We start from the raw sequence: 71,821 nt of genomic DNA on the forward strand, positions 1-71,821 counted from the left end.
CCCGGCCTGTCCCAGCCCAGTGCCGAGCACGTGTTACGTGGTTCAGGGCATCATGTCACTGCATCCTCAGGTCACCCGAGGAGGAGCCGCAGGTCTCAGAGGACCGATGATCCGAGGCCGAGGGCCCGGCATCAGCTGAGCGGCTTGGCCGGTCTTCGCTCTGAGGCTGCTGGGAAGCTCTGCCACCTCCTGTTTTGTGTGTTCCCTTTCTGCCGCGTTTGAGGAACCTGGTGCACAAACGGCTGGTCGCAGACCTGAATGGGCCCTTTCTCCCCTGAGGACACCTGGATGGAGGCTGGGGCGTCCGGAGGCGGAGAGCCCCAGGTGTGGATGGTTTCTGTTTGCCTCTTGGGTCTCAAGTGTTTCCTCTGATAACATTCACGGAGAGCACCACTACTGGATGTGGCTGCCCACCCTGAGGCTGGAAGTGCCTGGCTGGGGAGGAGGGGCGAGGGGAGAGGGGAGGACAGAGAGAAGGATGGAGAGGAGGAGGAGGGTGGAGCGGAGGAGGGAGGAGGAGGAGAATGGGGAGGAGCAGGAGGGAGAAAAGGAGTTAGAGAGGAGCAGGGGAAGAGACTGCCCAGTGCTTGAGCAGGGCCTGAGCATACTGCCCCTGAAGGCCTTTAGAAAGTCTGGCTTCCTCCTGGCTGAGGAGTCCCTGAGCTATCTGCACAGTAAAGGGCGATCATGCTCCATGACGCAGGGGGCGAGATACCATCAGAACAAGAATATATTTAGAAGACAGGAAGTGAGCCCTCCAGCCTGCCCTTGCCTTTACAGCGGGCGTTCTCGCCTTGAGAGCCCCTCGCCTTCAGCTGATGGACAGGCTGCTGCAGGGTGACACAGAGGAAATGGCTCTGGCCATCGTGCCGATGCGTTCTTTTCTTCTCTCTCTGTCTCTCCTCGCAGGCTTTGCTGGGGTTGTCCCAAAGCGATGGGGAGCCGTGACATTTTGCTAGGAACTGAGTCATTTTGCTGGATTTTTTGAGCCATGTCCCTGATTAGTAAACCTGTTTCAAAAATGGGAAAATGCACAGGGCTATTTTTAAGTGTTCTCAGCATCGATGTTCCTAATTCCTAGAACAGACATCAGTGCCTTTCTCTTTTCAAGTGTAGATAAACACTGAGCAGCTGTGTGACCTTTGGCAAATGAGACTTGCTGGGTGTCAGTTTGCTCATCTGTGAAATGGGGCTAACACTACCTATCTCAAGGGGGAAGGATGGGCCCACAGACCATGTGAATTTTCTCCCCTCCTCCCCACTGCAGTATGCAGTGCCTGTGGGCATTCAACATGCTCATAGTTCCTCTTATTATTTTTATAACAGTGACAGGTCCAAGGCCAGCGTGGGGACTGGGTGAACTCACCCATTTGCTACACACAGGTGTGTCTACCAGGTTAGAATCTGCCTTTGGTTGGCTACTGGGGGAAACAAAGCGAAACCAGTATTTAAATGTCTGTCTTCTTAAATCAGCTGGATTTCCCTGGTGGCTCAGTGGTGAAGAATCACCTGCCAATGCAGGAGACATGGGTTCGATCCCTGGTCTGGGAGGATCCCACAGGCCTCGGAGCTAAAGCCTGTGTCCTGCAACTGCTGAGCCCACGTGTCCTGGAGCCTACATTCCACAAAAGAAGCCAGGGCCATGGGAAAGCGGCTTGCTGCAAAGAGAGAGACAAGCCTGCAAGGCAAGAAGACCCAGCACAGCCAATAAACAAACAAACAAACAACAATAAATAAGGAAAATAAAAAAGTCATCAACCATCAGCAAAGTTGGCAACGTCTTTCTAGTAATAAGCGTTTGCCAGGGTCCTCTGTGCTACCCTGTGAGAGCATCCAGAGACAAAGGAAGGAATGTGATACTGCCGTGGTAGGGGACTCTGTCCAGGGCCGACACAAATGATTGCAGACAGACACAAATGATTGCAAGGGGTCACCTCGTTCAGCTCGGGGACTATGAGGATGGCTTCTGTCCGTCACTGTCCCAGGACACCTGGGATGCAGTGATATTAGGAAGCCTGGGACAGCTGATGAGGGAGTTTTTAGAGATACGCTCTGTGTGGACATGGCCCCTTAGAGTAAGCTGCGCACAGTAGGTTACATTCCAAGAGAAACACTCCAGTGTGTCTAATATGAACTCCAGCTCCTCTCAGCTTGGTGTCCCGTGCGTGCTGGGCACGTTGCTCGGGGCGTTCATCCTCACACCCACTCTGTGGGTCCCCGCTCTGACTGTCTCAGTTTACACCTGAGGCCAGACCCTCAGCCCAGGTCCTACAGCTGAGAGAGGAGGGAGCTAGGACCTGAAGAGAGATCTTGGCATTCCTTCAGGCTTCCAAGATCCACCAGGGCAGTGTGTGCAGAGACAGAGCAGGATCAACATTACTGTGGCATGTTCTGAGGCTCAGAGGAAACACCTGTAAGAAGCTTTAGCAGATTTACTCCTTCTCTGCAGTATGGCTCACTGTGTGACATGACGTGAATTTATGCTACATGTGACATGCAACACATGGTTAAGTAGGTATCGGGCTTCCACATGGCTCCACTGGTGAAGAATGCGCCTTCAATGCAGCTTTAATCTCTGGGTTGGAAAGACCCCTTGGAGTAGGAAATGGTAACCCTCTCCAGCGTTCTTGCCTGGGAAATCCCATGGACAGAGGAGTCTGGCGGGCTATAGTCCACAGAGTTGCAAAGAGTCAGACATGACTGAATGACTAAGCACAGAACACAAGTAAGTGTATATATATATATATATATATAAAGTAAGTATACACACACACACACACACTCATATATATATATATAACTACTGGGGCTTCCCAGGTGGCTCTAGTGGTAAAGAACCCGCCTGCCAATGAAGGTAGATTTAAGAGATGGGGGTTCGATCCCTGGATCAGGAAGATTCCCCTGGAGGAGGGCACAGCAACCCACTCCAGTATTCTTGCCTGGAGAATCCCATGGACAGAAGAGCCTGGTGGGCTACAGTCCTTGATGTTGCACAGAGTTGGACACTGCTGAAACAGCTTGGCACTCACGCATGCATATTGATACTGGAGTGGGTAGTCAATCCGTTCTATAGGGGATCTTCCCGACTCAGGGACTGAAGCTGGGTCTCCTGCATTGCAGGCAAATTCTTTACCATTTGAGCCACTAGAGAAGCCCTATAAGTGTTATATAATACATGCTTAAGTATATACTGTATAATTGGTATATCGGTAAATTTCCAGTCATACTTTCTTAACCAGAGGGTCAGAGCTGAACTCAAATTAGTCAATGGAGCTGACTAATTACCATTCCTCATAAGTTTAGGCAGGAGCCACGTGGAAGCTGTTGTTGAAAGGAATCCTAGGTGAGCCTAGTGTTTAGACGACACTAGTTTGGACTATAGTCAGCCTCCATTTTCTTCATTTTGTATCTGTGTTTTCAACCAATCTTGGATCAAAAATATTTGAAAAAAAAATTCTAGAAAGTTTCAAACAAGCATAACTTGAATTTGCCGTGATGCAACTGTTGGCACAGTATTTGCCCTATATCTGGACAACAGGTCATCTAGAGGTGACCTCACGTCTAAGAGAGGATATCATAGGTTATATGTGAGTATTACACTATTTGTATAGGGACTTGAGCACCCAAGAATTGTGGACCAATCCCCTGGAGATACTGAGAGAATAACTGTTTTTGAATGACTGGGGAAGGAGTCCTAGATCTGGTGGTCTGAAGGAAGCTCAAGCACAGCATTGGAGCTGGGCGGCTGGTGGGCTGGTGTGCGTGGCCTGGAGCTGACCTGAACTGCTCAGGGGTCACAGGTCACGCTTCTCTTTTCAGAAACACAAAGTCCAGCACAGAAAGCCATCTGCTAGGCTGTGATGAGCGACATGGAGCAGGGATGAGTCTCCACCAGGTGAGAGCACCATGCAGGCTTCTGAGTGGGATGGTTGTGGGGGACAGCAAGGTGAGGGGTTAGGGGCTCTGTCACCCCCTTCTCCTCCTGCCCTCAATCTTTCCCTGGAAGTTCCCACGTGCCCCGAGGGCTGTTGCTTTCTATCATAGAGCACCACCAGCGCTGCCTGGGTCTCAGGGCGAGGCAGAGCATCCGTGTAGAAGGCTGCCCTCACTGCTTAGGCTTTGGGCTTGCTTTCCCTCCATGCTCTGGAGCTGAGTGAGGGTTCTGCAACCAGGGTCATTTAGAGAGCCCTGGGGGCTGCTGGAGACCCCTGAACCTTGCCTGGAACCCGGCTGGACACGCCCCACTTTTTGACAGGTAACCCAGGAGGACATCAATCCTGAATATTCATTGGAAGGACTGATGCGGAAGCTAAAGCACCAATATTTGGGCCACCTGATGCAAAGAGTCGACTCAGTGGAAAAGACCGTGATGCTGGGAAAGACTGAGGGCAGGAGGAGAAGTGGGTGACAGAGGATGAGATGGTTGGATGGCATCATCGACCTAATGGGCCTGAGTTTGAGCAAGCCCTGGGAGATGGTGAAGGACAGGGAAGCCTGGGGTGCTGCCATCCATGGGGGTCTCGAAGAGTTGGATACAACTTAGTGACAAACAACTGCAACAACAGAGGTGCAGGAAGTGAGATCTGAATTCTCGTTCTAGCTGTGTGGCCTCAGACAAGTCAATCGAGGTCTTGGGGCCTCGATTTTATCATCTTTCCAATGGGGATAATAATATTTATTGCTATCGTGCAAGGAGGAATAAGTGACATGAGAGAGTTATGTAAGGTGCCCAGCACTGTGCCTGGCACAGAGAAAGTATCTGATAAACAGAAACTACTATTAATGAAATGCAGCAGTTTGGGATGAGAGATTTGGCTTCTTTAACAAACCTGTCTTGGAGAGATTTTTACATCCTACTGTACTGTGCTAAAGAGACAACTAAATTCCTGTTTACATATAAACCTAAACCCTCTTATTCTAACTGTGCCACCACCTTAAAAGACATATATTTATGCTTTCGGTTTTAGCTGTTCATATGTTTAAAAGTGGCACACACTTCCAGTGTGATTATGCTAATGTACACAGGAGTTTAACAACTGTGCTCTCTGCTCTAACCATCTATTTGAACTACATTGTGCAAATAAGATGTTATCTTAAATAAGCTCCTAATATAACTCAGTAATCACTATAATGCTTTTTGGTGAAATTGTGGTGTTATTACTGAATTTAGTCATGAGTCTCAGATACTGAACCTTCGAACAAACACCAGCAGTGCCCAGTTGCTGAGTTCCCAGCCAGGAGGAGATGGACGTGGCTGTTCTGGTAGGCTGGAAAGGGGTGGGGGGCGGCCGGCACGTGCGAGATCCTGGGTCTGACACCCACAGGAGAGGGTGAGCCAGGGTGTAGGATCGCACCTGTCGGAGGGAGGGTCACCCTTATCAGAAGCCTCATGACAAAGTGGAGAAGGAATCAGCACTGCATGCCCACACATTCCAGCCGCAGGAAGGCTGATTCACGAAGTGGAATGCCGGCCGGGAAGGACTTCAGCCAGCTCCGCAGGTCCTCTCTGCCCGGCAGATGCCATCTGCACCGCCTCCTGGGAACTTTGCTTGCAGGTGCCTTTCTCTGACTGTCTTAAGGGGCGACTCAGTTTATCTTCACATTCAGTTCAGTTCAGTCGCTCAGTCGTGTCCGACTTTTTGCAACCCCATGAATCGCAGCACGCCAGGCCTCCCTGTCCATCACCATCTCCTGGAGTTCATGCAGACTCACGTTGCATTAAAGAAATAGGAAAGCAACACGGGTGCCTGCATGTGTGTGTGCTCAGTCGTGTCCAGCTCTTCGCGATTCCACGGACTATAGCCCGCTAGGCTGCTGTGTCCATGGGATTCTCCAGGCAAGACTGCTGGAGTGGGTTGACATTTCCTCCTCCAGGGGATTTTCCTGACCTAGCACTCAAACCCGGGTCTCCTGCAGCTATTGCATTGGAGAGGGATTTCATTACTGTCGAGCCACCCGGGAAGCCCTGGAAAACAGAACATCGAGGGGCAAATGGAGGATTTAAAAAATATACTAATACCTGTCTCTTGCTTCCTCCCTTCTTTCTTCATGCGTCCCTTCCTTCCCTGTTTGCTCTGAGATCTGGGAAAAGCCTCAGCTTCCTCATGGGTAAATATATAGGTAATAATATGGATGGTATTATGGATAGAGTTGTCTTCCCCAGATTCACAGACTGAAATCCTAATTCCCAGGACCTCAGACCTGACTGTATTTGGAGAGAGAATTTTTAAAGAAATGACTGAGGTAACGTGAGGTCACATGGTGGGCTTAACCCACCATAAGTGGGGGGAGATTAGGGCATAGAAACACACAGAACTAAGCCAAGGTGAGAGGCCTCAAGGGAAACAAACCCTGCCAACGCTTTGATCTCAGACTTCCAGTCTCAGAATAAATTCTTGTTGCTTAAACCACCTGGTCTGTGGTGTTTTGTCACGGCAACCCCAGCACATCAATATAGATGTAAATCTCCAGGTAGAGAAATGTCACTTCTCGCTGCTGGTTACCCAGGGTTGGGGCAGCTGGGAGTTAGGCAAATGCAGTTGGGTCTCAAGAGGGGTCTGGAGCCTGTGGTCTGGGAACTAGCACTTGTCTGGCTGGCTGTCTTCACAACCTCGATGTTCTCTGGTCTGCCTTTGGGGAGGAGTGTGTGCTGCTGGCTTCCTCTGCCCCAGGCACTGTACGTTCTTGGCAGAGTTTGTCCATTGAGCAGGTAAATGTGACAGGAAGGAGAGCCTGGTGACTTATTAAGCGGCGTTGAAAGAGCGAAGAGAAAAACCGGAGACAGACTCACCACGGTGACAGGAGGGGAATGCGGTTACTGCTGTGGGGTTAGAAGGGCGCTGAGCCGTGAGCTGGTCCAGACCATGCATCTCACAGCGGGGAAATGGGGCCCCAGAGGAAAGGAGACTTATCCAAGACAGGGCTAACTCTAGGCCACCCATCTCCTGAACATCACTGGCGATGCTTTCCTGGGATTGTCCTCATTCGGAGAATAGGAAAGGAAAAGAAGAGGTTCATTTCGTATTCACAAATGCCTAATGCAGAGAACACAGCACCTTTAAACCCTAAAAGTCTCCCAGTGGAATGGCTTAAGTTCGCTCTTTGCCGTGTGGAGGAGTCATTGCTATTGTTCTTCAGCCATTCAGTCACGTCCACCTGTTTGCGACCTCTTGGACTGCAGCATGCCAGGCTTCCCTGTCTTTCATTATCTTCTGGAGTCTGCTCAAACTCAAGTCCGTTGATTCAGTGGTGCCATCCAACCATCTCATCCTCTGTCACCCTCTTTTCCTCCTGCCCTTGGTCTTTCCCAGCATAAGGGTCTTTTCCAGTGAATTAATTGGTTCTTCACATCAGATGGCCAAAGTATTGGTGCTTCAACATCAGTGCTTCCAAAGAATATTCAGGGTTGATTTCCTTTTAGGCTTGACTGGTTTGATCTCCTCAATGTCCAAGGGTCTCAAGAGTCTTCTCCAGGACCACAGTGTGAAAGCATCAATTCTTCGGTGCTCAACCTTCTTTATGGTCCAACTCTCAGATCCACACATGACTACTGGAAAAGCCACGGCTTTTAACTATACAGACTTATGTCAGGAAAGTGATGTCTCTGCTTTTTAATATGCTGTCCGTTTGTCAGAGCTTTTCTTCCAAGAAGCAAGCATCTTTTAATTTTGTGGCTGCAGTCACTGTCTGCAGTGATTAGAAACAGTTAAATGTTATCATCCATCCATTGTGTGTGAATGACTGTGAAGGTCAGGAAAATAGGCAACGAGCTTATCTCGGCTCATCTGAGAATGACCCTCATCGCCGGCATTGTTTATGTTCTTTGGGACCCGCGGCTCCAATCATACCAGTACTTTCTCCTGATGAAGTGGAGTGAGGGTCACAGGAGGCGGGCAGGGTAGTATAGGCACTGTTGCCTACCGTGGAAAATGCTGGAACACCTGCTTTTGTTGAGTCCCTCCTAGATCAGGGCGCCTCAACCTGGGTCTTGCTCCTGCAGCCCTGTCCTCGGTCCTGCTCTGGAAAGGAACACAGCCACTCACAGGCCACATCTACACCACCTAACGGGCCAACGTTAAACGTTAAACACCCCTTAAACGCCCTGGCATTACCCTTAAGAGGTAGTCTGATGAATGGGCTTAGTGACCTTTGTCAGATGGAAACAAAAACAGAGAGACGGGATGAGGGCCTTTGCTGGGGTTCAACTAAGTCCCGCAAACCATCACATCTGCTAATGGGGAGCCCAAGGCGTGTGGCACGTCTGTGGGTCTGCTCAACTTGTGGGAGAGGAAGTGGAGGGACAGAGGAGCTGGGGGACCCTCACAGCCAGGGTCACCCCACTAGGGGATGGGCTGAGCTGGGACTCACACTCAGACCTGCCCTGTTGCCAGGCTGTGTGCCCTCTTCATGCGACTGCATTGCCCCCATGGGGGTATTTTCTGAAAGCCTGTGACCTGCTAGGGCGTGGAGAGGAACCAGAGCTCATCCCCGAACTGGGCCCACAGCCTGGCACCAGGAGGCTCTCCCGGAAACCCTGGGTGGGGGTAGGCAATGACGTGGGGGCACATGCCTTTTAAATCAGAAGTTCACCTCTGAAAAAAGAAATAATCATTGCTCCCCATTTAAAAACATAAAGTAAAAAGCAGAGAAGAGAACGCACTCCTTGTGTTTTCACACCCGGAAGCTCACCGCCATTTCTCTTTGGTGTATTTTGTTTTGCTCTACTTTTTTTCTTTACACAATAATTTTCTTACCTTGTTGTAATGATCCCTTGATGTTAGGCTTAGGTAGACAGAATCTAAGTTTTTCTCGTTTTCCATTTTATCCCTTCACAGTCATGCAATTGGTGCTCAATAATTTTTTTTTTTTTTTTGACAGGAAAGTAGGATTTGTTGGTGGACATGAGTAAAGAGGGGCTTCTCAGATGACAGTAGTGGTAAAGAAACTCCCTGCCAATGCAGGAGCTTCGGGTCTGAGCCCTGGGGTGGGAAGATCCCTTGGAGGAAGGCGTGGCAACCCACTCCAGTATTCTTGCCTGGAGAATCCTATGGACAGAAGAGCCTGGCGGGCTACAGTCCATGGGGTCACACAGAGTCAGACACGACTGAAGCAGCTTAGCATGCAGGCAAGTGTAAGGAAGGGATGGCAGCCATTTGTCCAGGGGGCCACGATTAGGGATGCATTTAACCCCACAACCATCTGAAAGGAGCCACCTTTTCTGCCACCATGTTTTAAAATTCATCTACATTAAACTCCATAAATCCCCATTTCTGGGAGACGAGAATCTTCTGGCGGCAAGGGAACTTGAACATGGCTGCGGGGAGGGTCTCAGTCACCTCCCCCTTGTTCTGCAGCTTGGTGCAAGTGGACATTATGACTTGGCCCATGTGGACCCTGGCCACTGCGCCCTGGCTCTTTCCAGAGGCACTGCACACACCTGCTTGGAGCCTGTCAGATCCGATCAGCTCCAGCGTGGACAATGTCTTGTGGATTCAGGTGATGTGGATGGGGTGGAGCTGCACGCAGATATGAGAGCCATCTTTGCACAGCTTTTCACCAGGTACGTGTCAGCACAAATATGAACAGCCTCCAGGGCTTCAGTGGGAACTTTCTCAGTTTCATCTCCTTCTGCCCCAGGTCAAAGATGTGGATCGTAGCATCAGGGACACTTCAGCAGAAGCGAGACTTTGCATACAGCTTGTTCTTACGATACCGATACCGATACTGGTAATGTCAGGCTGGGTGGCAGCCCATGGTGACACCAGGATCTTCAATAGTGAGTCGAAAATCTGCTGGGAGGCACTGAGACTTGCTGCTGTCCACTGGGAGCTCAATACATGGGAATTCCTCCCAGCAATGGGAAATGTCTAAGAATGGAAGGACCTGCCCCCACGGGCGGGAATACTCCATCCCTGAGGAAATTCAAGGAAAAGTTAGATGACCTCCTGATGGGAGTGTGGAAAGAGGATACTGTGACAGGGGGATTTCCAAATCTGATGGAACCTGGGTCTGGTGGACCGGCCAGGCCTTTCACAGGGAGCGGGAAGCTTTCCAAATGGAGCAGAAGCAGCTCTCTCGTCAGTCTGCCTCCTGCCCGATAAGGGTGTTCGCTGTGTCGAGGACTCGGCTAGAAATCCATCCAAACTAAACTGAGGGTTTGTGAGCACAGTGGTTGGAGCAGGGCTATTTCCTGCAGAGCGTTGTCTTTCCATCACAGCTGAGACCAAAGCCTGAGAATCAGGTTCTGTGTGATGCCAGTAACCCTGCCTCCCAGCTGGAAGGGAAGATCTATTTACATAGAAAGTCAGTAACAATAGGGACCAATTTGTGGTTGAGCCACAGTAAGAAGTCTGAAATGGGCTGGGTGACCCTGCATTAGGGTTGCTGGGTAGGACCTGGACTTTTAGAGATGTGGGCCATAAATCAAGGCAGGGCGTCTGATGGGTGAAAAGGGCCCTGAGTGACACTCAGCTGCAGTGGGGAAGGCGGCTTGAGAAGAGGTAGGAGAGCAATGTCAGATCCACATTGTGAGGTCCTTCCTGCCCAGCCCGCCTCCCCTGGACACAGTGCTTCCTGGACAGCTGGCTGCTCTCTCATCCTTGCCTAATTCTGATAGTGTCTAGCAGGAGAGGGGCTCGGTACAAGAGCAGAAAAAAGTGTTAGTTGCTCAGTTGTGTCCGACATTTTGAGACCTCATGGACTATAGCAGGCTCTTCTGTCCATGAGATTCTCCAGGGAAGAATACTGGAGTGGGCTGCCATTTTTTTCTCCATAGGATCTTCCCAACCCAGGGATGGAACCTGGGCCTCCTGCATTTCAGGGTGTGAATTTTCCAGTGTGCTGGGCTTCAAGCTGAGGAAGGACCTGAGAAGTTGGAAGAAGGGGAAAGAGAGGGATGGAAGGATGGAAGGCTGCTGCGAAGGAAGGCCGCTTGGCTGTGAGTATGAGAGAGAGGGAGTCAGGAATGAAACGCTCGCTCCTTTCCCGCTGAGGGTGGGTGGGTTCCGGAAGAGAGGGTGAGAGTTACCAGAAAGGGGCGGCCGACATCTACTGCGTGTTCTCTGCTTCTGTTGACATGTCAGGAGCCCCCGATGGCTTGTTGGCCTGGCTGGGGATGCACACACTTTTGGATGGATGGAGACCACGGGAAGCGATGAGTCAACCCTCAGCTGTTTGCTGAGTACCAGCCATTCAGCAAGCAGTGTGTCGGCTTCACGAACATGATCTGTTCTAAAACCACCCCCCAGGGAGGCAGGCCAGGACCTGCCAGCCCGAGGAGGAAACTGCCAAGAGGACCGTGTGAATCTCTAGGTGCCAACAAGGAGCTCTGGGGTGGATCCTGAACCCTCCTGATCCCCAAGCCTATGCCCAGATGGTGTGTGACGGAGCCCTCCTCATGCTTGGCAGGTCCCAGGAGCAGTCTCTAGGTTGTGTAAGCACTGTTCCCTCTGTGGGTCAGCATCTGAACCCCTCCCTCTGATGGGAGACTCAGAGGGCGGTGGAAGGGAAGGAGGCAGGGGCCATTCTGCTGGCGGCCCTTGTCCATTAAGGCCCAGGGGCTCTAAAGATGCTGCTGCTAGCCTGCCTCCCACTGAGGGGAAATGCAACATGCTTTTGACTTTATGTGGTTAAATTGAGGTTAAGCCAAGTTCTGTGTAGCTGTTTCTACACATATTAGGAAAACCAAACAGCTGCAGGGCTGGTGTCAGCAAGATCCCTGAACCTGTTTGAACCTGGCTGGGCCAGCTTCGTGTGAGTTGTGGCCGTGGCTGCGTCTATTGAAACAGTGCTGAAGGGGCACTCACACTCCCCACCGCCCTACCCACCCTTCTCATTCGCATCCCCCATCCCATACCCTTCGTCAGCTCCTTTCTCCAGAAAAGGCGGAGGAAAAATTACCCTTGCTGGATGCCCATCGAAGGGCTGCCTGTGTCCTGCACACTGACGACGTTGTTTAAGACTGTGCCACCTCTGTGAAAATATTGGTTCTGTCGTGATGCCAAGATTTCTGAGTTAGCTATCAACCAGGTCTCCTTGTGCAAACTCAATCTGCTTTTGGAAAGGTTTAATCAGCATGAGATCTTTCTTAGAAAATGGTCACAGTGCTTGTGTGCCCGTCTCCTCTGTTCCCTGCTGGCCACCAGCAGCCGCTAGGGTAGGGGCCACGAAGCTTGGGGCTTGGGCATTATGACATAGCCAAGGGCTGGGGAGGGCTTCCCTGGTAGCTTAGTCGGTAAAGAATCTGCCTACAATGCAGGAGACACAGGTTCGGTACCTGGGTTGGGAAGATCCCTTGGAGAAGGAAATGGCAACCCACTCCAGTAGTCTTGCCTGTGAAATCCCATGGACAGAGGAGCCTGGTGGGCTATATGTCTGTCCACAGGGTCTCAAAGAGTTGGACATGACTGAATCGACACGCACACACGCAAAGGGCTGAGGAATTCTTTCTCCAACAGTCTGGGAGAGAGGACAACTCTTATTCTTCCTGGAGTGTCTTTAGAGACCATCATTTAGAGAATATTGTTAAGCCAAGTATTAAAAAGGAAAGTGTCAGAGTGGAGGAGGAGACTCATTGTTTGCATTTAAACCTTTGTTGTTTAGATTCAGAGACTCTCATTAATGAAGTCAAGACTTTAAACCATGGGTATCCATTAGCTTGGAAAGGAAAATTTAATGGTATTTCCTTTGATGTAATCACCTTGGAAAATAGTGTTATAATTCCAAGGTGCTAAGCAAACTTTGCAATCTGTTTTTTTTTTTTTTTTGTAAAATAATTCTATACAGATATGTAGATTGACAGGTGAAATTTATTTGGGAATGAGATTATTTAAGCCATTAATTTATTTAGGATTAGAAGAGATTATTTGCGACTACTAAAAATAAATAAGGAGATTAAAATTTATGTAACCATCAGATTGACATTTTTTTTAAGAAAACTTAAGCACGGCCAGAAATTAGTGACAAAATGAGTGGAGCTTTGAAGTAACTGATTTAATATGTAGAATATACAAAGGACAATGGTTGGATGGACTCATCCGATAAATTTCCTCTCGCCTTTCTTCACCGCCAACCCCATCCTGTTACTGTGTCCAGTTGTTTAAACATGACTGTTTTGAATTATGGATTTTCAGCAGGGAGGAAATTAATAGAGAAATATATACTTGAAGCAGTGGGCTGGGAAGTTAGATTCTCAGCTCATCACTTCTGTTCCTAACTTCCTGTGTGACCCGGGTCAAAGCAATTCACCTCTCTGAGCCGCAGCTTCTGTCTGCGAAGGACTATTGCTTGTCAGCTGCTGTAGGCGGGGTGGGGGGAGAAAAACCAGGGAAAGGCTGGGGGACGTTTGGATGGGAAGCAGCAGAGGAGTCACAGACGGCTCCCGCGAATCCTCCATGCCTCTGATTTTGGCCCTTTCTCTGGACTGATGTTTGTAATCTGTGGTCCCATTACAAACCTGTGGATAACAAGCCCTGTTACTCCAAAATATTGAAAGCAAATAGTAACTCCAGATAATGCAACGTGAGCAACACGAAGGTCAGTGAACCCAGAAGCAGAAAACATCCCCGTGTGTTAAACACGATGGCACATGATGCTTCCAGAAGCGTTCATGAATCCCTGCTTTGTGGCAGCAAGGACCGGCCGGAGAAACGAAGGCGGGGGTATCTCAGGGCAGTGCTGCAGGCCTGTCAGATGTGCGCACTGGCCCCAGTTGCTAAAGCGCTTCGTGGCTGATAAGGTGCTAGTCACAGAGATGGGAACTAAATTTATAGTCGGCTTTTGTGGAGCCAATTTCCATGTTGTGCTGCCGGAGTTGAAAACGCAAGGAAATGTGCTTGAAGCCAAAATTGGCTTTGTGGCTCCAGTTTCCTCAGCTCAGCACCACCTGCCTCCAATCAAACTGTCCAATTACAGGAAACAATTGTTTTCTTGCTTTCTGGGAAGTGAAGAAATTCATCCAGTAAAGGACTGATTTCTAAATGTTTCTCCCCCACCTCACCCCTTTTTTAAAAAGATAAAAGAACAGAAATTAACAGCAGATCCAGAACATCAACACTGTTTCAGGGTGGGGGAGAAAGTGTTTCCCTAACAAATTACTTTCAGAGTTCAAAAACCAGAGTGATGTGGCCCATGCATTATGATGCGATGGACCACAGACCCCAGGTCTGTAATTACCTCTGGTAATAATGTTATTAGCCACTCAGAAGAAAGGTTCTCCCTTTTAAGATGTGAGGCAGTAATTAAAGGCTGCGAATTTCACAGGTGAAATCTTGCAGAAAGTACGATTTTAAAGTCAAAGAATTTAGTGATCCACCTCTGGTTAATTAAACTTTCTTCTCAAAATAAAATCTTGTATTTGAAACAATGAAATCGGCGGCAATGATACTATTTATCTCTGAGGCCAAGTCTTATTTCTTTAAACTTCAAACTGACTTGCTTGAGCTGATTTCTCTGAAATAGCTGAAATAACAGCAGAGAAGTTGAAGGGAAAATAAACCACTGGCCACGTGGAGATATTTAGCATGCATTGAGCAAGGGTAATAATTATAGTACATGCTTTCCTCTGGCAGGTAATATTTTAATGGAACAAACAGACAAACTTCCCTTGATGTGTTTCTGTGTCATCTCCTGAATTTTCTCTTGCAAATTAAAGAGAACGGCTCAATATTTCATGATTCAATAAAAGTCATGACCTCATGAAAACCACTTATAAGCAGTGTTCCACATCATTTTTCTTTAGGGTATTTACCCATGTGAGGCTACCTCCAAAATCTCACATATACAACATTGATTTTTGCCACATTCTAAATCCACTTATGTCTTATTTCAAAGCAACTGTCCCGCTCCGCTCCATGAGTTCTCCTACATACAGGCCTTGTCATTGTTGTCATTCAGTCACCAAGTTGTATCTGACTTTTTGTGACCCCGTGGATTATAGCCCGACAGGCTCCTCCCTCCATGGGATTCTCCAGGCAAGAATACTGGAGTGGGTTGCCATTTCCTTCTCCAGGGGATCTTCCCGACCCGCGGATCGAACACACATCTCCTGCATTGGCAGTCGGATTCTTCACTGCTGAGCCACCTGGGAAGCCCTTATGGGTGTTAGCTCAGAAGAAACACTGTTCTCCTCCTCCAGGAAGCCTTCCTTGATCAGATCAGGTAGAGACCATCTCTCACTTTCTGCCCCTGCTCTAGTCCTGTTTCGGGTTCTGGCCTGGGTAGGGATTTTCACTTCTGAAGTGTAAAGAAACTCTTCGGGAATAGAAATTCATAGGAAACCAGGCTGTTTCTCAGTAAAAATGAATAAGGGATGGCTTTCCTCCTATTTATTTCTTTTGAGTTCCCTTAGAGAGAGGGCTTCCCAATTCAGGAGCCACAGGAGACATGAGTTCAATCCCCAGGTCAGGAAGATCCCCTGGAGGAGGAAATGGCAACCCACTCAAATATCCCTGCCTGGAGAATCCCACGGACAGAGGAGCCTGGTGGTTGCAGTCCAGGGGGTCCAAAAGAGTCAGATATGACTGAACGACTGAGCACACTCACCCTTAGAGAACTTTTTCTCTTCTCCATATCCCCAGGTGGTGGTGGGAATCTAGGACTCCAGCCTGATCACCTTTTCCATTCATTCTGCAATTCTGGGTGACCTCATGCCCACTCATGACTTCGTCTCTAACCTTTGGTCTCCACAGCACAAACCTGTGTTCTCCTCCTTGTGCTCTGGGGGTCTGGGGTGAGACACCGAGTACACAGGCTCTAGGGAGAAGCCGGTACTCCTGTGGCCTCAGAGCTGATGCTTGCTCTCCCAGAGTCTTACTTTTCTTACCAAATGGGGGGTGGGGTGGGTGGGATACAAGTGAGTTTATTAAACTGGAGAAATCCCTCCTCATTCTTCACCCTCATCTGGGCCTAAGCATCATGGCTGGAGGCTCTCTCTGCCTGCCCTGCCCACCCCCAGCACCCCAGCCTTGCACAGCTCACAGCCAACCTGCTTCTGTGCCCAGCAGGGACTTGAGCTCTTTTCAACCAGAGCCACTGGCTGGGGCCGAGTGTCCCTTGGCTTTGTTCCCTTTGGTGAGGGGTGTCGACAAAGCACCCAGGAAATCGTCCCTGAATGATCAGATCTGATTTCAGCAACGGTCTGTGCTCCTTCTTCACCCCGTGCTCTTTATCCATAAGAACAAATTTCGGATTCTGCAAATCGGCCACTTGACAGAGATCTGGTGACTCAGGAGAGAACTGGGGCCTGGGGGCTTTCCAGCCACCTAGTTAGATGAAACCACACAGCGACCTTCCCTCCCCGCGGGGTGACCTAGTTCTCAATTCCTGTAGTCTCGGAGCCCTCTCTGCAGAATTCTGATGAGGCCGGGCCTGTTCACCGCTGGGGTTTGATGAGAAAAGGGAATTGAGATGGAGGTGATTGATTTGGACCTTGAGAAGCTGTGGGGATGTTACCCTGTTTTTTGTTTTTTTTTTCCTGGCAGTGGGAACTAGTCTGTGGGAAGGGGGCTTCCCGTGACCCCCCTCTCCGTCGGGGCCTCTCGGGAGTTCTGCTCCATCCCCGTGGGATGAGATGGGAAGGCTGCCCTGACACACGGTACGGGAGATTGATTATCTCGGCTCTTGCAGCCTCTCTGGGTGAGTTTCCCAATTAGAATGAAAAATCGCCGACAATCCTACTTCCACCCAGATCCCCATTTTGCTCTTTAGAGCTGAAGTGGAAATTGAACTCCGTGCGTCTCGCCTGATTGAGTTCGTCTCCCAGACAGTCGGGCTGGGGCCGCGGCTCCTCTGGGTTGGTGGGTAGATGTGGGTCGTCCTTGTGCCCGGCAGGGCCGAGGAGGCCAGCAGAGACCGCTGCCTCTCTGGTGGGTGGTGCTTTCTCATCCCCCTTGGCAGTAAAGAGAAGAGGAGATGCTACAGTGGGCAGATTCCTTTTCTCCTCCACTCTCTCTCACTCATCTTAAAGTCCCTCCTCCATGAACCTTCTCCTGACTATTCCCTGAAGCCTCCTTCCTTCAGTCTCTCTCCTCTAACCTCCCTGGCATGCTGGAGGCCCTCATTGGGAAACTTCTCAGGCTGCTTGTGGTTTTCTGCTTCCTCATCAGCCCCCTCACCACCTGGCAGCCCCTGGGGAGCAGGATTCGGGCTAAACACAGGGCCCAGAGCCCATGACCACGCAGAGCAGACTTGGAAGGAAGGAAAGGACCAGTGGAGATTAGCCCTCTACCCAGTGGACTATTCGAATCTTTTGAAGACTGTTTAAAATAATGCAGAAGTCCTGGGCCCCCTGAACCAATGGGATCAGAATCTCTGGGCATCAGCATTTAAAAAGCACCGCCTGTCCCACAGGGTGGTTTTTCCATGCAGGCCTGGAGGAGTAGGATGGCCCCAAAGGGCAGGAAGCAGGCTTTGGGTCTTGGTCTGGTCTTCCCTCCTGACTTTGTTTTCCTTACTTAAAAGGATGAAATTGGCTGGGTTCTAGATATGACATATAAAGTACCTATGAGGGAATATGCACTCAGTAACTCTTGATCCTGTGGGTGCAAATGCTTGGTGCACATAAGATTTAAGCCTGTAAGATTTGGAGTCAGGCAAGGCCGGTCTGAGTAAGTTACTAAACATCGGAAACTGGACAGGCTACTTGACCTCAGCCGTCTCATCTGTGAAAGGGGTTTCATAATATTCCCCACATCACAGATGTGTAAGGATGAAATGAGCTAAGCCATTCAAGTAATACAATTTGATAATCAGTAGAGAGTAAGGAAATGGCAACCCACTCCAGTGTTCTTGCCTGGAGAATCCCAGGGACGGGGGAGCCTGGTGGGCTGCTGTCTATGGGGTCGCACAGAGTCGGACACGACTGAAGCGACTTAGCAGCAGCAGGAGCAGTTATTAATATTACTTGTAGGGTAAGTGCTGACTGAGGTTTATAGGAGAAAAAACAATTTGATGATGACAAATAAGAATTGTGGTTATTTGGACTTTTCTTCTAAAGCATATCACTTTAAGGATAAGTCATGTGACTTTCAGAGATGGAAATATTGATTAGACTTATTCTATTATGTGATCTCTATTTGTGAACTCTCAACACATCTTCGGAGTGGAAACACATTTTCATTTGCTAATTTCTGATAACAAGGCAAAAAGTTTTCTTGTGTGTGTGTGTGTGTGTGTGTGTGTGTGTGTTTTCAGTCGTTCAGTTGTATGCAACTCTTTGCTGCCCCATTGACTGCAGCCCTCCTCTGTCTATGGAATTTTCCAGGTAAGAAAACTGGAGAGGGTTGCCACTTTCTACCCCAGGGGATCTTTCCCACCCAGGGACGCAACATCTCTTGTGTCTTCTGTACTGGCAGGTGGATTCTTTACCACTCGGCCACCTGGGAAGCCAAAAAGCTTTCTTAAATAGACAATTACATTTTTAGAGAGGTGGGAACTGAAACACTAATTCTGGCTTTTGCTCAGCTTGTCCTCCCTCTGACTATAATCCACTCTGAGGACCACACTCTTCTTCTGGCTGCTAACTTGTGAGGGTCTTAGCCAGACTGAGCTGTTACACATAGGTGACCCTGGTAGACATTTTGTTTGGGATTGAGCCTGTGAGCCAGGAGTCAGAGTTTTCCATCTCCTGAGTTTCATTCCCCACTAAGGTTAATGGAGCCTGGGAGGCCACCATTCAAATGCGTGCAGTTTAGCTTTCCAGTACGAGAGGATGAACAAATGGATTCCTGCTGTGAAAAACCAATTCAATGCTTAAAAATAATGGGGAAAGTTATGAATGTCTAATTCCATTGTCTGTTGGTCTGAGAGCTGCGACCTGAGTGATAGGATAAGCCTTCTCCCAGAGAAAAAGTGTCAGTCACTCAGTCGTGTCTGCCTCTTTGCGACCTCGTGACTGTAGCCCACCAGGCTCCTCTGTCCATGGGATTTTCCAGGCAAGAGTACTGGAGTGGGTTGCCATATCCTTCTCCAGGGATCTTCCCAGCCCAGCGAATGAACCCAGGTCTCCTGCCTTGCAAGTAGATTCTTTATCACTGAGCCATCAAGGAAGCCCTTTCTCCCAGAGAGTACCCAGGTATTTCTGACGTTCCCCCGAAATTGCCCAAGTACCAGGTCACATGAGATCACTGGCCTCTTCCACCCAGGGCTGCTGCCCACGAATGAATGGGCTGGCGTCTTACTGCTGTCATTGTTGGCCTGGAAAAGGCCTCTGTCAGAGCAGGGTGCTACCTCCGGGGTGCCCCAAGCTTCCAGCCTGCAGGGGGGCCAGCAGGTCCTGGGTTTACTGCAGACACAGATGAGTGGATGGTCTCTTCCCAGGGATCCCTGGGTCTGAGGCAGACCGCCTGGCTCCGCATCCTCCCTGGGGTCCAGTAGGTTGTTCTGCAGGCTCCTCTCCTCTTGGGGCAAAACCCCAGGACAGTGAGGAGGATACTACGTGGTCCCCTTGATCCTCCTCTTGACCCCTCCCATCCTCCCACCCCTAAACACCTCCTTACAAAGTGCCACCCTCTTCGAGTCCGTGGATGCAAACGGGTGTGGATGTATGCCTGTAGGGAAGTGTGAAGCAGGCCAGGCCTTAGCTCCGCCAACTGAAAATTCCCTCTTTCATATGTAAAATCCAAACTCAACTCATTAAGCCACTGACAAAGATAGCATGACTTGGTAATGCCTTCCTAGAGAGCGATTTGGCAATATTGATCAGGAGTCTTAAAAATGTTCACAGCCTTTTGCTCAGCATTTTAACTCCGAGGAATTTATGCTCAGGAACTATTCTGATATGCTTATAGAGATCTGTGTTCCAGGATTTCATCTCAAAATGTATCTCCCTAGACTATGGGTAAAATTGGAAATGAACAACCTTAATGTCCAAAATAGAGGAAGAATTAAATCAATCCTGGTGTTTTCACATATATAAGAAAATAGTTTAAGCCCATTCAAGTCACACTGATGTGTAGTTAAGGATACAGGGAGATGTTTACCTTGTAATGTTAGAGTTAAACTGTTGCATGACTGTAGGTATAGTGTGTGCCTAATGAGGTAAAATCATGCATTTATATACAGCCTATATTTACATGTATGTGTGCTGTGTGTATCATAAAAACAGACGAAAGACAATGCACTGGAATATGGACAGTGGCTATACATGGGTAATGAGACAATAACATAATTTTCTTTTTCATAATACTCTATTTCCCCGTAACTTTTTAGAATAAACATGTATAACCTAAAAAACACTTTATAATGATTCAAGCAACAGAAGGTAACAGAAGCTCATGAGATCATTCTGCTGCCGAGAATGCAGGCTGCGTTGCCCCAGGTCTCCTTCGTGCGGGACCCCTCAGGTCGGCTCCCCTGCTCATCAGCTCCCCCATTGTTGATGCTGCAGGTTTTCTCAGGGAGACAGAGAGGCAGAGACGGACTTGTGTGAGCCTCGGTCCCAAGCCTGGAAGAGCCATCGTCCCTCTGCTGTCCCAGGAGCAGTGGACAGCACGGGTTCTGGGTTCGGCTAACTCTGTGCTGGCTCCCAGCTCCACTTGCATACGTGGACCTCCTGCCTCCAAGAGCCTTACTTTCCTCATCTGTACAATGGGGACAGCAGTACCACCAGCAGGAATGTAACTGAGATGTGATGTGAGCTTCGTGCTGTCCCTGCCGTGCAGGAAGTGCCCTGTAATTGGTGTGCATCTGTGTTCCTATGCACATGTGTTATATATATTTGTATATATAACAAATATACCTGTGTTTGGGTATATTTCCTCATCTGATAGGGCTTCCCTGGTGGCTCAGAGGGGAATGTGTCTGCCTGCAATGTGGGAGACCTGGGTTCGATCCCTGGGTAGGGAAGATCCCCTGGAGAAGGAAATCGCAACCCATTTCAGTATTCTTGCCTGGAGAATCCCATGGACGGAGGAGCCTGGTAAGCTACAGTCGACAGGGTCACAAAGAGTCGGACACGACTGAATAACTTTCTTTTACTTTCTCATCTGATAAATGGATCCAAGATAATTTTCCCCATTCACTTCTTAGAGCTTTGGATTAATTTATATAAGAAGATAGAATAAATAAGTACGAACATTTTGTTGCCAGGTGGGGCAAGTGGGGTCTCTTTGTGCTGAGAAAGAGAAGGGGTCATGGAAAGGGCTCTCCGTCTCAGGGTGGGCAGAACTGTTGTCACTGTGCCCTCTTCATAGTGGAAGTGGAGGAGGCTGCCGGCCAGTTCTTAGAATCTTCTGCATCCACTCTCCTCATGGCTGCGTGGCTGGACCACGGCCTCCCACTCTGGGCATGGTTGGCTGACACAGTAAACAGCTGCAGATACAATCTCACCCCCTCAGTGAGGGGATGATGCCCTCGAGAGAAGGCTAAAGCCTCCTCCTCCGCTCCGCCTCCTCTTCCTCTTCGCCCCGGCAATGTAGGGCGTGGATGAAGATGGAGTCCAGATGTTACCTGGGAGCTCAGGGCCTACTGTGGCCCTCCCTTTGCTGCTGGTCCCCTCCTGGATGCTCAGTGCGCAGAAGCTGCCATCTGTGTGCCTGGCCTTCCCCCTTTCTGGAAACCTCTGCTGTGGTCGAGGAGGGCCGGCTGGAAGGGAGGCTACTGTGGGTGTGGCTGCATTGCTAGCAGCTAAAGCCGTGATGGGCTCATAGGCCATCCTGGCCATGGTCCTAAGTGCCATGGCCGAATAATCTCACGCTTGCATCCTAGGGTGATGCCAACAAGAATCACAGCGTACAAGGCCAAATGCAATTGCTTTAAAACAGACAAATGAGCTTGGTTCAGGTGGTGCCAGAGGCTTCTTGATTTCAGCAGAGAGTTATTCTGTGCACTTTTATACCGCTACCCAATAAAAACGCAACTGTTCAGAGCGCCGTTAAGTTGTAGTTTTAGGAGTCACTGTCGAAGAGAGCAGGCCAGAAATTTAACCCGATTTGCAAACTAATTGGAGCTGCTTTTTTCAAAGCTACATCGAACCTTCAAGTCTGGGTGCTTTCTTTTTCTTGACAGTGTGTTACTCTGAATGTTTCGAATCAGTTTGGTAATGTGATTCAAGCCACTTAAACTGCCTCAGGGCTCTAGCTTTTCTGCTGTAATGCTTTATTTCAAGGAGCTACTAGGAAAAGCAGCACAAAATAGGATGCTAATGGGAGGACATGCGTCATGGTCTGTGGGTACCATTAGGAGCCAAGAAACAGAGATGATGCCACCTGCCCTTTAATGAGTGCCTACTCCACCCAGGACCAAGTTCATGTCCCACAATGTGTGCTGTGGCCCTGAGCCTACGTGGAAGGGTCCTGCACCTGTTTTTTTTTTTTAAACATTATCTATCTACTTTTATTGGAGTACAGTTGCTTTACAACGTTGTGTTCATTTCTGCCGTATAGCTGCACCTGGTTTAATGCTCCGTGTCACTGTTTTGAAATTTTTAGAAACCATGAGCCTGGGCCCCTGTATTTTCATTTTGCACCAGGGCTGTTTCCTTTTCTTTCTGGACACACAGCTGACTCCTCTCATGTCCTCCTGGCAGTCAGGTGTGGCCCCATGACTAAGTGTAGTCACGGGAATGTGAGAGCCGTTTCATGCCTGGTCCATCGGAACCTCCAATGCACGTGGCTCCTGTGGTGCGAAGAATTCTGAAACTTTGACCTCCTGGGCTATTACTGCTATGACCCGACAACACCTCAACTGCTCATGCGAGTCCACTAGCAGCTGCCAGCAGAGGTTTTCAGGAGAGGTGGGCTATTGGTGACAACCTTGTGCAATTTTCTTGGAGTTCCCCTAACATTTGCAGTATGGCTGTTGCAGCCCCAGCTGTCATGTTTGAGGCAGGATGATGGGGGCAGGACAAGGAGAGACATTCTGAGCCCTGCCTTCTTCCATTTGATCTAGAAGTACAAGGTTTGAAAGACTCTGAAACAGTCTCTGGCTTTACTCTCAAGCCCAGAATTAGATGACACCCCTCTTGCTACAAGGGGCGGTTGAAGAGTGAGGAGCAGAACTGTTAAGATGACTTAGACCAATCCTGGCCATGACCGGGGGCTGGCCTATGGTTGTTCTGAACCAAAGTGGGATTTTTCTAGCAAGAAACAAGGGAGGATGTGGATACTAGATAGTGTATGTCACAGTCTGCAAAGGAGTTTGGGATGAGGGGAGTGGTTTATTAAAATGAGGCAGGTGGGGTTCAGACTTGCCTTGTCTGGGAGGAGAGAGGTTCTGGGTCTGAAACACTTGGTACAAATAAAGCCCAGATCAAGGTGGAAATGAGAGCAGAGCTGGCACTGGAGCTGATGTAGATGTCCAGAATGGAAGCCAGCACTTTCCTTGCGCTCAGTGTTTGTCCTACTCTTATCCAGGCACTGAAGCTTTACTGGGTTGTTGCTGAGTCTCTAGAGTAGAGGCCGGTGATTGTGGTCGATTATCTGTTAACTTGGGGAAGGCAGTGGCAACCCACTCCAGTATTCTTGCCTGGAAAATCCCACGGACAGAGAAGCCTGGTGGGCTTCAGTCCATGGGGTCACAAAAAGGTGGACACAACTGAGTGACTAACACATCTGTCAACTAGACGGTCCCTCAGAAGGACTTGAGCTTCAAGTTTGCGTTCTTTAGACCCAAGTGTAGCATTTCACTTGCTCTCCCACGGCCTCCTCATGGCGCCTTCTTCGTTTTCTCTGCCTGCTTGTGACAGGGACAGCTCTGTTCACTTGTTACCCTATCCAGGCACGTGCCTCAAGAGCAGTGCTGCCCAAGAGAAGTGTAACGTGAGCCACGAAGGTGACTTTAACCTGTCGCATGGTCACACTTTAAATAGTAAAAAGAAACATATGAAAATAGAAACTGCATCTTAGTTAACCTACCATATCAAAAATATCATTTCAACATGTAATGAGCAGAGAAATTAGTGAGTTTTTTTCACTCTTCTTCATACTAAGTCTTGGAAGCATGGTTCGTATGGTACACTTTAAACATCTCAACTCAGACTGGCCACATGTCAAGTGACCAATAGTCAGGTGGGCTAGAAGCTGTTGTTGTTGTTGTTGTTTAGTTGCTGAGTCGTGTCTGACTCTTTTGCGACTCTGTGAACTGCAGCCTGCCAGGCTCCTCTGTCCAAGGGATTTCCCAGGCAAGAATACTGGAGTGGATTGCCATTTCCTTCTCCAGGGGATCTTCCTGACTCAGGGATCAAACCTGTGTCTCCTGCTTGGATATATATGCGGATATAGCCAACATATCCTCACTGCTGGAGATGGGTCATCTCAAATATAGGTACTTGGGAGGTAGACCAGAAAGTCCTGGAGCAGCGTAGCTAGTAACCAAGAGCACAGACTTGTGTTTATATCCCTTGGGTGGTGGCCTTAATAACAGCTGACGCAGATCAAATCACTTAACTCTACGTCTCTGTTTTCTCATCTGTAAAGAGAGACAGCAAAATCCATCTTGTAAGATGTCGAGGAGATTAAGTGGGAAGATGCACACAAAATGTGCAGTGCTTGGCACAGAGTAAGCCCTTAAGAAGCAGTAGCTTTAGTTATTTGAAACTAGATATTCTGTGCATCACGAAGATTAAAACTTGAGTGTTAATTGCAACAGTAAGGTTTGGCAGGAGCGACTGAAGGTGTGGGTTCTTCCTGCTTTGGGAATTAGCCTGAGGGATCTCAAGGCCATTCGTGGTGTTTCTGTTCTTGGCTGAAGCTGGATGAAGTCACGTGTCAACTGTAGGGCTAGGGAAGCAAGGGCCAATGCCAAGCGAGGGTGGCCCTTGGTCTAGGATTTGCTAACTGTTCACCATCCTTCCACTGCCTGAGGATTCTGATGCCCATGGGAGCGTGACTGTGGCCGGGCGCCTTCAGAGCAGAGTGAGGATTTGGTCCTGCCGCTTGTGGTCTCTGCTCCCACTGAGCCATCCTTCTGCTCATCCCTCCTCTCTGACCTCCTTGGGGCTCCCACTGACTTTTCTTCTCTTAATTGACTGCCTTGAAATATAGTTGTTCTGTGCAATGGAAACAAGCATTTCATTATTATCTTCAGTGTTGAAAGCGAAAAGTGGGCAAAATAAGCGAGATGCATCGTGACACTGGGAAAAGCAAAGGCTAACTTTGTTAAAAAGCTTCTTTGTGGTATCAGGCAGGAAGTGAAATGGCTTTAAATGGCAAACATTTCTCAATCATTGAATGCACCGGTAACCTTGGCACTCTTTTTCTTCTGTCGACTTGAAGGAAAGAGAAAAAACCCACAATGCCCAGATATAACTCAGACAAGACAGGGCAAAGTGTCTGAATCAGTGCATTGTCACAGAGCCCCTCAGAAGGCTGGTCATCCCTTCAGAGAAGATTCACGGATAAATCGATGATGGACACGTATAGGTGAGCCTGGGCTCCCCCGAGAACTGCTGGCTTTCGTTGATACCTCTGGCCAACTCAGTCTCTCAAATCTGTTCTGTCATCAATGTCCAATTTTGGACTTTAACTTGTAAGTCCATTTTCTAGGGATGGTGAAACCACAGTCCCCACATATAACATTTGCTCCCCTTGCCAGAGGCCACTGTCTTTATTTCTATGGCAAGTTAGTCTCTTTGCTCAGAAAATAAAAACAAAGAAGCGTGATTGGCTACATCTTTTCTTGAAGAAAAAAAAAAAAAAACATACTGAGGACCAAATGGATAGACATGAAAGGGAAATGAGAAGACTGGTGTCACTGATAGACTTGCTTCGCCGCACTTTTGAAGACTTATTTATATATGGCAAACAGGATATGGCACGAGGGAGTGTTCAGTAAATAGTCCTTAATTGATTAAAACACAGAGATGTATTTGAAGATCTTTCAGGAGATAGGTATACTTTAAAAAAAATACAGCAGTTGATCTTGATGGGCAATAAAAATGGTGCCAAATGGAATCCTGTTGATTAGGAGCAAAAATCTGCCTAATATGAAAGAGCTCTCAAATGTAATGACTCTAAGATCTTTCCTAGAAATTCTCAAGATGGCATCTCACGTTTTCTCATTAACCTTTGCACTGTTCTGCAGTGATGGGAGGCAGGTTCTAAGATGACACTAAGGAGGGCAGAGGTGTGTCTTTAGATGTGGCTGGCGTTCCCATTTCTGAACTTTCAATTGCATCTTCTTATCCAGTCTCCATCCTTCTCCCTCTAGCAAAATCCCCTTGTCCTCGAACCCCAGAGTGGACCAGCTGGTTCCCATACCATGGGCTCTTACTCCTGGTGTGCTGCTGGTAACGTGACTGCTTGCTTAGTGTCTGTCTTTCCCCTGGGAGCTCCTCAAGGACACAGATCCGGATTTATTCATATTTACATCCCAGTAAATACCTCCCAGTGTCTGGTAGGTAATGGTCTAACCAAGGCTAGTTGGATGAATGAAATACAGACGTATTCCTGGGTGTTCAGAATTACTAACTCAGTTTGGTGTTGGTGTTCTTTGTGGTGTATTTCTAGTCTCGCTTCCTGCGGCTCCCTTTTCTCCCTGAGATTAAAAAACGAAGCCAGACTTCTCACCTTGCAAAAGGTTAGCCCCATTTCTAAAGACGTTTTGTGAGCTCTTTTGAGAGGCTTGCAAAGTCTCCGATGTCTGTGGGGAGAATCCTAGGTGAAGGGTTGGCAAATGCTACCACAAACCCAAAGAAGTTGCCCTTGAAGTGAAATGAAAAGGGCATTGTGTTCCTTCCCTTTTAATTTCAATCCTGTCATTGTCATTTGTTGAGCAGGGAGCTAGGTAGATTGGGAAAGCTTGATTCCTCCCCCACCTCACTCTGAACTCTCTGTAGCCGGATACAGTTTGTGATTTCCCCCTTCCCCCTCCCTGTTGGTTTTTCCCTCTTCAGTGTACTTGAAACAACCTTTTTGAATATGGAAGGGGTTCAACACAGTCCTAGCAGCTAGCTGAAGGTGGGCATTATCCTGTCTGTACTGCACTGAGTTTACGAAAGCACTTTTTTCAACGCTGACGATACGTATCCGCCTTCTCAGGTGGTGCTTTGTATGAATGTCATAAACAATGGCTACTGTGGAGACAAGCATAATTTCTTTGGCTCACATTTCTCCAGAAAGTACTCACAGGTTGATGGGCTGGTGAAGGTTCTTCCTTGTTTCCATCCATCTGGTTATTCTAATGCTCATCAGAGCTATGATTTCTTGTTTGATAACCCTCCAACGGTTAAAGGGAAGTATGTGTCATCTCAGCACCTGGTTTCAGGAACAAAGTACTCACCTCCCAGTCGAGTAAGCCATTGCAAATAACCTTTGCTCAGGGATCTGCAAAAGCTGAGTAATTCAGCAGCCAGGACTGTCCCCCTGGTGGGTCTGGGGCAGTGGGGGCAGGGGTTTCAGGTGAGCCGGGCTTCAGCAGTTGTCATGGAGACTATCAATCATTTGATGAAACTTCCTGGGGAGGGGTGTGGGGGCAGGGTGAGAAACCACAAGAAAATCGTCTGTCTCTTAACAACAAAGCTATCAGGCTCAAGAGAGTTGGACCACAAGGAAGACTGAGCGCCGAAGAATTGATGCTTTCAAAGTGTAGTGTTGGAGAAGACTCTTTAGAGTCCCTTGGACTGCAAGGAGATCCAACCAATCAATCTTAAAGGAAATCAACACTGAATATTCATTGGAAGGACTGAAACTGAAGATCGAATACTTTGGCCACCTGATATGAAAAGCTGACTCATTGGAAAAAACCCGATGCTGGGAAAGATTGAAGGCAAAAAAGAAAAGGGGATGACAGAGGATGAGATGGTTGGATGGCATCACTGACTCAGTGGACATGAGTTTGAGCAAACTCTGGGAGATGGTGAAGGACAGGGAAGCCTGGTGTGCTGCAGTCCACGTGGTCACAAGGAGCTGGACATGACTTAGAGACTGAACAACTACCAGGCTCAATCCTTTGGGGGCACTTGATTCTGGAAACAGAGGAAAGTCAAGCATTATAACTTCCTTTAAGAAATGTGTCTGATTTGTGATCCATGATTGTCATAATCCTTCAGTGCCCTCAGAGCTTGTAGTTAATTTTGTGTGTAGGGGTTGGGCTGGGCCCATGTGCACAACTCAGTGCTGGCGGTAGGATTTCCTGGCCCCTGTGGGGAATCCTATTCTAGAGTTTTCTGTCTAGAAGCCTAGTAATAGATCACTCCCACTTTGGTACCCAGCCAAGTGATGATGATGCCAGCTCTCCTGCAGTGAGGACATTCTGTGTGCCAAGGGCTCTACCCATATCTTCTCCACTAGCTCTTATTGAAACAGAGCAGGACCCTATGGTCCTTCCCCCACTTGCCCTCCATCTGCCTTTGGTCCATAGAGAAACGTAAGCCAAAAAATGAATTTACTCATCAGAGAAGTGTGAGAAGGCAGAAGTGAAGAAAAGCAGTCAAACAGGACAGAACAATAATAGTTTAGTCAGTAAGTAAAGTCAAGGACCTTCAGTTCCTTCTCAAGGGCTATAGATAATACTTTGAGCCATATCCTGTGAGCTGCCTTGTAGATACTGAAACCCCCATCAGGTGGAAGAAGTTAACTGCACGATGGCCAGAAGGTAGCCATGACATAAACTGCCACAATTCCAAGAACTGGCCTCAGAGATATGGGAACAAATCGACCTTGGAACAGAAGATTAAGTGTACTTAAAACAATCAAGATGACGCTGATCAGACCACTGCATGACCAATTTCAAGGTGATTGTCAGAGCTGACCGCACCGTTTCTACATGTAGCTCCCTCTCTCCACCTATAAAAGCTCTTGTCGCCTGGTTGTCAGGGGTTGGGGCAGGAGTTGGACCTTTAGACAGGTGTCTACTCTCCTCCTTATCTCCTCCTGGGATGCTGGCTTCCAACATAAAGCTAACTTTCCCACCAACTTGCTTCTTTCTTGGCTTTATTGGTGAAACTTGGGACCTCCATTTTCAGTTATATTATGACCCCTTTATAAGGGATGTTGTTAACTCTATCTATACAGATAAGAAAACAAAGGCCTAAAGAATAATTAAAAAAAAAACCCTCTTGGAGGCCACAGAGCTAATAACTGTGGGAGCAGGGCCTTCACACCAGCTGAAGGTGCTTCCCATCATCTGTCTCAGTGGCCCTTGGGGGGCCTGGTGAAGTGGTGCCCTCGGTGCCAATAGGCCACCACGCGGGGCTTTGCTCCATTCCCAGCTCCTCTGGCCCCTCGGGCGCTCTTGTCCACCTCTGGTCTCAATTCCCTGCAACTTTCCTCAGTTTACTTCAACCTCTTACCTGAAAGGACCCAGTCAGTACCGGCTCACCTGCAAATACCTGGTTGAGGGGTAGCAGTTTGGGACGACAGGAGAATGGGAAAAACAGGAATAGGCAGGAAGTTCTAGGAACTTCCATGAGGAGCTTTCTCTTGCTTTTGGCTTCAGGGTGGGAACTGGCAGGTCTGTGCTGTGTCTAAGTGGCCAGGGCAGCAGGACAGGCCCCCAGCCTCCAGCACACAGCATATTTATAGGGACCTCCCAACTTGCCGTCTTCCTGTCTGGAGAGACAGCATGGCTAAAACATCCCCTGGAGATGCAGGCGCCCAGGGCTCCTGCTAAAGAGCACAGCCAGGGAGGAAGTGCCCCGAGGCTGCTGGGCGAGCCGGAAGTGGGAGCTGTTTCTAGCACAGAGGATGTGGCTCAAGACAAGGTATGAGAAACGAAAGTCAAGGAGGAAGTAGAAGTGGGATCCGTAGGTGCCTTGAGGACAAGGAAGTGGCTTTGTTGCCAAAGGTGGAAGGAGGAAACAGTCTCAGGAGGAGGGCTGAGGGGGTGTGGAGGCTGTTTTCTCTTGTGATGTCTGCTGGGGTGGGGGTGGCATTGGAGACTGCAGGCTAGACATGTGCCTCAGGGAGTCTTGGTCAGTGCTCAGAGAAACCGCCCTCGAGGAGAAATATCACTTCTGAAGGCCATGGAATATCGGGTTCAAGAGGTTGAGTTGGCTGGCCTGGGCTTGTGTTTTAGTTCCTGGCCATGGGGGACCCTGGAGGGTGGCTGGGCCTCCAGGCAGGCTCTCCAGGAAGGAAGCTCTAGGGGTTCCTAATCTCTACCACCTGCCTGCACTGATGATACACTGGGATTTACAGGTATCAAATAGTTTCTCCCTCACAAGAACCCCGTGATGTGGGCAAATGCTATGACCCACACCTCACAGAGATAGCACAGCTGAGAGTCACCGTCTAGTAGAGTTTATTTGGCAGCTTGATTTCAATCGGATTGCAGTGCTGCCAGAATCAGGATTCTTTCTGCCAAGCTGCTTGTTCACATACAGGTCTTGCCTAGAACATTCTCCTGCTGAATGTGAACAAGGAGTATAATCAGAGGCTGTTGTGGGGTCCAGGGTCCCTTTGAAAATCAGATGAAAGCCAGTCTATAAGAGCACATAGGTCCTTCAATTTTAGGGGTTAAGGACCTTCTGTAGTGCTTCTTTAAGTGTCTAAATGTCCACAGACTCCATTTAGGAACTCCTGAGATAAGGAAAAAGAAGCTGAAAGAAGTCAGAAAAGAAAGAACCCTCAATGGAAACAGACTTAGAAGTTGAGTTGTCAGTATAGCATATACATTCTGAATTTGCTGCCTTTAACCACACAAGCTTAAATAAACACAGTGGTATTATCTCACATGATAAATATTCTTCTTATTCATAATGTACATTTGAAAATAGATAACTTATTTGTATATTCTACAGGTAGATTTTTTTCCTACTATAAAAGTCAAAACACAAAATAACTTTTGGTAATGTATAGGAAAGCTTCCATGATAGCCTTACTTCCTTTTCTGACCTATTCAGATTGTTCAAGTTCAAGGCAGTCCTCCACTCTTCTAAGAAGACATTTAGAGATGTCTTCCATGGAATCATCCAGAGTCACGTTGTTACAGTAATCTTAAAAAGACTTGCATCTCATTGGAATGTGGTTCTCTGCATATGTTTTACTAAATTGATTATTTTTTGACTAATATTTAAAATTGCTCAGGCACAGAGAAGCTTGAGCTGTCTGAGATGAGAACTATATGGGGAGGCTGCAAAGTTAGAGGGTTTGGACTGGATGATCTCTGAGGCAAAGACAGCCTAAACCAACAGTTTCAAGGCTACCAGCTGGGTTGGAGGCAAGGTTGGGATGAGAACCCTAGTGTCCAATCATCTTCCATGGCTCAGTTCTTTGCTATCCTGCCGACCCACAGACACTCAACATCCATCTATTAAATATGTGGCCATGGACTTTTTTTCTGATCACATTTTCTTCTTCCTTCTGCTCCAAAGTCCTGGCAGGGAGGGGACCTTTGGTCACATGAGGAAGGCACAGGGGCTTTGCTGGCAAAGAGATCGCCCCTCACCCCCTTGCCACCACACTCATGATGAAGGCCAGGGCCATGGTGAGAAAAAGGCGTGCTGGTCCAGGGTGTGTGGGTGGGTCTTGCCTCTGTCTCTGGGGATGGGGCCAGAAATAATGGCCATCACCACTCCCAAGGACTCTGGAGCATCTCTGGGAGGGAGGGTGGTGGTGATGGTGTCCCAGGGAGGCAGAAGGTCCAGAGGCATGTAGGGCAGGGAGAGGAAAGGGCTCCCCAGTGTCCTGCAAAGTCGGCTTGATGTGTGAGGCCTCTGGGTGTGTTTGGGTCCATTTGAGGTAGTGGAGCAAGCTCAGGAGTCAATGTCTGGAGTGCCTGCGTGAGCACTCTTTGGACCAGGCCCTGTGGGAAGTTAGTTGTACAGGAGCAGAAGTCAGGGTCTCCGCTTTTAAGTTTCTAACCTCAGAGGTTGATGTGGTTAAGCACCAAATTTAGCCGCTTAACCTTCAGTGTATTTTCAGACATTTCCCCCTTTCAAGTGGATTAAAACTCGGCTTGAAATTCAGTTCATACAATCGTTATCCGGACAACCATGGATAAGTGAGTTCCTTTAACTTGTTTTGAGCCTCAGTTTCCCTGCTGGCCAAAATAGAACTTCTACCTGTCCTCAAGAAACTATTAGAAATAACCCACTGTAAAAGTTCAACTATAATTCAAATTAGAGGAGCCAAAACAAAACAAAACAAAACAAAAAACCTGGCTCCAATCAAATCCCAGCATGATCTTGTCCAAAGAAAGAGTGTGTGTTTCAGGAGGAGAACCAGCCATCTTGGAGGCAGAGGGAAGGGACTCAGGGTGAGGGGGTTGCAGGGTAGGCTCTGCAAGGAGAGCCCCTTCCTGGCCTGGGACTGTCATCTCCAGCGCTGACTGTGCCCTGTTATGGAAGCAAGTACATCTGACGTCAGGACACATTCAAATCAGGACAGATTCAATTCTCCCAGCCCTGGCTCTGAGCTCACCAAGCAAACTTCCGGTTATAATCTGGCTTCCTGTGTAATTTGCCTATAGGGAGCAAATGTGCGGCCATAGGAAGTAAGTGCCGGTGCTAGGCGGTCATATTTTGTTTTAACGATAAATGAACACTCGGGCACTCTCACTTCTGTGCTTTGGTTTCCTGAGGGCTGGGGAGCATGAGTCAGCATGGCTCTCACACAGCCTTGGACCCCCTGTGCTGAGTCCTTCCACTAAACCAGGCCGCTCTCTTTCTCCCCAGCTGAGGCCTCTGCCCCTCCCCACTGACCACACAAGGTCTCTGAGCCAGTCGTTCCCAGGGGCTGGCTCTGGGCCATCACTCAGCCCCCATGGCTGCATCCCATTGGAGATTCGGAGGAGGGAATGTGCCCACAACTGGAGTCCAGTTCAAAGTAGTAGAGCAGAAAAACCTGGCTCTGATCAGATCCCAGCATGATCTTGTCCAAAGAGTGTGTGCTTCACTCTTTTGGAGGCACTTGGTCTCAAAATGCTAATGGTATGAATGGATGATATAATGCCTGGACTTAAATAGAAAGATACCAGAAGGCACAGCTTTCCCCAGGGGGAGGGGATCCCTATTTGAAGTTGGTGGAAGGAGTATTGGGTAGGGGACTTGGGCTCTAACCTGGTTCTCCCTGTGATTTTCTGTGTGGTCATGGGTTCTTATTTGTAAATGGAGCAGTTGGAGCTGGCACATTGGTGTGATGGATGGGGAGGTACTATAGCACAAAGTTTTCAGTTAATATTAATCTATAAATTCACTGCAGTTCATGGAACTTGAATCAGTTCCGTTCAGTCCCTCAGTTGTGTCCGACTCTTTGTGACCCCATGAACGGCAGCATTCCAGGCTTCCCTGTCCCTCACCAACTCCTGGAGCCGACCCAAACTCATGTCCATTGAGTTGGTGACACCATCCAACCATCTCATCCTCTGTCATCCCCTTCCCTTCCTGCCTTCAATCATTCCCAGCATCAAGTTCTTTTCCAGTGAGTCAGTTCTTCACATCAGGTGGCTAAAGTATTGGAGTTTCAGTTTCAGTATCAGTCCTTCCAATGAATATTCAGGTCTGATTTCCTTTAAGATGGAACTTGAATAGAGAACCCTAGAATTCACCTGGGAGACTAAAGTACCAGCTAGAGACAAGATAATTTGAATGGGAAAGAATATCATGTAGGGCTTGCTCTCTAAACATTAAGACTTATTAAAAAGCTTAAAATAAAAGTATTGAGGCAAGAATAGAAAGTGAATTGGTTGAGCAGACCAGAATCCCAGAAATTGATCCATATGGAAAGTTGGTCGAGGACGGAGGTAGAATTACAAATTAGTGGGGAGAGTCTGGATTTGCAGTGGAACATTTGGTTATCCATATGGAAAAAAAATGTTAAATTAGATCTTTACCTTACAACGTACAAGAAGGTCAACTCAGGTAGATTAAAGACTTACAAGGGAAATGTGGAAACGTGGAAGAATATCTTCTAACACTTGGATGGAAAAGCATATTAAATTAGATGTGAGAAGCAAAAGCCATAAAGGAAAGGTTTATAAATTTGATATTAAATTAAAATTACTGTGCACTAATGATTAAGATAGCTATGTATTGGGAGAAGATATTTGTGATGAATATTATTAGAGTCTGGAGTCACCAACCACAGTTAGTCAACAGCAAGCACATATGAGCATTGTGAGGGCAAGTCCTGGACCCTGCTCATCTTTAGACCTCATGCCTAACTTGAGTGAGTGAGTGTTAGTTGCTCAGTCACGTCCAACTCTTTGTGATCCCATGGACTGTAGCCTACCAAGCTTCTCTGTCTATGGAATTTTCCAGGCAGGAATAGTGGAGTGGGTAGCCATTCCTTTCTCCAGAGGTTCTTCTCAACGCAGGGATCAAATCCAGGTCTCCTGATGGCAGGTGGGCTCCTTACCATCTGAGTCACCGAGGAAGCCCTATAATACAGTATGCAACATAAATGATTGCTTATGTATGAACTGTCACCAAAAAACACTCAAATAGGGAAAGTTGACTACAACTGGAAGAACTGACTGGGGTTTAGAAAAATGAAAGTGTCTTAAAAGTCAGAGGGTTCTGCCTGCTGGATCACAAAGGTAGCTTAGAAGATCCCTAGATTCCCTCATTCCAGGTTCAAGTGAAACACTACATATTGCCTCAGAAGGGTTGCTCACTCTCATGGAAGAAATTTAATTTACTTTTAATTAAAAAAATAAAAATTATATATATATATGGTGTACAATGGGCTTCCCAGGTGGCACTAGTGGTAAAGAACTCTCTTGCCAATGCAGGAGACATAAGAGATGCAGTTCTATCCCTGGGTCTGGAAGGTCCCCTTGAGGAGGGAATGGCAGCCCACTCCAGTATTCTTGCCTCGACAGTCCTGTGGACAGAGGAGCCTGGCGGGCTGCAGTCCTTGTGGTCGCAGGGTCAGACACGACTGAAGTGACTGAACCCACACCCACACACAGATTTAGTGACATGATTGCTATAGTCAAGCTAATTAACGTAGCCTCTTCCCATAGTTGCCTTATTTCTTTGGTGATGAGAGCTCCTGAAATCTATCATCTTAGCAGACTTTCAGTATTCAGCAGAGTATTGCCAACTGTAGTCATCATGCTGTACCTCAGCTTGCTGAACATTCATCTTATATATCTGCAGCTTTGTTCCCTTGGACAAATATCTCCCCATTCCTCCCACCTTCCTAGCCACCCTAGTAACCACTGTTCTGCTCCTTGCTTCTCTGTATTTGATTTTTTAAAAACTAAAGTATAGACGATATACAATATTGTGTTAGTTTCAAGTGTATAACAAAGTGATTCAGATATATAAAAATATATATATTCTTTATTTTCTTTTTAAAACAAGTTATTTATTTTAACTGAAGGATAATTGGTTTACAGTCTTTTTTAAGATTCTTTTCCATCAGAGTTTATTACAAGATATTAAATCCAGTTCCTTGCGCTATACAATAAATCCCTGTTGTTTATTATATATATAGTAATGTGTATCTGTTAATCCCATGTTGTTTCAACTGAAGCCATGTCCGACTCTTTCATGATCCCATGGACTGTAGCCTGCCAGGCTCCTTTGTCCATGCACGTCTCCAGGCAAGAATACTGGAGGGGGTTGCCATTTACTTCTTCAGGGAATGTTCCCGACTCAGGGATCGAACCCGCATCTCCTGCATTGGCAGGTGGATTCTCTATCACTGAGTCACCAGGGAAGCCCACACTCCTTGGTTTATCACTCCCAACTTTGGTAACCACAAATTTGTTTCCTATGCCTGTCAATTTGTTTCAGCTTTATAAATAAGTTCATTTGTATTGATTCTACATATCAGTGGTATCTGTATTTGATTTTTTTTTTAAAGATTTCATATATTAAGTGAAATTATACAGTTTTATTGATTTTCTGTTTGGTTTATTTCACTTAGCATAGTGTCCTCCAGATTCATCCATGTTGTTCCAAATGGCAGGATCTCCTTTTTTTTAAAATACTGAAATATATATAGGTATATATACATATTTAATATATTCCTTTTCTTTATCTAGTCATTCTTGGAAGACACTTGTTAACCATGAGTGCAACCACAACCTCTCTGATGTGTGGCTGTTGATAACTGCAATAAAGTCATGCTCATCAAAATGACATCGGCATCCCTTTCCTAAAAATGAAAAAAAAAAAAAAAAGCCAAAAACAAAACCCTGAATACTTTCACGCAAGCTTTAAAATTAGGCAGGAGTTAGCGGCTCTGCTAGGCTGAGCTGAGACCTTGGGCTCCAAGTGCAAGTGGCAGAAAGGAAGAATGATTGCTTCTGTCTTGCTGACGTGATTCTTTCCTGCTGCGGGCAGAGGGTAGCTGATCATTATAGAAATGAGAGACGGGTTAGTTTTGTAGGGAGAGATTGCGTGTGTGACAGAAGTGAAGAGAGAACAATAGCTTCCCTCTTCAGACTAAATTATTTGATTTTGCCTGAAGCCTGTGGCACCGTCAATGAGCCCAGGGCCATGTCTTTTCTGGTCCACCAGAATCTAGTAGGCAGGGTCTCAGCTGAGTGCAGAGCACCAGGAGACCCTCTAATGAAAGTACCCCACTTCTGTGCAGAAGAAGGAGTGGGACAATCATGACCTTAGCAGCTGAGATCCAGGTAGAGGATTCCCAAGTGCTGATGGCTTCTGTGATGCCTTTGCCTGGCCTCCAAGTAATGACTGAGAATGTATTCAATTTAAAGCAGAAAATTTGAAAATAGAGCCCAATTTGTTTAGTATGGAAGAGTGTGATTTTTTTAAAGAAATAATATGGAATTTAGGCAAAAGTTGGATTTCTTGAGTCATGAGGACTAGTGAAAGTTTTCATGTGTATTTATTGAGCTCATGGTAATATCAGTGCACGAGCTGGATAATAAGGCAACGTGGCTGCAGACTGCCTTTTCCTTTCAGTTCACTGAAAGTTGAGTTCTTTTTTATTTTTTTTTTCCATAATGTCTGTCTTGCTGAACAATAAAATTGGTTCTAAATTGAAATTAGAAGGTCTAAGTGTTCAGCCCAAGCGTATAAGAAAAATTACATTGGTAGGACACTTACTTCCTCTTGAAATGCTTTTGGGAAAATAGTTTCTTTAAATTGGCCTTGCAGAGTCTTTGAGAATATCCTTAGTCCTGCAGAAAGCTTTATGTAAGAATGCCACAAATCTTTCCCTCGCTTTCATTCTCACCAGTGGGGAGAGTGATATAGTGTAGAATATGAGTATAATTTAGTGCTTAGTGCTTCATTTTAAAATACTTTGTGTAAAATATTTCTTTCATGTTGGCTGACCTCCTATTTAAAAAACAACCCACTCCTGGGAGAAATGGTTTAGTAGGATTTTGACTCTTGACTACCTCGAGGGGAATTTTTCTCCGTGAATGTCACATGGCAGGTCACTGTCAAGTGGTGGGTGGCAATTGGTAGAATAAGGGGTGGTGCTGGCTTTTCTGGCTGGAAAGTCCATTTACGATATTTACCAGGTGCCCAGTGCTGCCAGGCTGGGGTGGGCAGACAGCCAGCGGCCCCCCCTGCCCCACCACCCCAGGCCCCGCACACATTTGCATGACTGCTTTAAATAGTAGAATCAATGTCAAATCTGCAGAGAAGTCACAATATGTGACCAGAATGAAAAGTTGGGGTTAAAATTCAGAGCCATGTCTTTAGCTCATTCTTTGACCTTAGCAGTTAACATTAATTTCTTTCCTAAGTAGGTGATTTGAATGCAGCTTATCGAAGGACTTTTTTTTTTTTTAAAGTCTCTGTGGTTCCTTTTATACAGATTTTTTCTTCCCCGCCCCCCGCCTAAGTGCTTAAAGAGGCACGACTTTGAGAAAATAGTCATCTCTCTGGGATTCATTTCAGCTGAAGTCATCAGAAAAGGCATCCAGGAAGGTGGCAGGAATTCAGTAGCCAGTGTACGGGGGCTGGCTGGAATGGGGGCAGAGCTTCCGTTTCCTGGTCTGACACTGCGGCCTGACTGCTGTAGGGTGCATCTGAGATGTTTCACCACGGGTTTGACGACTTGGACCAGAAGGGCATCGTCTGTCTTTGCTTGGCATCCAAACTGGTGGTGAGGTCGCTGGAGAGGGGCTGCTACTACCTGTGCTTCCGGGTTTGGGTGCTGCTGCCTGGCTTCGGAACGGTTCTCAGGGTCCACCCTGACCTCCTCCTTGGCCCCTGCCCATAATTTATTTATTGATTTTGAACCCTTTAAGGGTCTCTTCTTTCTAGCAACTCTGCCTCCCACCCCCGCTCCCATGGACTCCACGCTTCTCATCACTGTCCTTGCTCTATGTGGATACCGTCTCCCTCACTGGCTCCTTGGTGGAGACAGACATCTTATGGGGCCCCGCTCTCCACACTTTCTCCCACTGGATTTCATCCACGAGTCTGTTTCAGCTTTTATATCTGTGCAATACTGCTCTCCCTCTCCATTCTGACTGTCAGCCTCGCGTGTCTATTTCCCGCTGGATCTCCCCATCTGGACACCCTGTCAGCCCTGACATTGAATTTCCCCTCCATCCTTCCCTGTATCTCAGCCTCCCCATTCAGCCTGCATCTCATAACATTCCAATTCCTAGGGAAGCTCCCTTTTCCCTTTCTCCCACCTCCACTTTCCTCGTGTGTCCTTGTCATCTCCCTGGTACAGCCTAAGCCCTTTGCCGGGGCTTCAGAGCAGGTTCCCGTACTTGCATTTCAGCCCTCGGATCTACCCTGACTGCTGCAGCTCTTACTGCTCAGTTGGCTCAGTCACGTTCTACCAGACTCCTCTGTCCAGAATATGGGAGTGGTTTGCCATTTCTTCCTCCAGGGGATCTTCTAGAGCCAGAGATCGAACCCACGTCTTCTGCATGGGCAGGCAGATTCTTTATCACTGAGCCACCTGGGAGCCCTCCTTTAGGTTACTCACTTTCACTGCTGCCAGCAGAAAAGTTGCATTTCACTTTGTATCTCCTTGCTTCTGCTGTTGTTCCCTGCTGTTGGATACTTTGAAAATAACATCTACTAATTGAGAAGCGTTCATTTCAAATACTCCCTCTAACTTCTTTAATTTTTAAATCTCTGGGGTGCTTTGCCTGTTGAAGGTCATGTTTATCATCCTTACATTCTCAGGGGCCTCAGGGTCTGAATCTGTGTAGTGCCTACAAATTTAATAAATCCTTTCTAGAAACTTTGATGGTCTAGTTGGTCTAGAAACTCACTTGGTCTTTATTTTATCTCCTGAACTGTGTTTAAGCTCTTTTGTTAGGTGCCCCTTTGGGTTTTCTCTCAGACCTCCTCACTGTAAGGTGGAAGTCCTCTGACTCCTTTTACTTCTGATGCAATAGCATCAATGCTTCTACATATGGAATCTCATCTCTTTTCCCTGCTTTTTTGCAAAACACTTCTAACTGTAAGATGACATAATAGTTGAGTGAGCCATTCAGGGGCCATTACTCTTCTGATCCTAATTTACATAGGGTCCACACGCTATTATAATAGCACAGTCATAGGCTCACAGCTATATTCAGTTCAGTTCAGTCACTCAGTTGCCTCTGACTCTTTGCCACCCCCGTGGACTGCAGCATGCCAGGCCTCCCTGTCCATCACTATCTCCTGGAGCTTGTTCAAACTCATGTCCATCAAGTCAGTGATGCCATCCAGCCATCTCATCCTCTGTCATCCCCTTCTCCCCTTGCCTTCAATTTTCCCAGCATCAGGGTATTTTCCAATGAGTCAGTTCTTTGCACCAGGTGGCCAAAGTATTGGAGTTTCAGTTTCAGCATCAGTCCTTCCAATGAATATTCAGGACTGATTTCCTTTGGGATTGACTGGTTGGATCTCCTTGCCAGTATATGCCCAAAAGGGCTCTCCTTTGAGATAGATAGAGTAATTCACAGCGTTTATGAGGTCTTCCCTAAAGAGCAACCTCCTCCCCTGCATGACTTCTTACCCTGTTCAGGACTCAGACAGGAAACTAAGCAGGAGGCCGTGTGGAAGGGGATTTGGCTCTGTGTGGCTGGGCAAAGAGGCTTTCAGGACTGATCTTGGTTTAGGCCAACGCAGCTATCCAGTCCCTGCTGCACCAGCCTGGGGTGGGTAAATACAGGTGGGGGCTGGTGCAGGTATGATTGCCAAAGGCAAGTGGACTTTGATGGATGGCGTCGACCCCAGGTGTGAAGAAGAGCCCAAAGAAGCAGCAGAGAATTCATGGTCTTCTCAAACAGAGTGGAAAATAAAAAGGCGGAGCTGAACCAGTCTCACCCAGTTATGCTTCTTAAGTATCACCCAGAGGCATCTGTGTGCCTGGGCAGTGGGAGAAGCTTCTAGAAGGAAGCATAGGCGAGGGGAAGAGTGTTCTCTCCCTTAGGAGAATAGACTCCTAAGTATTGAGCTCATTCTCTTGGTCTCTGCTCAGATAACTTCAAGCCCTCAATTTTTGCACCCCAACTTTATTCTGCAAAAGGAAATAGCCTACAAAACTCTGCTTTGTCCAGATTAGTCAAAATTCAATACATTTGTCTTGAGGCTTTCCTTCTTCACCTGTGTTAAGTTGGAGACACTGCCAATCTTCAAAGACTTCCAGGACAAATTCAACTGGCATAGCAATCCCTGCAGGGGCCACCACCACAGCCACAGCAGCAGCAAACCAACTCTGTGGGAGGCTTTCAACATGCGGCCTCGTTTATTCTCGAGTATCAGGAAATCTAACCAAAACTGACTCAAGCAAATGGGACATTTATTGGGACATGGAATTAAATAACTTCTTAGTCCCAGTTCCCGCCACCCAGGCTTGCAAGATCGCCATAAGGGGTTGTTTCTCTGTTGCTCTCCCTACATGGTCTGCGGTCCATTTTCAGGTCCCCAGTAGTCATAAGACGCTTCACGGGAGTGACAACCCACACCCTCTCTCCTTAACTTGAGGGGAAGAGCAAGCCAGCTTTCCCTGTGATCAAACATCAGCCTGGCTGTATCTGATTGGCCCTGAATGACCTGACCTGGGCCACGTGCCCATCCATGGACCAGCCACTGTGGCCTGGGCGATGGAATGCATTGATCAGTTGAGCGCCAAGCCCCGAGGGCTTGGTGACCAATTCACAGGAGAGAGGCTGTTCCTCCAAAATGAACTGAAGGTGCTTTGTGGAGTGGAGCCTGGGGGCAGTAATAACCGTAGCCATATATTTCGGTCTTCTCAGACCCTAACCTATATGTGGCTCCTCATTAAAATGCAGATTCTCACTAGAAAGACTCATTAAAGTGAAGAGTCTCTTCCAGAGACTTTGGGTTGAGCCCAAGAGTCAGTTTGTACCAAGTTCAAAGGTGTCGCCCATGACCTCGACCACACCATGCGTCGAAAAGCATGATAGTGGCTAAGGTCATAGCATAAGTAGGGACAGAGCCATACTTGAGTCCTGGCCTCACTGATTCCACAATTGGGTGGCTTCTGCACCTGTCTCCGTCTCTGTTGACACTGCCTGACCACATGATGAAAATTCTCTTTTCCTCTGAGCCCCACCAGCATTATCTATTTCTTGCATAGTGTTTAGGTTCCATATGTTACTCTAGTTATTTGGGTAGGTGGTACAATGCATTGCAAGTTGCTCTCTCTTTCCCCTTGAACTTCACCTAGAACCCTATGACAACAGTCAGTTGACTGGACTGAGGTTTTCCTGAGGTCAGAGTAGAGTCCCATCCCTGTATCAGAATCTAGTGCTGAGAGCTGATTACTGTCTGGCCACAGGGAGACTGTCTTGGAGACTGACCATTGGTGGAAAGATCAAGTCAACCCATCAGCAAGGATGTTCGAGCCCCTCCTTGTGTTCAGTTTCCACATGCTTCTCTTGGGCAGGACCTAGAAAAAGTAAAAGACACAAAGACATGGGTCCTGCCCACTTCGATCTACACTGGGAGACCAGAATAACCCACTTGACGCAGTGGTGAACAAGACAAGACACACTTGTAATTAAAGGCTTACTTGAAGGACTCGAAGTGATGTGGGATTCAGAGGTGGAAGAGATGCCGAAGAGCCGGAGTAGGCTAGAGAGACTTTGTGAGAAGGTGGGACCTCAGTTCAGTTTTGAAAGCCAGCAGGATCTGGGGCAGAGCACAGGGCATTTTAGGCCAGGGAAACAAATAACTCACAACACTCACTTCTTCATGTAGAGACAGAACATCTCTGTAACCATGTTTGCATTGGGCACTCTGACGGCACGGTAGGTGACTCTCATTGCTGCCAAAAGTGACTTGATATTTATTCAGACTTTAAATAAATTGGCGTATGACATCAGGCATAAGGAATCTCATTTGGACAGGGACTAGACTTAAAGGGTCGAGTCCCTTTGCAACTTAAAAAAAATTTCAGTGGCTAATTCGATGAATCAAAATTAAATTAAAAACTGAAAATTAATTCAATGTTTTATCTCCATGAGATCTAAAAGCCTGGGAACCACATACCCCAAGACGCAGGGAGGAAAGGATAGTGGGGACGAGAAGGGATGGGCAGTCACCTCGGTGACTTGTTTGTTCATGTCCTCAGGAGGTATTATAGACCTCAGAGCCTACAGTTTTTATTTAATTTGAGGCACTTCAGAGTTTGAGGTTCCCAGGTGGTGCTAGTGGTAAAGAATCTGCCTACCAATGCAGGAGACTCAAGAGACTTGGGTTCCACTCCTGGGTTGATCCCCTGGAAGAGAGAATGACTACCCGCTCCAGAATTCTTGCCTGGAAAACTCCATGGGCAGAGGAGCCAGGTGGGCTAGAGAGTGTGGGGCTACAAAGAGTCGGACATAACTGAGCAACTGAACACATACACCGAATTTGAGGAGACTGAGGGAAAAATTGTTCTCTGGGCGTGACAGCTGAGGCTGTGTGTGTGCTGGCTTGGAGAAAATTGGGACACTGACTTAGGAACCCACTTCAGCCTTGGTCATGCTGCTTAGGCTGGGCTCTCTGTCAGGGAGGGGTCCTCAGGGCTAAAGTAGGAGTAAAGGGATGGAAGAGAATCTGGAACCAAAACAAGTCCGTCAGCTCTTAAGGACATTTCAGCAGAAGAAGTGTGAAGAAGAGGAACACTAGAGGCATTCCTACTCGTGGGTCCAACAGGAAATGCTGATGGGGCGTGGCACGTGGGCCAGAAGCTGTGCTGGGTCCAGCCTGGATTATTGAATAATGGTGCTTGTTTCACCCACACAAGCAGTACTTTAAAGACCACATGAAATCATGAAGTGGTCCGGAGTCACCCTAGCTTCTGACTGTTGTTGGGGATCAGCGGTTGAGAAGGACACAGATGAATGTGGAGAGTCAGATGCACGTGTGCATGTGTGGAGAACGGTGGAAGGAACGACCAGGATGGAGGAGGGGTGACATTTCTACTGGGGAAGGAACCAAGGCAAAGGCAGGAGTCAAAAAGGCTTTTGCCCCTCCCAGTTTTGCTGAGAAATAATTGGCGTACGTCATTGTATTAGGTTGAAGGCAAATGGCAGGTTGGTTTGATCTATGTCCACTGTGAAATGATTACCATAAAAAGTTCAGCTGATAGCCATCTTCTCCTAGAGATACAATGAGAAGAAAGAGCAGCTAAAAAATGGGGGGGAAATGTCTCCTTGTTGTGAGGACTCAGGATTTGCTGTCTTAACTTTCCTGTGGGTCATGCAGCTGTAGGCACTGTGTTGTATGTTGCGTCCCTAGGCCTTATCCATCTTACTGCTAGAAGCTTGAACTTCTTTCTTTGGCTGTGTCATGCAGCCCGTGGGATCTTAGTTTCCTCACCAGGGATTGAACCTGGGCCCCTGGCAGTGGAAGTGTGGAGTCGTAAGCACGGGACCGCCAGGGAAGTCCCTTTTGCCTACCTTTCTCCAGTTTCACCCTGGGTTTTGAAAATTCCACTTGGAGGACTGATATAATTTGTGCTGCTGACCCAAACGAGAGGCAGCTCACATCGAGATTCCTCTTGGTCAGGTCAGTGTGAGTGGCGGCTGTGGCTCAGTGCAGAAAGGGTGGGGAGAGGTGGGTGGGATTTAAGGCCCACAACTCCCACAGGCCTGGGTTGGAATGCTGACATCAATTTAAACTCAGGACTCTGTTATGCCAACTTCCGGAAGCAGGTCTGGTCACAGGCCGGCCCTGGAGCAGAGCTGACAGGCCTGTGGGGTGTGGGGCCTGGGGTGCTCTGCCATCTGCTTTCAGCTGGGCATTGGTGTGAGCGTGAGCACAGATTCACATCCTTCCTCCCTTCACCATGAACCCTAGTGATGGGGTGAGCGAGTTGATCATCCTCATGGCAGTATGAAATGTGTCATAAACACAAAACTAACCAAGGACACCACGGGCACAGACAGGTAGATAAACAGCATGTCAGTCCTCAGCCCGACCGGGCATCCAGCTCCCACCAGGAGCAACAACAAATCCAATTCTGCAGAAAGGAGGCAATTCTTCTCCTCCTGTTCCATCCACTGGCTTGCATGTCACTTGGAAATGCCTTTATTCCCTCCATTTGAAATCAGGATTTTCAAGTAAGACACTACAAATTGAAAAGCAAATAAATATTGCAGCCATGAGACTAGGATCCCTGGGAGTTCAAGAAATAATATAGAGGGGAGGGGGTGGGAGGGAGGGTCAGGATGGGGAGCACATGTACACCCACGGCTGATTCGTGTGAATGCATGGCAAAAACCGCCACAGTATTGTAAAGTACCCTCCAATTAAAAACAACAACAACAACAACAAAGAGAAATAATATAGAAACCAGACAGAAAATGCAAGGCATTTTCCTGTGGTGTACCCCAGCACTTGATTTTTAAGTTGACTATGCAATTAATAGTCAACGCTATTTAACACCAGGAAAATTGACTTTATTTTGCTTGTTTAGAGAGTGTAGACCGTGGGAAGCGGGGTGGGGGTTAGAGTCATTCACAGATTTTAAACAGAGTTACATCTGCCTGCTTATATCGACAAGGAAGGTAACAGCAACAAAAAATCTACCTGTGGAAAAGTCCTGGGGAATCCAGTGAGATCCTAAATAAATCCTGTGTCTGCGTGCAAGTGTGTGTTAGTCACTCAATTGTGCCTGACTCTGCCACTCTATAGACTGTAGCTTACCATACCCCACTCTGTCCGTGGAATTCTCCAGGCAAGAATACTGGCAGGCAAGTGGGCTGCCATTTCCTTCTCCAGGGAATCTTCCCAACCCAGGGATCAAGGTCGGGTCTCCTGCATTGCAGGCAGGTTCTTTACAATCTGAGCCACCAGGGAAGCCCAGTCCGGTGGGTAATAAAAGACAAATATTTCTATTTGGTAAAAGCCAAGAGAGGATAGATACCAGCTAGGCTGCACCTGCTTTTCTTATCTAACCTTTTAAGAAAGCTCTCACTAGTTTCCTGTTTATCCACACCCCCAGCTGAGGAAGGAGCTTGTTCCTGTGGGAAGATTCTGTTTGCAGCCCCTTCTCCACCTCCCTGAACACAAGGCTCTGGCTCCCTTTTTTTTTTTTTTTCCACATGATGGATTTACCCGCCCTGGGGAAGAAAGTGACAGAAACCTGGCTTGGGATGTATGATTGTGCTTATTTTCAGTTATTGATTTAATACAATTAAATATATCAACGAAACCCTAGTCACTTCTCGACAGTACTTTTTGCAAGGGCTGTGCGCGCGCGCACACACACGTTCAGGAAAGTTAGTAAAGAAAAGAGAAGCTTGAGAACGTTCGGCTGCGCAGGGAGCTGCAAGGCGGGCTGAGCATCCGCCACCTCGTCCCACTCCCTGCATCCGGGCTGGGAATCCAGCAGCAGCAGCAGCCGCCCGCCTAAAGGGGCCCGGCGCCCGGGTTGGGTAGGCAGAGCCCCGCGCTGAGGGCGGGACTGGGGCTTTGGGGGGAGATAGAACCGCCGGTCGGGAGGGCGCGCAGGTGCTGCGGGCGCGGGGGTGGGTGCAGCCTGCAGACAGGCGCCGCTGCCGCCGCCCCGCCCCCGGCCCCCGGTCCCCCGCACCTGTCCCCTGCGTCCTGCGCCCCTGCGCCGCCACCCGGAGCCCCCTACGCCCCAGAAGAGCGGGGCGGAGCACCCCCGCCAGCCGGGCAGGTGACGCCCGGGCTAAGCCTCCTATGGGTCCCGCGGCCCCTGTCCCAAAGGGCCCAGAGGGACTGAATTCCTGGATACCTCTCTGTCCTCCTCGGGTATCCAGTTTCCTCTCTGGGGGGACCGGGAGGCCAGCGTCCCCGCGCTCGTGGTCAGCGAGGCTGCCACTGGGCTTGGGCAGCGACCTGCAGTCCTTCCAGGCAACCAGGCGCGCCCTCTGCCTGATTCCGTGTCTGAGGAAGTCCGCAGGGCGTCTCCTGTGATACAGGTTTTCAAGGGCTTTCATGGCCACCTGGCGCCTGCGGTCACCTGGCTCATCTCAAAATAAGTTACCAAATAGCCCATGATCCAGGGCCCAGCCTGGGCTGACAGCCCTGAGCTGGGGTTGGTGAACTGCGTAATTGAAGCTTCCTCCGGGAAGCCTACTGGCCTGCCAGAGTCCACTGGTGTTGGAAGAACACAGAATCTCAAAGATCTGCTACTTCACTGACAAAACCAGCTTTCTCTGCGCACCCTTCCCCCTCTTTGCTTTTGTAGTGAGTGAGGGTACAGACTCCTGGGAGTAGGGGGGGTGTGGGTGCTGGTGGAAGGGGCACCCCAGAGATGGGGCTGCAGACTCCAGGGCTCTGGGAGCCTTTGAAGGGCTTTTGGGGGAGCTGGGCGGTTGAGTTTCAGAGACCAGACTGCTTTCATTTTTTTTGGTTGCCTTCATCAAGATACCTCATTCTTTGACATTTCCTGCCCAGAAACCTTTGAACCCTATTCTTTTTTGCTGATTGTGTGTTGTGCTCTGGGAAAGTTTTTTTTTTTTTCCAAGTCCCTTCTGTTTCTGAGCGCTGAGCGGAAGAGAACAGGGGAAGGGGGATAGAGTGGATGGTGGTCCCATCCTACCCTAGGTCAGAGACTCTGATATGGGGAGGGGCACCAGGCCTGGAGTGACCCTCAAGACATCAAGATTCCATCCCCGGGCCATGGTTCTGGGCAGGAAGAACCTGACCTAGTTTTAAAGAACTCAGGAAAAATATCTTGTGTCCTCCTAAGCCCACTACTGTTGTCCGAATGCTTGTTAGTCAGTTGCCCTCTGACTTTTAGCTCTGACCCCATCTTTGTGAGTAAGCCTCTCACCTCCTTGGCCAAGGCCCCTGCAGGGGGCCTTTTGCGGAGCTCTGTCTATTAGGCTGCTTTTAGTATCTGGGTCAAGTTGGAAAAAAACCTTTTTCTGTTGAAGGGTTTCTTACGTGTCTTTTGTGAAGACAAGGTTTTTGGTGTTCACTAAGAATGATAAACTGGTGCTGGTGATTAGACTGGGGGAAGTTTCTACCCTGATTAGGGTGCTCCCGGCTCCCTGACTTTCCATGGATGCATCTGCTTTGATCCTGGGTGGGTCCGCGCCAGGTCTGTCCTGGGGGCCTGTCTTTGTGTGTTTCCAGCCTGGAGGTGGTGGTGCGGCTGAGCCCTTCCTGAGTCTATGTGAATGCGGTTTCACTGGGGGACAGTTGACTCCATGCTTAGCTCCCTCTGGGTGACTTCCAGCCTTGGAATTTGGTGGAGGCAAGGTGAGACGCAGCCGCACCCGGAACTCCATCAGTGGCTCCTCTTTCGTGTACTTTGGCCTGACTCTACTGGGCCTCCACTGGCCAGATGTGTCCTGGAAGGTGGTGGGCCTCTGGGGGCCTTACCCTCAAATGACCCTAAAAAAGACATAAGAGTCATTGCCTTCCATGACAATGACATAAGAGACATTGTGGTCCCGGTGGAGAAAGCAGCCTTCTTCCCCCTGCTACAGTCCGATTACTCAGTACGATGATTCGTTACCATACCAGGCATCTTGAGGTTGGGCACCGTGGAGCGCCATATTGAATGGAAGAAAGATGGAATGCCCTTGGTGCGTGACAGCTGATGTGTGGGTATGGCTGGGTGCTGCTGCCTTAGAAAGGGTTGCAGCTTTTGACAGATTGTTTAAATTTTGTTTAGTGATTGTTATGCGCCTCAAAATCCTCTTCCATTAAAACTCTTGTTTTCTGCTCAGCATCCGAAGATTCCTGGTTCCAGTTCTTGAACATCTGTGTTCAGGAGTGTGCACTCAGGAGCTGGATAGTCTGGGTTGGAATTCACGCCTTGCCAGTTGTGAGCTGTGTGACTTCAGTGTCTCTGTGTCTTCGTTTCCTCAGTTGTCAATTGGGGATAATAATAGTGTCAGCTTCTTTGTAGGGTTGTTGTGAGGATTAAATGAGTTAGCGTAAGTGAAAGGCTTGGAATCGAGTCTGTGGACTTGGCAGACAGCTTAACTATTATTTTACTCTTGCGTTGTTTGGCTAAATCATTGATCTTAACTCAGCTCTTGGTGTGTGACTTGGAATTTTCTTGTTTAAACAGAGAGAGAAAGAGAGAGAGTGGGGAAAAAATATAATTGACCTATATCTGTCTTAGACCAAGTGGAAACCATTAGCTAATATATTTTCCTGAGTTCTCAGTTTCTTAGTGGATTCATATTGGAATAGCTGGGCTAACTTCTTGTGAGTTTCTAGGTCTTCAGACAATGGTGAGCTTGAGGAGAGTCCTGAAGGAACTGGATCTGAACGCTGCTACTGTAAACTGCTAACCCTGGCCAGGGCTCCATGGACGAGGACCTATGCCAGCAGGTGATGGTCTGGATTTGATCAGAGTTACATCCAAGTTTGCAGAAAATGCAGTTTCAGGAGATTATTGATCATAATACCCCTAGGACTTGTGAATGTGAAAAATGAGAAAGTATGGTGGTTGTGTCAGTTTGATGACTCAGTACCAGTATCTGAAAGTAGCACACCTTGTTAAGGGGAAATTTCTGGACTATGCCAAAGGCTGGGCAAAGGTTCACTGTCAGCTCCTGAGCAGTGTGAAGGCCAGGCGGCAAGTCAGGCTGGGACATGTCCAGCACACGTCGGAGCCCCACGCGGCTGCCCCTGTTCTCCCATGGAATCCCCTCCCTGGCTGGATGCATCCTAGGGTGTCATTCCTGCTTGTGTGTTCCTACCTGAAGTCTTTCTCCTCCAGGAAGCTCCTCTGGCAATGATTCTGAACCAAGAGCTCTGGAGAGTCGGCTTGGGGGCCTGCATTTTTCAGTACCTGGGTGAGTCACTGGAGCATGTGCTAACTCAGGGTGGAAGCCCCTGTTGGTACCACGTACATAATGAGCTGTAACTCCAAGCAGTTGCACGACAGACTCAGTAAGACACAGGGGCTTGAGTTGTTTTTGTAGAAATGGAAACAAGCTTGCCCTGAGTCATTTATGCCCTTGCCAAACTGCTTTTGTTAGCAATCATTCACGTTTCCTAGATCATCTTTTACTTGTGGACTTCTCTCAAGCGCATCTGCCTCCGCGTGGTCTGTGCAGTGATGAAAATTATGAACTGATGCCTCCTCACTAACTCTCTGCCAGCTGGTAAATTCAGAAAGATGCCCTGTGGAAATGTTACAAATCTTAAGAAGGTTATTAATGATGATACAGAAGAGAAAAGGTTAAAAATGGCTGCTAAGTATCATTTATTTTTATTGAAGTACAGTTGATTTACAATTTTGTGTTCGTTTCAGATATGCAGCAGAAAGATGCAGTTACATGCTCCTGCTTGGTTGTTCAGTTCTGTTGGACTCTTTGCAACCCTCTGGACTGTAGCCCACCAAGCTCCTCTGTCCAAGGGATTTCCCAGGCAAGAATACTGGAGTGGGTTGCCATTTCCTCCTCCAGGGGATCTTCCTGACCCCAGGGATCAAACCAGAATCTCCTGCATTGCAGGTGGATTCTTTACCCACTGAGGCATCAGGGAAGCCCATATGTGTGTGTGTGTGTGTGTGTGTGTGTGTGTGTGTGTATTCTTTTTCAGGTTCTTTTGCATTATAGATTGCTGCTGCTGCTGCTGCTAAGTCGCTTCAGTCATGTCCGACTCTGTGCGACCCCATAGACGCCAGTCCGCCAGGCTCCTCCATCCCTGGGATTCTCCAGGCACGAGTACTGGAGTGGGTTGCCACTGCCTTCAGGTTCCTTTGCGTTATAGGTTAGCACAAGCTATATAGTTCCCCGTGATATGCAGTAGGTCCTTATTGTTTGTCTCTTTTGTATATAGTAGTGTGCATTTGTTCAGTTCAGTTCAGTCAGTCAGTCGTGTCCGACTCTTTGTAACTCCATGGACTGCAGCACGCCAGGCTTTCCTGTCCATCACCAGCTCCTGGAGCTTGCTCAAACTCGTGTCCATCCAGTCGGTGATGCCATCCAACTATCTCATCCTCTGTCATCCCCTTCTCCTCCCGCCTTCAATCTTTCCCAGCATCAGGGTCTTTTCCGATGAGTCAGTTCTTTGCATCATGTGGCCAAAGTATTGGAGTTTCAGCTTCAGCATCAGTCCTTCCAGTGAATATTCAAGACTGATCTCCTTTAGGATGGACTGGCTGGATCTCCTTGCAGTCCAAGGGCTGTCTTTGTTAATGGCTGCCATTTATTGTGCAGCAGCTGTACACTTGTACTTGGTAAGGGCTGACCTCCCCTATCTGCAATCTTTATAAGTAGATGTCTGCCTGTCTGGACAGATAAGGACAATGAAGCTTAGAGAGGATGTGCTTTTCTTGTGGCGGACTTCTGAGTAAGAGGAAATGCTGCTGACACGCCGTTAGTAGGTTGGCTTTACCCAGGGAGGGGCAATGGCAAGTGCTGTTCTCCAGTGACTCCTGCACATCTTGAGCTCCGCTTTGTGGCTGGTGTCTTGAACCTACCAGGATCTGGGGGCAAGATCCAGACAGTGGGTCCATGGCAATGGACCACGTGAGCACTCAAGCCATGGGCACCTTGGTCCTGGTGAGGTCGAGTGATATCTGAGTTGTCAGTTTTCATTGCTGTTCTGCGTGCCTCTCCTAGTCTGGAAAGCTCAGGGCAGCTGTAATAAGCAAGGTATGTGCATGCTAAGTCGCTTCAGTCATGTCCAACTTGTGTGGCCCTATGGACTGTAGCCTGCCTGGCTCCTCTGTCCATGAGATTCTCCAGGCAAGAAAACTAGAGTAGGTTGCCATTTCCTACTCCAGGGGATCTTCCCGACCCAGGGTTCGAACACACATCTTTGATGTTTCCTGCACTGGCCATCGGAGAAGGGAATGGCACCCCACTCCAGTACTCTTGCCTGGAAAATCCCATGGACGGAGGAGCCTGGTAGGCTGCAGTCCATGGGATCGCTAAGAGTGGGACACGACTGAGCGACTTCACTTTCACCTTTCACTTTCATGCATTGGAGAAGGAAATGGCAACCCACTCCAGTGTTCTTGCCTGGTGAATCCCAGGGACAGGGGAGCCTGGTGGGCTGCCGTCTATGGGGTCGCACAGAGTCGGGCACGACTGAAGCGACTTAGCAGCAGCAGCATTGGCCTTCAGTTCTTTACCATTAGTGCCACGTGAGGAACCCAGGACAGCAAGGTGGGGAATTCAGTTCTTGGCAGAACTCAGGGTGTGAGCAACAAATACTAGCTCAGAGCAAGTTTCTGTTCTATGTTGCCCTGAGATTAAATAAAGGTTCTAGAGTTTGAAGAAGGGCAGAAAAGATCTGAGGTGTTGCCCAGGGCTCTGTCTTTACCCACAAACCCCTCTCCAGTGCTGAGTCCTTGGCTGGAGTGTATGGTGGCGGGGGTCCCTATAGAAACCTCAGATATGTTTGAGAACTTCCAGAGGAGAGACATGTCATCCTTGTCGTCCCTGAAATGCCCTCAGTAGGACCTGGGGAAGCCGCCTTAACCCAGATTCTCTCTGGTCCCATCAGGTGAAATAGTTCTATCGTGTGTTTGGGTGGACAGGCATCCTCGCAAAGCCCTGCCTCCCCATCTTGAGCCTGTAGGACAGGCAACAGGCCAGAATGTTGACTTTGGGGCCTGGGGAAGCCTCAGGGGCCACTGCACCTGAAGAGGGCCCACAACTGGGACATGGAGGAAGGAGAGTGACCTCCTTGAACCTGCATGAGCTGACACCAGGAGGCCGGATGGGAGGGACTCTTTTGTGGACGCCCAGATGTATCCACGGTGGTGCCCAGGCTCAGAGGCACTCATGCCCCTACCCACCTCGTCACTGCAGGGCTTCGATGTGAGCCTGCGAAGGAAGAGACGAGACTCTGAAATTAAATTTGGTCATAAAGAGAAATACACCGTATTTCTTATGTCCTCAAGCCTGCAGGCCAAGAGTTGCAGCCATCGTCCCAGTGAACCAGTGATGACTCTGCTGCCGGATGATGCTGGTGAGGAGAACTCTCAGCTGTGTTTGGATTTCAGGCACATCTTAATGACAGCACTGCAAGGTCATGGGGTGAAGGGTCACAGCCGGTAGGAAGCCTGGTGTTTCAGTTCTGACCTTGACCTTTGCCCAGAGCATGACCTCAGCCATTGATCCACCTCTCTGGACCCTCAATTTTTTAATTTATAAATTAATATTGGGTTAAATTATCTCTGATGTCCCTTAGTGGTCCAGTGTTGTGAGACCGGAAAAGGAGACACAGATCCTAAATTCATTTCAAATGGGGAAAGGAAAAAAACCACATGAGTTCCTTCTCATTCCCTAACTTCTGTTATCAAGCAGTTTACCATCTTTTCCGGAGAAGGCAACAGCACCCCACCCCAGTACTCTTGCCTGGAAAATCCTATGGACGGAGGAGCCTGGAAGGCTGCAGTCCATGGGGTCGCTGAGGGTCGGACACGACTGAGAAACTTCACTTTCACTTTTCACTTTCATGCTTTGGAGAAGGAAATGGCACCCCACTCTAGTGTTCTTGCCTGGAGAATCCCAGGGACAGGGAAGCCTGGTGGGCTGCTGTCTATGGGGTTGCACAGAGTCGGACACGACTGAAGTGACTTAGCAGCAGCAGCACCATCTTTTCATTTTTATCCTAATTTGTACTCACTTTTTATGTAGCCTTGTAAGCAGCCACTTAAAAGTATGTGGACAAGGTTGACTTGGTCCCATTCTGTCCCTTGGCTCACTGGTGACATTTCTCCTAGATGACTGCCTAGGAATTCCAGACTTTTGCCTTCTTCCTTGGTTCTCCAGTAGCCTTCGTTTGGTCTTAAAATAGGCACATGCTTTATCATGTGCTGACCTACTAATGTGAAGAAATCCCCAATGTCAGTGATTTAAAAGGGAGCCCCAGGAAGATCACTGTGTTCTTGACCCCGGTGACAGCAATTAAGTCTGCAGCCTTCCTCATGTGGATGTCTGTCCTTGGATGTAAGTTTTAAAAGAACCGTGGAACCAGCGAGACCAAAACAGAGGGTCTTCGGTACATGTTATTCCCCAAACAAAGAGGAATATCTAAATCAGAAAATGTATGAATTCTAATATTTCATATTTTCACTAATGATCTAATGGTGGAATAATATATTTATTTAGTTCCAATGAATGACTGAATAAAGATGAAGAGAAACATACCTATATATGGTGGGCATCTTCCTATGCATGTCCTACAGATAATAATCCATAGTTCAATGATACAAAAAGTGACTTTGTAGAAGCAAGAGTACTTTTTCTTGTGTCTGGAGGAGGCAGTGTTAGGTGCCCATCTTCATGTTTCTCTGGCACCCTCAACTCACCTCTTATAAAGCATTTTTCACCCTTTCCTATGATTTCTGTTAATGAGTCTTCTTTCCACACTGGACTGTGACCTTTGAGAGAGTAGTTGTATGATTTATTATTTTCTACAGAGGAGCCTGGTGGGCTGCAGTCCATGGGGTCACAAAGAGTCAGACACGACTGAGCATGCTTGCATCAGCACCTGACAACTGTTGCGTGGATGGGTGATGGGTGAGGAGCAGAGACGGTGAGCAGAAACGTGTCAGTGTTATTTGGACAATGAATGAATATCAAGTGATATGTGAAATTAAAATGATGCAAGTGAGCTGTTTGATCAAGTAGAAGCCATCCCTAGAACATAAGTGCAGCTAATAGCCGGAATCTCTGATTTCACGCAGGGTTTAAGGACGGTGAAGAAAATTCATCATGTAAACAGCCCACTTGTCCATGAAGACTAAGGCATATTTGTCAGTTACCAAGTTGATCCATGAAATGATTCTGGAAGTCAAAGTTGGTTCATATAAAATAGATGACTAATCATAAGGAGGATGTCTAATTTGAAACTCTGTTATGCTTGTTTCTAAAATATAAAGCTCATTATATTATATATTTAATTATATATAGCTTAATTATACCTTAGAATCACCTGGGAAGGTTAAAAAATCTTGATTTTCAGGCTGTGCCCCAGACATTGTCTCATACTTCTTGAGGGCGGAGTCAGGCATCCATAGCATTTAAAGCTTCCCAGGTGGTTCCAGTGGGCAGCATCAAGTCCTACCTGAACCACAGCACATATGGAGACACGGGACTATAAATTGGAAGTAGAAGCTGGCCCCAATAGAGCAAGAACTTGGTTCAGAGCTTCAAAGTGGATACTTTGAAGAAGTATCTTCAGTGAATAATAATTTTGAAACGTAGGCACACCAAAAATAGAATGAAAACATTCTCTAAATCAATTTTATTGTTTTAAATTCATTGTTGACTCTTGCGTGCATGCTCAGTCATGTCTGACCCTTTGCATCCCCACGGACTGTAGCTCACAAGGCTCCTCTGTCCATGGGGTTATCCCAGCAAGAATACTGGAGTGGATGGCCATTTCCTCCTTCAGGGGGTCTTCCCGACCCAGGGATCAAACCTGCGTCTCCTGCCACTCCTGCATTGGCAGGCAGATTTCTTTATCCCTGAGCCACCTGGGATGTCCATCATTGTTAATTAAAACTATTGTTTTGTACCCAGGATAATTGGATTTCATGCCCTAGATGGAGCTTTCTCTGTGCTTGGAAGGGTGAAGACGTTTCTAGTGCAGTGTTGATATGGGTATGAGAGGGCAGGGGTTTCCTGGCCAAGCTGCCACTCAGTCTGGAAGCCACCGTCTCAAATGCCACAGGTGCAGCAGGGCCAAATCTTTTAATACCACTTCCACTCTGGGGAATTAAATTCATCCCAGTGAAAAGGGATTCATAAATCCCGGCCCTGCCTTCCAAACGGCAGCCTGATTCCACCAGGGTGATAAATTGCTCCTATCAAAACAGACAGCAAGTCTCCCTGGGAAATAATGGGTTCCAACATACCAAGTGGAACATCTTTAGCACTTATGAACCAGGGACTCATGATGAAAAATCAAGTCTTGGGAAATCAGTGACTCTGTGTGTGTGCGTGTGTGTGTGTGTGTGTGTGTGTGTGTGTGTGTGTGTGTGCTTGAACTTCTTTCAACCTCTCTTAAACTGTTAGAGATACGGAAGAACAGATGAAAAGGCTAATGTGATTAACTTTTTAAAAAAAATTTTTTTATTGGAGTATAGTTGATTTGCAATGTTGTGTTAGTTTCTGTTGTACAGCAAAGTGAATCATTTATGCATATACATAAATCCCCTCTTTTTAAAGATTCCTTCCCCATATAGATCATTATAGAGTACTGAGTAGAGTTTCCTGTGCTCAGCACAGTGACTAGGTCCTTACTAGTCACCTATTTTATTTATAGTAGTGGGTATATGTCAGCCCCAATCTCTCAATTTATCCCTCCCCTCCTTACCCTCTGGTAAGCATAAATTTGTTTTCTACATCTGTGACTCTATTTCTGTTTTGTAAATAAGTTCATTTGTATCCTTTTTTTTTAAGATTCCGCATATAAGCAACATCATATTTGTCTTTGTCTGACTTACTTCACTCAGTATGAGACGCAGTCTACAGGTTCAATGATTAACTTTAAATGAAAAAAATTCCATTATAAAAGTGTCCCTGGAGCACATTTGTTTGAGGGTTGGGCTGGTCTCTGAAAGATGTGTGTGGTTATCTCCTGCGGAGTCTGGCAGGATTCCTGGGTGGGGAAGCGGCCTGTCAGGAAGCAGTGATTTACTGCAGGCTGAGTGCGGGGAGAGAAAGTCTTCCTGCCACCCCACCCCAATTCCTTACAATTCTCACGTTCCTGGGGGTGAAATCAGAGGCCCTTGGTGAAAAGGCAAATGTTATCTGGACAGAAAAACCCCTTAAACTCTTGCCAGCTAGTAACTAATTATTATCTTACATTATTTTCCCCAAATAGTCACCTGGCCTCTTTAAGATGTCCTAGAAAGACATGGAAGGACAGAAGGGTGACGTCACTTGTCGTTTCCCCATTTCCTGCAGACCCTTAGCCTTGTCCCACTAACGCACCAGCCTCTTCCCCAAACTGCAGTTCGTTTCTGGTTCCTAGGGCTGGAGGTCTCTCGGCTGCATTCTCTGGGACCTGGCTCCATGCCCTAGGAAGCCTTTCTGAATTCCTCACACTTCACCCCAGAGAATTAACCGCTGCTTTTATAGCCCTTTGTAGGCCTTCTACCACTTAGGGAAGCAGAAGGTCATCTGAGAGGACGGCTGACTCATTCATTCATCCAGGGATTTCTTCAATAGGTAGTTGCGGAGTTTTCACTATAGGTCGAGCTTCCCAGTTGGCACTAGTGGTAAAGAACCTGCCTGCCAATTCAGGGGACTTAAGAGATGTGGGTTAAATCCCTAGATCGGGAAGATCCCCTGGAGGAGGGCGTAGCAACCCACTCCCGTATTCTTGCCTGGAGAATTCCCATGGACAGAGGAGCCTGGTGGGTTACAGTCCATGGGGTCACAAAGAGTTCAGCTCAGTCATGTCTGACTCTTTGCAACCCGATGGACTGCAGCACGCCAGGCCTCCCTCTCCAGAGTTTACTCAAATCCATGTCCACTGAGTCAGTGATGCCATCCAACCATCTCATCCTCTGTCGTCCCCTTCTTTTCCTGCCTTCAATCTTTCCCAGCATCTGGGTCTTTTCAAATGAGTCAGTTCTTCACATCATTATGGCCAAAGTACTGGAGTTTCAGCTTCAGCATCAGTCCTTCCAATGAATATTCAGGATTGATTTCCTTTAGGATGGACTGGTTGGATCTCCAACTTCAAGGGACTCTCAAAAGTCTTCTCCAGCACCACAGTTCAAAAGCATCAATTCTTTGGCGCTCAGCTTTCTTTATAGTCCAACTCTCATATCCATACATGACTTGGACATGACTAGAGTTGGACACGATTAAAGTGACTTAGCGTGCATGCATGCACTATGGGTCAGGCCCTATGCTGTGTACACGGGACAGAAGAGGGAGAGCCTGGACAGAGAGCCAGATCAGTGTGCTCTGCATTCAACTCCAGTGCGCTTTTCCAGGCAGCAGGGAAGCCTTGGTTCTGGGGCTGGTTCCCCAGAGAACAGCACCAGGTGGGGGTGGGTGGGAGGGAGGGAAGGGGGAAGGGAGAGGGTGGGGACCCAGGGAGGGGGGGCAGCGGGGGGACGGGCACTCTCCTTGCCAGGCTCTCATTCCTTCAACAGTAGAGTGAGAGGGTGGCAGGAGAGAAACTTTCTCCCAACTCAGAAAGTCTGTGAATTATCAGAATCTAAATCAGGAATTCTTTTTAAAAATGTGATTCCTTCTGTCTCTGAATTCCTAAAGTAAAATACTTTCTATGTAGAAAGTTTATATGCACAGAGAATCGAAAAGAAAAATGAAATCATTACGATTCTAATCCTTATGGATAATCACCATTAACAGCCTACTTCTGTAATTAGGCTTTTATTATGCATGTATTCCTCTAACGAGGTCAAGAACAACTCCTGTTTTGTTTCCCCATCAGTTCCCACAGGTGTGGCTTCTTCCATCTGTCTGTCTTCCCTTTCAACGTGATTTTTATGGTTTACTGTTTCTACTGCTGCCAATATTACTATTACTCTTCTTACTAAGTAGCATTTATTAAGTATTTACAACATGCCGGGCACTGTACGGAGCATATTATAGATCCCAGATGCCTTAATGCCCAAGGACCAGATGGGGTAGGTATGGTTATTCCCATTTTACAAATGAGAATGTTGAGGCTGACGGTGCTTCTGCAACATGATGAAGATTTACCTTAGTGAGTGTCATGGCTGTGGGACCCAGAAGTCACAGGTTCCACAACGACCTGTCACTGAACGTCTTTTCCAGGTCAGATCACTAAGGCGTCTCATCAGTCCCCCATCGTCAGCCCTTTAGATAGTTTCCTGTTTCCTGCTGTTATGCACAATGCTGTGATGAAATCCTTGCAGTTGAAAGTGTGCACAGGATCTGTTCTTACTCTGTGTAGCTAAACCCTTACCTGAAGAACGGTGAAGCTGAAGTCCAGGTTAAGCTTTGAATATATCTGGTCAGTTTGCTCCTCTCTCCACCACTAGAGGTGTCACAGTTTGCACTCTGCCAGTGGAGTGAGCACACAATGTCTGGCAACGAGCAGACAAAGGGAACTGATGGAGTGCTGAAGAAGAGATGAACATTTCAGACACGCTTGGAGACAGACAGGCATGCTGAGGATGGAGGGCAGCAGCTGACCCCCAAACCATCAGCTCCTGATTTCCCTGGTGCCAGGGACCCTGATTTGCAGCAGGTAAAAGGACCACCTTACAGGTCATGGGTTTTACCCAGTTGGAACATGTCCATCGACAGATGACTAGATAGAAGACGTGGTATAGATGCACATATAAAAATGGAATATTACTCAGCCATTACAAAGAATGAAATAATGCCATTTGCAGCAACATGGATGGACCTGGAGATTATCACGCTAAACGAAGTCAGAGAAAGACAAATACCATATAATGTCACTTATATGTGGAATCTAAAAAAATAATATAAATGAACTTATTTACAAAATAGAAAAAGACTCACAGACAGAAAAGAAAATTTTGGTTACCAAAGGGGAAGGGTCGGGGGGAGCGAGGGGTAGGTTGAGCCTTTGGGATTGACATATACATAGTACTACATTTAACCAAAAAGGACCTACAGTAAAGCGCAGGAAGCTCTGTTCGACACTTTGTAATCACGTAAATGGGGAACATTTTTGAAAAAGAATATATGTATAACTGAATGTATACATATATTTGTATACATATACAGATATGTATAACTGAATGTATACATATATCTTATACATATACAGATATGTATAACTGAGTCACTTTGCCCTACACCTGAAAATAATGTAACATTGTAAATCAACTATATCCTATATAAAATAAAAAATAGCTACTGATATTGCACACATGCTAGGTCTCCCACATTGCCGGCAGATTCTTTACCAGCTGAGCCACCAGGGAAGTCCAAGAATACTGGAGTGGGTAGGTAGCCCATCTCTTCTCCAGGGAATCTTCCTGACCCGGGAATCAAACCGGGGTCTCCTGCATTGCAGGCGGATTCTTTACCAGCTGAGCTACAAGATGAGCCCAAAGGGGAAACATTTTTGAAAAAGAATAGATAAATGTGTATGTATAACTGAATCACTTTGCTGTACACCTGAAATAACACAACATTGTAAATCAGCTATATCCAATATAAAATTAAAAATTAAAAAATAAAGTTACTGATATTCCACGGTCGTGTCTGAATCTTTGCGGCCCCCGTGGACTGTAGCCTACCAGGCTCCTCTGTCCATGGGATTCTCCAGGCAAGAGTACTGGAGTGGGTTGCCATTTCCTTCTCCAGGAGATCTTCCCAACCCAGGGATCGAACCCGGGTCTCCCGCATGGCAGGCAGATGCTTTACCATCTGTGCCACCAGGGATAGGCTGACTTTTCAATTGCCTTCAATTAAAAAAATAATATTGCCTTTATTGTCTTTTTCTGCCCTAGCCAAGGCTGATGCTTATGCCAACTTTTTTCGTATAGAAATGTCAGATGAAATTCCAGTGCCATCAAATGAGACCTTTATTCCTCCACCTGCACATTATGACTCTAATAAACACGTTATCAGCTCATGAAAATGATGGCAAACAGGTGACTGAAGGATGTGATAAGTCAGCAGCAAAGATTAACAGTTCTTTTCAGAGAAAGCTGTGAGAGGTTCCCCTATTTAAAACAATTGTGGCATGTGAATTTACTGCACTTAAATCATTATCGGCAATTAGTTCTTGTCAAAAAGGTTGCAGCTGGCTTCAATTACAGGTAAGATTTTTATAATTTGAACTTAGTAGTGTGTCTGATAAGTAGGACTTGGATGAACACCCTTAGGGATATTTACAATTTGAGAAAAACTCCAAGGTGTTAAAATTTTAAAAAATTCATTATTTTCAGCAATGCTTTGTTACTAACATTGATTATTAAGCTTTCAGAAAAATTTCCATAGTCTTCATCCTTCAGCTCTTTTCTTCATATCAGAAAATTATTGATTAAAAACAGCTTTTATGTTAGAAAAGCACGGCAGGCACATTATAGAAAAATTCTGAGCAGCAGAGAGGATACAAAATAAAAACAACTCTTTCTAAACATTCCCTGGTGGGTCAGATGGTAAAGAATCCACCTGTAGTGCTGGAGACCTGGGTTCAATCTCTGGGTCAGGAAAATCCCCTGGAGAAGGGAATGGCTACCCACTTCGGTATTCTTGCCTGGTGAATTCCATGGATAGAGGAGCCTGGTGGGCTAGAGCTCATGGGGTTGCAAAGAGTCGGACTCGACTGAGGAACTGACACACACACAGTGCAGATTTTTTTTTTTTCTCTTTCAATAACTCTCCAATCACTGGGATCATTTGTCCATTTCTTTCTCTTGAATTTTTTATTTTTTTCAAGTACCTGGGGAGTTGGGGTTGAATCTTCATGAATGAAGAACTGTGTTGGTGAACAAAGGTAGTTGATGTGGTTTCCTTTGCAAATATGTGGGTCTCTAAGGCAGAACCGCCTGCCCCTTGACCCGGAAGCTGCCTGCAGTCTCTGTGCACAGGGCACTTCTGGTGACGGATGTGCCTCTCCTGAAGTGTTACAGCAGAGAGCAGGCAGGCTTGGGACCTTCCATAACTGGCACTTTCCCCAAAGCATCTCAATCTTTTGGAGTTAAAAAATAAATCAATAAAATTAGGGTGATTATTTCTCTCATGGCTCAAACCTGTGTTAACTGAATTTTCTCTTCTCTCATTATGGAAGCGAGAAGGCACATTACAGGGGCGTGATTTGTAATAAGAGATTAGATAGAGAATTTGTAGATCAGCATAAAGGCATATGCTTTTATGCATGTAAAAAAAAGTATAGGCTTTTATGCCAGACAGGGAAGCCTGGCATGCTGCAGCCCACGGGGTCACAAAGAGTCGGACACGACTGAACGACTGAACAATAAATAAAGGTGCACAGAGATGAAGCCCAGGGCGTGTCTCCATTCCTGACTGCCTCTCGTGTACCCGTCCTTTTGCTGTTACTGAAGCTGAACACGTGGTGGGCTTTCACAAGTTCCCTCCATTCATCCCGAGTAGCATCACTTATCAGGTCCTCTTGGCTGAGTCTGTGTGATAGTGTCCGCATACTCCTCCCATCTCTCCTGAGGTGTCAGCCATCCCCTCTGAGCTAATACACCTCCCAGGTCTCTCTCTGATGTTCCGCTTGGGGGTCCCTGCAAGGTTCTTACGCCCACAGTTCCAAAGGTGAGGTGGGCATTCTTCCTGCTCTCTTCTTCCCAAATTTCTATGTTGGTTTGTGGTGCCCTATCGGCCTAGTTGCCCAAAACTGAAAGCAGGAAGCATCATACATAAGGGACCTTTTCTTTATCTCCAGCTCAGTAATTGCATGATCAGTACTGTCTTCCTTAGCTAATTTGGGCTGCTATAACAAATATGACAGACTTCAACAACAGAGGTTTAAGGATTTCTCACTCTTCTGGAGGCTGGATGTCTGAGATTGGGGTGGCTGCATGGTCAGCTGAAGGCCTTCTTCCTGTGTCTGCATGGCAGAGAAAGAAATTATCCCTCTCGTTAGCTCAGTCATGTCTGACTCTGTGCTACCCCATGGACTGTAACCTGCCAGGCTCCTCTGTCCATGGGATTCTCCAGGCAAGGATACTGGAATGAGTAGCCATTCCCTTCTCCAGGGGATCTTCCCAACCCAGAGATTGGGTCTCTTGCATTGCAGTCAGATATATTACTGTCTGAGCACCAGTTTCTTTTTATAAAGAAATTATAATTCTTTTTTAAAAATATAATTATAACCCTTCCTAATTCCACCATGAGGGCTCCACTGTCTCCAATAAAAGAATTAGGTTTCAACACATAAGATTTTTTTTTTTTTTGGAGGTGGGGGTGGAGCAGACACAAACATTCAGTCCATAGCACTGTCTTGTCGTCTCTGGCATCTCTCCCAGGATGTGATGTATTAATAATTTTTTTCAAATCTCTATCTTGATGTGTATGTGTGTATATTGGGCGGGGGTGGGGGGGGCGGTGGGAGCGGTTGCCTTTCAGAGGCCTTTACCTAATTTTCCCCACTGCGGTTACTCTCTTACCTCCTGTTCCAAGAAACCCACATGGCTGTTCTTCCAATCTCCAAAGGTTGTTTGAATTATATATTTGAGGGCTGGAGAGATGACCATGGTTGAGTCTATGGACCCAGGCGAGGCAATGGGACCCAGACCCAGACAGATCTTCCTTTATAACTGGCTGCACATGGCTTTGCTCTAACAAAGGGGCTCAGGATCCTGCCTCAGGGTCCCAGTTACGAGTCATCTCAGATCTTGTGCCCAGTGGTCCGCAGCATGTCTGGGCATTCCCGGCCTTCATGTGTGTGTACACAGCTGCCTGTGTACACGGAGTGGATTCTTCGGGGAAAGGACCGGGGAAGTCATTCACATGTGTGCCTGCTCTGACACAGCAGGTACTTCCTCCTGCAGATCCACCGGCCCTTCAATCAATGGGTTCCAGGCCTGAAAACTGGCTCAGGTCCAGACGCCAGGTCCAAGGCTGAGATTTGGACCTTTATTAGGGTAAAGATGATCCAGTCTCTGGGTCATCTTTCCTGGAAACTTTCTGCTTTGAGTGTATAGACTGAACGATACCCTTTTGACCATCCATCTCTCTCACCCCTCGCAGCACCGTGTCCTTCATTCTGTTTGGTTCAGGGCCCTCTGGCCGCCTCTCCAGTCACACGCTGCATTGTAATTGTGCCCCTTTGCTGCTAATTAAACACCACGCTAACTTCTATTATTTCAAGGTTCCATTAGGGAGTCAGTTTTGTGACAACAGGGCGGTCACGTCTGAGCTCCTCAGCAGCGTACCTCAGCAATGCACGTCTTCCCAAGTTGACAATTGGCTGGGCTCTCTTGAACATGGATGGTTGGTTTTCCAACTTCACGTGATGCATCTGCTCTGGAATGCCCCTTGCCTGGCCCTTTTCCTCCCTTACTCTGCTTTTGGGATGGCTCCTGATGTTTCTGCTTCCTTGGTGTGACCACTGCTTTCTCCAGGTAACCGGGAACCATTCTAGTAGCCTGGTAGCACTCCTGGGGAACTTGCTGGAATTTAACTCTCTATCAGGAGAGAGTATGCCCACATGGATGAACACTCTTGCAGACTTAGGCTCTGCCCCTCTCCGTTGACTCCTCATGTGCCCTGGCGCCTACCAAGGCCACACGAGTACGTGCAGAGTCTTGCCTCCCAGGGCAGGCCTAGCACTTTCCCACTGGCTACTGCTGTAGTCCACGGGTGGAAGGGCAAGTGGACTCATTTTAAAAGACAAAATGACGCTTACAATTGCCAAGACTTGAAAGCAACCTAAGTGTCCATCGACAGATGAATGGTTAAAGGAGATGTGAACCATTTCTACAAAGGAATAAAAAAGAACTAAATAATGCCATTGGCAGCAACATCCATGGACCTAGAGACTATCAATTAAGTGAAGTGATTCAGACAGAAAGACAATTAGGATATCACCTATACGTGGAATCTAAAAATATTGCAAATCAGCGTATAAACAAAACAGAAACAGATTCAAAGACACAGAGAACATACTCACGGTTACCAAAGGGAGAAGAGGGGAGAGGTCAACTAGAAATCTGGGCTTAACAGATGTGCACTGCTTTACGTGACATAGATAAACAAGGACCTACTGAATAGCATGGAGAACCATATTCAATACCTTGTGACAACATATAATGGGAAAAATTGGAGAAAGAATATATGCATGTGAATAACTATACTGTACATCTGAAACTAATGCCATCTTGTAAATCAACCAAGCTTAAAAAGAAGAGTGACTAAGACTTGCCAGCTAAAGATAGAGAAAAACAAGCTTTGAAGCACCCTGGAACTTTGTATTTCACAGAACTTACTGTCTTAAGAATTTTTTTTGTAAACATACAATGAATTCTTTGATTCCCACCATCATAGTAATCAACAAAACCACACTGTTATCTGCCATTTGCCTTTGGGAAGACCTGGGGATTGTTTGTTGAGACAGGACTTGGGGCATCCATCAGCTCCACTTCTGCCTCAGTCCCCTCACCCTCCCTTCCTTGAGTATATATTTACTGAGTGCCAATCCCATGCCAGGCACCATTACAGTTCTGGTATCACAGAGTTAGATGGGTCTACTTTGTCTTCAAAGTACAGGGTAGGTGGCCTCATGGGTTTGGGAATGGATTCTGGAATTTGAGATTTCCAGACCCTGCTCTGACAGATTCCTTCTCTAATGCATCTAGATCTCTTATTGATATAGTGGATAGAAGAATATTTTATATCAAGTTAGAAAGCATGAATCATTAGTTATAAAGTGTGTTAAACACACAAAGCATAAATGCACCAAATGTGAACTTAGATTCAAACACAATTTTACTGAGTTTCAGCAATGGCTAGTGAGTTGCCTAGAAAGGTGTCCTAAGTTAAATTTTTCCTAATTGCGTTTCCTTATATGAAAAAAATCTCATTAAGAAAAATGCATACTTTTTAGTTATCCTTTATACACGGAATCACAGAGAAGCCTGCAAGCATGGTAGCTGTCTCTTTATAAAAGGCAAAAGCCAATGCATATAGTAATTAATCTTTTGTTTACTTGAAACTTTCACATTTGAATCTTTAATTTTCACATCCAAACTCCCTGCTCTTTTGTGCACTGAGCAGTGTATTTCTAATTAGCCTCCTTGCAACTTTTGAACACACTTTTCTCCACCCTTTCCTTTTTTGTTAGTAAATGCTTTTGAAAGCAGAATTCTTATTTTCTCCAGTTTGAATTTCCTATTGTGTAGGGTGCTCTGGTTTTGGGCTCTCTTTTCCATGTTTGAACTACTGTAGGGTTTCTCTGGTGACTCAGATTCTCAGACAGTAGAGAATCTTCCTGAAATACAGGAGACCTGGGTTCAGTCCTTGGGTTGTGAAGATGCCCTGGAGAAGGGAATGGCAACCCACTCCAGTATTCTTGCCTGGAGAATTCCATGTACAGAGGAGGCTGGCAGGCTACAGTCCATGGGGTTGTAAAGAGTCGGATACGACTGAGTGAGTAACATACACAGTATAGATATAGTTTCCTCAAGATGCCTACTGGCGAGGATCTGCATTTTTGTAATCAATCCTTTCAAGCCAGATTTTTTTTTTAATAATAAAAAGAATTTATAATAAGCCTCCCCTGGGAGAAGCTGTCAGGCCACACAGCTTGTAATTACATGAGGATACCTGATGTTCACTTCCCTTTGTTTTCACATGTTTCCAGCTGATTTCCTCTCAGTCATGTTGCTTTCATTAAGTTTGGTCACCCTAGGTAATAATCTCGGGTTCATGCTGTTGGGAAGGTCATGGAGTGAACAGGCTACCGGTTGCCTGCTCCAGCATTCAGCCCGTGGAAGAAAGGGATGCTGGCATTCTCATCTTTGAATTATCAGGGTTTGATGGGAAGAGCCGACACACTGGAAAAGACCCTGATGCTGGGAAAGGTTCAAGGTGGGAGGAGAAGGGGGCCGACAGAGGATGAGATGGTTGGATGGCATCACTGATTCAATGGACGTGAGTGTGAGCAAGCTCCGGGAGATGAAGGACAGGGAAGCCTGGTATGCTGCAGTTCATGGGGTCACAAAGAGTCAGACATGACTGAGCGACTGAACAGAACAGAACACAGAACATTTTCCCCCAAAGAACCAGCTCTAACTTCTTCGCTTCTATGCAAGAAAAATCAATCCTACTTTCCTTTGAACTGCCTTCATGTGTGGCATCATATAGCTCATAATGTAAGAAAAAAACATCCCTGGAGAGATGGAGAGGTGTCCTGTTTTTGGATAACTGGTGTCCCCAGTCCCCTGATCTCCCTTCTGTTGGCTCCAGCCGCTACCTTCTGGCCTGGGCAGCCCATCCCTCTGGGTGACTCTAAAGCACAGGAGTTGTTGCTGTCCACCACAGCTGCCACACAAATGATTGGCTGTGGTGCCTAGGCAGTTTCCCTCCCTGTTTTCAACAGATGCCACAGCCTGATTTCATCAGTTCATATCAAATCCCTACCTCACACCAAGCATCATGCTGGAAACAGAGGTTCAAAGAGCTCCAGGGAGTGCCTGGTCTGGGGCAGCATTTCTCAAACTCCAGAAATATAATGACTCCTTTTAATGGACCAATAACCAATAACAAGTTCTGCTGGTACAAAGACAACTAGGAGTCGACCCTTTTATGCTGTGGCTCCCACATTTCTATGAAACAAAACAGTTTTTCGAATTAGGTGTGAACCCAACCGAAATCCACTAAAGTTCAAGTGTGTGGGATGACGCTCTGCTGACGCACACAGGTCCTGGTGCTGGTCGGAGGGCCAAGCCCTGGTGAGTTTAGTGGCCTTGCTGTCCAGCTTGGGGTGACTCAGCCCTCCCACTGGAGGCCTCTGTGTGAATTGCTGAGATACTTTCGTTCATGCTGGGCTTGGTGATGTCATTTGACCTTTCGTTCAGCTCAGCTTCATTACTTGTATGTCAGGTCTGCCTGTATCAGTGAGAGGAGAGCTTGGCCTGCCTACTCCGCCGTGAACACAGAGGTGGTCCAGATGCTGAGATGGCCTGGTTGTTAGGAGGTTCACCAGGTGACACGCAATAGACAAAGAGCATCATCTTCTTTTAAGATGAGGAACACAATGAAGACAGAAAAATGTAATTGTTTCTAAGAAAAGAATATATCCTGGAGTCTGAGTCTGCAAAATATCAATCTGGCAACCCCAGCTCGAGGTTTTCAGGTCACTCCCATTTCAAACGCACTGCTTCCTCATCTGTTTGTTATCCTGCTTGTTTTGGTTTGAAGAACTATGGCCCCAGACTTGTGTTCTGACCACCAGTCCTGAGTCACCCGTCTTGGACCTTTGCTCACACATCCCTTCACCCCGGAAGGCTTCTGTCTCTTTATCCCTGTTGAAATTTTCTCCTCCTTCAGGGAGACCAGCACAGATTACACTTCCTCCAGGAAGCCCTCCAGGCTGTTGAGGGCTTGGTTCTTTCCCATCCCAGCACTGACTTTAAACTGCCGAGTGTGATCTGCCCCGTCTCCACCCCTCAGTGTCCAGCCGAGCATCTGCACCACCAGGCGCTCAGTGCACCTTCAGAATCCAACTGTATTTGGACTGGATTGCCTTCCTCTTCCACGTCAGGGATCCACCAGCATGATGTGTGTGAGTGTGTGCTTAGTCGTGTCTGACTCTTTGCAATCCTATGGACTGTAGCCCACCTGACTTCTGTCCATGGGACTCTCCAGGCAAGAATACTGGAGTGGGCAGCCATTTCTTACTCCAGGGGATCTTCCTGGCCCAGGATTGAACCTGTATCTCCTTCACTGCAGGTGAATTCTTTTCTGCTGAGCTACCCAGGAAGCTCCAGATCCACCAGGGAACAAGTGATATGATGCTCTGGGCACAGGGGTTGCTGCTGCCTTGTCCGTAGAATGACTTTCATGTGCTTTTGCAACACTGGCCTGTGAGGAAGACCCAGAAGATTCCTGCAAAGGGGCAGATCAGGAGGCAGCTGTGTGTGTCTGCGTGTGAGTGTGCAGATCAGGAGGCAGCTGTGTGTGTCTGCGTGTGAGTGTGCAGATCAGGAGGCAGCTGTGTGTGTCTGCGTGTGAGTGTGCAGATCAGGAGGCAGCTGTGTGTGTCTGCGTGTGAGTGTGCAGATCAGGAGGCAGCTGTGTGTGTCTGCGTGTGAGTATGTGTCTGCGTGTGAGTGTGCGCTTATAGGTGTGTTTGTGTCCTGGAGGGCTCCCCTGGTGGCTCAGAGTGTAAAGAATCTGCCTGCCGGTGCAGAAGATGCAGGAGAGGTGGGTTTGATCCCTGGGTGGGGAAGATCCCCTGGAAAAGGGAATGGCTACCCACTCCAGTATTCTTGCCTGGGAAATCCCATGGACAGGGGAGCCTGGTGGACTACAGTCCAAGGGGTCCCAAAGAATCAGACACGACTGAGCAGCTAATACTTTTGTATCCTGGAGGTCAGTGTACCTGCAAATGGAGGTGAAGACAGCACCCAGGGAGGTGCCCTTTCCAGCGTCCCCTTCCATCCCTTCCCCATCCTACCTCCTCCTTCCTCCCGTAAGATGAGTGATGAACTAGAGAGGCAGTGCAGTGCTCTTGAGGAACTTTTCTTATTGGCCGTGTTTCAAATGGACTGTGTGAAATGATTTACTGGGTGAACACTTGACGTCACCTTCCTTTGATGTGTGGTACCCTAATCACACCCTCGGGGTACTGCCAGACACAGGGCGCTTCTGAGCATCTCTTATTCCCAAGTGGTGCGATTATACCTCAGGCTATTCATAAGCCTCCAGGGTGTTTTTTTTTTAACTGTTATAAATAAATCAATTATTTAAGGCGATCACTTTGATCACCATGAGCTGCAGGTTTGCAGTGGAGAAGCTTAGCTGGTCTTGGGAAGCACTGTCCCCTGCCAGCATGTCATGCAGCCCTGCCCTTCCTAAGGGACTCCTGATTGTCAGGCATCCTGCTGTCACCAGCAGGCTTGAAATCGGTCACCAGGTGCCCCTGGGAATCCAGAGCACCGCGGGCTGCATGGCATTCCCACATCTGAGAATGTGGCCACGGCAGATATCCCCAGAGTAGTCAGGATGCCTGTGGTCTGTGCTCCCCTCAAAGAGGCCCAAAGGGGGAGCCACTTCTGCCTTCCTGGGAATCCAGGCATCATGTTCTCTAAAACAACGCTGATGCTGATGCTGGTGGCGAGAAAGGAATTTGGGGGTCCCTTAGGGTCTGTATAATTAGCATTTGTATCATATTAATGAGGTGCTAATTGCTCTCGCAATCCTTGTAATGCAGATTCATCTAGTCCTGTTTGCACCGTCATGTACGCAGTGTAATATCTCCTAGCCTCTCCGTTGCTGTCAATCATCACTGGGGAGCCGGTGAATAAGTAGCATCTTTCACGGCAGCTCACTACACCCTGGGCACACCTTTCGGAGAGGGAGGAATAAGACTGTTCTAAGCCTGTTAGGGTCATTTGAAAGTTACAGTCTCTGCCAAGAGGAGGGGCGTTTGCAAGGGTGAGCTGCAGTGACTTTACTGTAGGACTGGCATGGACAGGATTAGCCAGCTGGCCCTGAGAGAGTGCATCAGTGACCCCAGGAGCCTGGGAGCTGGCAAAGGCTATTGGAGGTCCGCCTCCTTGTTCATCTCCTCTCTGCTTTCTGGGTGCAGGAAAAGCTGAGCAGTTGGAGGGAGGGGGCCACGCTGGGGCCTGAGGCAAAAGTAAAAATAAGATGCCCCATGTATACTTAGCAAAACCTCCTCCCATGTTTTGAATCAGGCAGAAAAAATAAATAGAAGCTCTGCAATCATAAAACCATGACTATAGATAGCCCTGCATTTCCCAGTCTGTTTGCACCCCTCATGGAGCTCAGTGGGTGCCCAGGCCACAGAAGTGATGGTGGTGGGGGCCAGGGGATGGGGGAAGCGTGGCAACCACGGCAGTTCAGGAACCACTGTCTCAGAAACCACAAAATCAAACGCACAACAGCCTGTCTCTGCTTAAAATTTTGGACATTTTGTTCACGATGGGTTTTGGCATTGATTTTTGTTTTTAAAATTATTGCATTAAAAATTATTTATCTTGATGACTGAGATTCTGGCTTCTTCTTCCACGGTGATTCCCTTGCCACACCCCAGTCCTGGCCCAAAGTTGAAAGGGCTGTTGATTCTGTATCAGGGGTGACAACCCTGGGTTAGAAGGAGGATTGCCAGAGAGGTAGGGCATTCTGGGTCTTTCCTGGACTTCCCACCTTCTTAAACATTTGGGGAAAATTCCAACATTTTTGTTGTCTTTGAAAATGAAGGGCAGGTCATTCAGCTGTGTTTTATAGACTTTTTTTTTTTTTTTTTTAATAGAGGTAGCTGTTTTAAATCTCTTTAGAAATAGTTCGGGTATTAGGAATGATAAAAATCATTCTCCAGATCAAATTGGAGTCATCTGAACATGTGAAATGTGGAAGATGAACCTTGGGTTTGCATCGTGTTTGGGTTTTGATTGGCTTTTCCACTTTGAAGCTGAATTTTCTTAGACTGGTTATTCAAGGCCTTTTGAGCCTCGGTTTTCTTATCAGTAAATGAAAATAATGCCATGTATGGGCTTCCCTGGTGGCTCAGTGGTAAGCAGCGAGTGCAATGCAGGAGGTGAGGGTTTGATCCCTGGGCTGGGAAGATCCCCTGGAGAAGGAAATGGCAACCCACTCCACTATTCTTGCCTGGAGAATCCCATGGACAGAGGAGCCTGGCTGGCTACAGTCCCTGAGGTCGCAAAAGAGTTGGACAAGACTTGGCGACTAAACAACAACAACAATAACAACAATAAAATGGGGCTGTTTTCCAGACTCAGTGAAACAATCTGGGCAAAAGAATCTTGCATACATTAGGCGTGACAAATTTCTGGTTTCCCTCTTTATTTGAAAAAAAAAAAAAAATGCTCTGTGTTCACAAATGATTTCTGAATTCATGTCCCAGCAAATGGACATTTGATCTTTCATTTATTCAGTCACACAGTTACTAGATTCTAGCTGCTGTGTTTCCTGAGGCCCCAAGCCCCAAGATCCCAATACTGCTTCGTGGGATGCAGGACTTACGTATCCCCTCCCCCTCCCCCAGCCATTCCAAGGGGAATACAGGGCTCTTTTCCCTGTATCATCTCCCTTCGTCCTCCTTTCCCCCTCCAGCTCTTGGGGGAGAACTTTGCATGTCACAGAGGCTTCTTTCAGGCTTCATGATGGTTCTGTGGGACAGCCCTCTGCTGCGGGGGGAGAGACACACCAGTGAGGGAGACCCTGTCACTGTGTGGGGAGGTCTTGTCACGTGTGGCATGTGGGGTGGTCCTCGGGGTGCCCAGGTCACTCTGTGCTCTTTGTAGGCATCCGGGGTAGCCGTTTTCCAGGTTTGGGGCTGAGGTCCTCCTGCCCACCCTAAAACTGAATCCGATGTTGTGGGACTGGTCTTGGTGGCAGATACCATTGGCTGGTGGTCCCATCCCCCAGGTCGGTCCAACCCCCATGACCTTTGCTACCCGCTGGGTAGGGGTGGCACCGGGTCTAGTGCTGGCCAGAGGGAGAGAGGAAGCAGAGTTTGTTGAGAGTTCCTGAAAACTTGGGTTGCGGGGCTGACTTCCTTTTTCTCTCTGATGGCGCCCACACGAAGTGCTGGGTGGGGCAGGTCTTACCAACAGAGCCTCGATGGAGAGGCTGTGGCAGTCTCAGAACGGGGCCACCGAACCAGAAGGGCGAGCCCCCTGATTTGTTTAAGCCACTGTGGTCAGGTTTGCTGTCACTTTCAGCCAAAAGCCTTCCTCTCTGGTATACCACCAGCTCCTGTGATCCAGGGGGCTACTGGGGAGGATGCTCAGGGGGATAGATAGATAGGAGGCCCGGCCTGCCTGGTGCTCGGAGGTTCGCCCCTGTGACCTGAGGCAGCCAGGTTCCTGGGCTTCTCTAGACTCCGGATGAGTCACCCTGGTTCCTGATGCCTGGGGAACCCTGGAAGATCCACCCCACTCTTCAGCTGGCTCTGCCCAGAGGCATCACTTATGGTTGCAGACTTTGCTTGGGCTTCAGCTGGGGCCCCTCCTTCTGGAAATGCATGTTGACC

At 47.5% G+C, this 71,821-nt stretch overlaps 1 long non-coding RNA gene and 1 pseudogene across 1 annotated transcript; both read right to left on the minus strand.

The window, feature by feature from the left end:
• Positions 8,457–21,673, minus strand: LOC102189136 (annotated as a pseudogene).
• LOC106502640 lies at positions 34,219–46,139 on the minus strand. Its single transcript, XR_001296274.1, has 4 exons — positions 45,978–46,139; positions 41,799–41,917; positions 41,587–41,675; positions 34,219–34,251 (listed from the first exon to the last, which is right to left on the minus strand). It is a non-coding gene; the product is annotated as an uncharacterized LOC106502640 (long non-coding RNA).

This window comes from Capra hircus, chromosome 11 (genome assembly GCF_001704415.2).
Source record: "Capra hircus breed San Clemente chromosome 11, ASM170441v1, whole genome shotgun sequence".
Lineage (NCBI taxonomy): Eukaryota > Metazoa > Chordata > Mammalia > Artiodactyla > Bovidae > Capra > Capra hircus.